The sequence below is a fragment of the Panthera tigris genome, chromosome X (assembly GCF_018350195.1).
Source record: "Panthera tigris isolate Pti1 chromosome X, P.tigris_Pti1_mat1.1, whole genome shotgun sequence".
Lineage (NCBI taxonomy): Eukaryota > Metazoa > Chordata > Mammalia > Carnivora > Felidae > Panthera > Panthera tigris.
Window position 1 is genome coordinate 53,035,498 of NC_056677.1, and position 72,089 is coordinate 53,107,586.

The following is a 72,089-nucleotide window of genomic DNA, read 5'->3' on the forward strand; positions in this document are numbered from 1 at the left end:
AGATGATGTTTCTTTTATAGCTTCCATTCTTGAGTCTTGATGGGACAAGGGGGCCCATGTTAGGCAAGGCTAAAGCCATACAACAGTCCTGTTTCATCTGTCCTGATCCTGTTAATTCAACTGTCACTGGCCCTTGCTTTCCTTCTCAATAGCACAACCACCATTTTTTGAATATCAAATACTGAACTAAAGGCTTTGCATACATTAACTCATGCCATTCTCACAATAACTTATTATGTAGGTACTCAAACCCATTTTGTGGATGTGGAAAACTGTAGCTCAGAGAGATGAGATAATTTATCTGAGGTTTCCCAGCTACTTAATGACAGTTAAAATTTAAGCTCATGTTTAACCTCAAAGTCTATGTTCATAACCACAAGACTGTGGGACATTGAAAAGTGGGTGGGGGGGGCTCGTGGATACTAATCTGGGGCCTAGTCTTTTCCTGAGGTCAGAGAAGCAGGGCAATGACCAAATTCTCTCCCTTATGCATATAGGAGCCAACTGAAGCTTGGAACTCCAAGGAATGCTAAAGCTATAGCCCGAGGACCTCTGGGTGAGCACTGGGGCCTCATCTGCAGTCTCAGCTGGGCTTTCCTTAAGGATCCATCTTCTGGTTGGGAGACTTATGCCTGTTTTTGCTCACTTCCTTATTCTGATGTTTCTGTTAGTCCTTAGCCTTTGAAGTTTCTCTGGGGCTCAGGGTGTGACTCCTTTTTCTTTCATTCCCTCCAGGGCCATATCTCCCAGGAAGATCTTGCCTCCTCACTGAAGCTCCTGGCCTGGCTCCTGCAGTGCCACACTCCGTGTATTTGACAAGCTGAGTTGGACACTCCATGTGGTAGAGTGTCAGTTTGTCAAATACCCCAAGTGCGGCATATGCCTAACAGCTCCAAGCCAGAGCAGTTGGGATACAACAAATAAATTGTCAGCTGAATACAAGATCACTCTCCAAACACAAACTAAACTTTCACAGGTTATTTTCAGTGACTTGAGGGAACTGAAGCATTGTATCTGAGGGTGCCAGGGGAAAAATGAGGCAACTCTTGAAGCCACAGATCTGGAATGTTTCTACACACATTGTCAGATCCCAAGCAGGACATAATGGTCTTAAAAAGGTATATGGAATCCAGGGATGGAAGTGCTCTTTGATTTGTATTTTTTTCTTCACATTCCTCTTACAGAGTCTCCTAGAAAGGACACCAGACTTCTCACACAAGCTTCATGATAGGGCTTAGAAACCCACTTTCCTGACACTCAGCCTTGGCTTCTAGACACACTTTGACCTTATCTTTCTTTTCTTCTTCATGTCTTTTCTCCTTCTGGTAATACTTTATCTATTTTTTTCTGCTTAATTATTTCTCATACTTCTGGCTCAGAAAAATTTCAGTCTCTCCAAGGACTTTTGAAAGTCAACCTACACTTTTTTTCTTCTTCATTTGAAGAACACACCTTGCCTTAGCCCTTGTATGTACCCACTTCTATTGTCCAATGGCACCTCTTGAATTATTAATAAACTTTTCCAGTGGATATTTTTAACTCCCCCCATGAAATTGTGAGGAAAATACTGTTTTCTTGAATTGCTGTCTCCCCTTTCTATCCCTGCACCCAGTAGCTCTGGTTACAGAAAATAATACATCTTTACTGATTGACTTTCTACTAGACTATTATCCTTGGATTTGGGTCAAGATGCTATTCAGAAATTGGTGAAAAAAATTAAACTGTGGTCACCATAATGCTATAGGGTATTTGAGGTAATAATCAACATTGAAGGATTTTCCTCCTGAGAAATAGGGTCAAGGACTAGAATGGAAGAGCAAAAACATATGCTCAGAGGACAAATATGTTTTGAAATTATTTGGTAACTCAAAGTTATACAGGTGTTTTATTGCAGAATTTTCAGTGTCTTTAATTTTCTAATGTTGCATTGGAAATCTCAAATAGAAAGATTTACAGAATGAAGCACTTTTTATTCCTATCTAATTGTGGATCCCCCCCCCCAGGGCCATCTCTTGGTCAGAATCTGGGAAAATGCCCTAGAGGGACTCCATATCTTCTGTCTCTCTTTTGGAGATCTGCTTTTTTTTTTTCCTCTTCCAGCTTTCCCTGAATGGCTATTTGCCTAAGACAAATTCTGTTATCATCCCATGCTTGTTTAGCCTATCCTACAGTTTTGAGATAACCTTGTACCTATGACTCTCTTACTGACTTGTATGGAAAAAAAAATATTAGTTTTGGGGCAAAGATGATTCCTACTGCAATGAATATATGATCCTAACAGTTCACAGGCCTGTTTTCTTGTCTCTGCTCTATCACTGACTTGATGTATGTGATTTTATACTGTCATGTCCCTCTCTAGGATGTATTTCCTCATATGTAATATGGGAGAATTAAAATTAATAATCTCCAAGATTTCTAAGATAAGAGACTTTGAGATGTCCTTGGGAATTCATAGCTTCTATGGGAGTAGCAGGGGAGTGTTCCTGGGTTTGGGAATCCTTTTATTAATTTACTTTTGCTTGTGTTTTTATTTTTTTTAAACTTTTTTCAATGTTTATTTTTGATAGAGAGTGAGAGCAAGCTGGGGAGGAGCAGAGAGAGAGGGAGACAAAATCTGAAGCAGACTCCGTGCTGTCAGCACAAAGCCTGACATGGGGTTCAAGCCCACAAAACTGTAATTTCGTGCTGAGCCAAAGTTGGACACTCAACTGACTGAGCCACCCAGGCACCCCATTACATTTATTTTTATTTTAGAGAGAGAAATAACATTCACAAGTGGGGGAGAGGGGAAGAGGTAGAGAGAGAGAGAGAGAGAGAGAGAGAGAGAGAGAGAGACTCAAACAGATTCCATGTTCAGCAAGGAAACTGGCTTGGGGCTCAATCCCACAATTCTGGGACCATGACCTGAGCTGAAATCAAGAGTTGGGTGCTCAACTGACTGAGCCACCCAGGCACCACTGAGGATCTTTTTATTAATTGGCATGCAATTAGGATTGTCTTCCTAACTCCAATAATTTATTTCTCTAAGGGTAGTAGGAAGAGAATAATGGCTTTTTTTTCTGAGCCTGAGGGTCTGGAAACAGCTGTTTCATGAAGGAAGCTGAGGTTTCCACTGGGTGGGTCCCTGTTTCAGAGGCTTGTAAGCATGATGGGGAAGAATAAGTTGCTCCTTTCATCAGCTATGTGAAGCTGGCATATGAGGATGAAGAAAATGCTGAGGTTTTGACCATGGACTTGGCAGGTTGATGGTGGTGAAGCAAAGGAATAATTCTTGTTCACTTCTGTGTACTATTTTGACTTCTGTAATCATCCCAAAGGAGAGAATCTCCTGGTGAAACCTGAGCTGACCTTGGGCTGCATTAGAACCCAACGTGTCAAAAACAGCTTCCATGAAGAGCAAAGAAGTTTATTTGACATGAATTACATGAGGAAAAGGAAGAAGTGTTGAGTCAACCTAGAACAGGTCTTCATAGAGGAGATTGAAATAAAGGTGTATGCATGCGTTCACACATGCAAATTGTCAAACACATGCATGCATGTATGCATGCGCGAGCGCGTGCGCACACACACACACACACACACACACACACTCCTAGTTTTCATTTGTGCTTGAGGAAAAATATTTCTTTGCTTGGACCCCCACATTGTAAGAAGGCCAGAGTATAGAGATGACTTATGGTGAAGACAACTATTGCAAAGATTTCAGGATTCCAGGAGGTAGAAATCTTTGAGGGTGGTGTATTCATACTTTGGAAATAAATGGAGCCTTTCATCTCTACTTCCACAGTCCCCTGAAACAGAAGAGGGGGTCCCTCATTTTCAGGTTTCCAATTGACTTAAGAGAGTCATCCAAATGGAGTTGGCAGGATAACAGGGAAGGGAATGGAAGACAGTTGAATACGAATTTGCCAAATATTCATTGTGTCCCAGATGGGCCCACATCTGAAGTAAAGTAAAGATGGTATGTGTGGGAAAGAGAAAGACAAAAAAAGAAAAGGTACTATTCATAATTCCAAGTCCCCAAACATCTCAACCAGTCTCATTTTAATCACTTGATGGGTACTTGAGAGAAGACCAATATAACCAAGGTTGCTATCATGATTTGATTTTTATTGAGCACCAAAAGAATACCAGAGCACTAGACTCACAGCTCAGGAGCAAAACTTAACCCTAGCTTGTTACACAAAAAGGTATCTGGCCCTGAAGAAAGGGAAGTGATCCTGGACACAACTGGTCCCCTGAGCAGGCAAAGCTGCATTTCCCTCTGGTCTTCTGGTGGCAAGAGACCAAAGCTGTGTGGTGTCTGGAAGCATGATGACCACATCTCAGTGCTATCGGAACTTCCCTCTGGTGTTTGAAGAGAAGAAGCAGAAGGGATAATAGAAGGGTCTAAGACATGACCCAGCAGCAGGCTTGCTTGAAGTGCATATAACTTCTTGGGCAAAGCCAGTCACTCTTAGAACTTCAGTGATGAAAGACCCGTTGGGCTATCCAGGAATGGAAGTAGCAGGGAAGATGGCTGTGCAGAATTCAGGGGCTGAATAGGCAATTATGTCAGCAGACCATGGCCTACCAGGTGCTTTTGTCTTTGGTAGTCAAAAGCTCATAATCTGGAGGAACTGTGTGCAGCAGGTGAGAATAGTCACCATTGATCTGGGCGATGATCTGGTGCTCCTGGCCCAAGCAGGGATCGTCAGAGTAGTCAATGCCCGGAGTCTGGGAAGATGACTCTTCACTGGAGCAGTCACTTGTGAAAATAGCCACTCTCCAGGTTTCACCAGAATTGCTGTCCTCCCTGGAATGTGCCCTGTGGCCCAAGATCCCACCACACATAAAGAGGGGCTTGAAGCTGGGACTCTAGTTTCCCACACTTCTGCCCCAATTCTTGCCAACTGACCCTTAGGCTCTTGTTACTAAGGGTTTCTGGGAACAGGAGGCTAGTGGGCCTGGATTATTCCATGTCATCAGTGGGTCAAGAAAGATCCTCTGGAGGTGCTTCAGAGGGGGAAGAAAGCTATTCCCTGACCCTGAAGGCCTCGGGGCTTAGAATTGGGTTTATGCCAACCTCTCTTTCTTCCATGCCAGTGACAAACAGAATGAGGGCAGGGAAGGGGTCAGAAGATGGAAAAGCAGAGGTAATCTTACCTGGCCACTTCACAGACATGTTCTAGAAAAGAAGAAGAAATCAAGTCAGAAGTCTCCATGGGGAGTGGACAAGGGCCAAACGTGGACACTGGTTACCAAAGAATGAGGGAAGGAGAGACAAAAAGAGAGATCTCTATTGGGAGGTATTGGGAAGATAAACTGAAACACAGGGATACAGATTTCTCAGAGAAAGGAAAAGTACACGTTGTTACTATCCTCTTTGGTATACTCTGGTTCAGGACATCGGGCTGGAACAGTTGCTTGGTGTGGTAGAGGAAGGAACACTGGAGCTGGACGCACTCTCAACCCAGAAATCTTGCCAAAGATCCCCAGGGAGTTTTTGTGAAAACTTGACCAGGCCAGGGCCCAGGCAGAAGGGGTTAAATTAGCCTCTCAGGGACCATGGCCTAAGCCATTTCCAAATGCACTCATCTCCACTCTGCACTCAGAAAAAATCCTGAAGTAGGTCACCATTTCCCCCTAGTGTCTGTGGAGGAGAACTATCTGCAGTCCGTGCAGGCTTAAAGGCTCTATAACCTGATACAAACATGGATGTTTCTTGGTACTTCCCTCTAGGAGTTTATAAACTTTCAAGAATGCAACTGGGGATGCATGCATTCAAACACAAGAAAGAAAACAGAGCATGCCACAGGCCCTCTGCTTTGTGATACAGCCCTGTGTTTCCATGTCTTACCAGCCCCACTGGCCTGATAGCTCCCATACCACAGGTGTTATCTATTTCATTTTTTATATACCCACACTTTGGCACATAGTAGTCACATGTTAAATTGAATTAATGGCCTAAGGCTATCTCCATTATAGAGAGATAAAAATAGAAATTCTGGGAAGGCAATCATGAGAAGGCAATCCAAAAGGGGAAAAGCATAGAGGCATTAGGTATATGTGGCATATTTGCCTATTTGAGCCCAGTGATTGGAAATGAAATTAAGGAGTGATGGGGGTCAAGAAAATAGGCTAAAGCCACATCAGAGAGGGCCTTGAATGGAATTCAAATTTTGACTTCTATTCCCTGGGCTATGAACAGCCCTATAAGGTTTTTGTGTGGGAAAAAATCTAATATGGTTACAGTTTACACCTAATCTCATTGAGGCTATGATGAATGTTGTTTTCGCTGGGATTTGTGGCTACTTGAGTTATCTCTACTTCCAAGTTCAGCCTCATGAGTCATAGCCACCCTGACTAGCCAAGACCTTCAGAGACTCATGGTGGAAACTAGGCTACTTGGGAATAGAAGCTTCTATGGAGGAAAAGACACACTAATGTTAGGCAAAATGGCCAGTGCAGCAGGCTTTGAGGTGTATTTAGATTTTACTTAGAAATCAACATCCAAATTCTCTTTTAACTCCTCTGTTGGCTCACAGTTATTAAATGGCCCTGACAACTGCACCTCCATGATGTCATCAATTTATTTTTTTTTTAATTGCTGACTTTTAGTTCCTTTGCAAGGCCTAGAGAAAAAATTTCCAAATTCCTTAGCCTGTTATTTAAGATACTTTGTTATCAATAATAAAATTTCCTTTTCTCTTGAATTTCTCCTCTGAATTTTCTACATTGATGGCCCCACTCACCGTCATCTTTTGAGCTTTTGCACCTTTCCTCATGTAATTCCTTCTTCCTGGAACACTGCCTTCTAATTTTTTTTTTTTCATCCTCCAAGGCCTGGTCTAAGTCCCACCTCCTCCTAAAAGTTCTTGCTAATCTCTTCAGCCTTAACTGACTCTCCTTTCTTCTGGAAACCTTATCATTGATTATATTCTCCAGGCTTTGAGTCTATAGCCTTTTTTGTTATGTATGATTATTGATAAACTTCATATTTCTACTTTGAATCTTCTAAATAAATTGTAATAAACTTGAAGCCAAGGATTGTGACTTCCATTTCTCTTGCATCCTCATGAGACAAACCATTACAGTGATGGCTTTCATTAAGCTAGTTAACAAAGATTTCTGAATTAACTTCCATACATCATCTTGTCATTGTTGGCTTGCATATCTATCTCCATACACTTCTTTTCTCACTCCCACTCTAAGCTGGGAGCTCTTTGAAGTGCCTATCACAGTGGCTGGTACAGAATTTATGCTTAACTATACTGTCAGAATGAATTAATGAGCAAAAGCCACTCAGTTATACTCATAACTGACCTTGTTGGGATGTCTTCCAGCAGAGCATGACATAAGCCAGGATGGAGACCATCATACAGCACAGGGAAATGATGAGAATGATGGAAAAGGTAGGTAGGCCCTTTCCTAGGAGGCAAAACAAGGCCAAGAGGTATATGGTTGAAAATGAGTTTAAAAACAGAAACTCCAAGGAACAGCCCAACCAGCCCATAACTTTTTTTAAATTTTTTATTTTTTTAAACATTCATTTATTTTTGAGAGAGAGAGAGCAGTAGTGGGTGAGGGAAAGAGAGAGGGAAACAGAGGATCTGAAGGAGGCTCTGCACTGTGAGCACAGAGCCTGATGTGGGGCTGAAAAGCACAAACCGTGAGATCACGACCTGAGCTGAAATCAAGAGTCGGCCAGTTAACCAACTAGCCAACCAGGGAGCCCGCGATAACATTTTCTTTTCCATTTTTAATTTTCTCCTGGCTTTATTTTCTATCCAGAGAGACAAACAAGACCCGAAACCTATGAGAAAGAGTTGAGAGAGGCAAGAGACTCCATGTATAAATACAATCTTCCAAGCCCACTAACTGATGGCTGATTGGCTTGGGCATTTGAACTAGTCATCCAGGCTTTCCAGGGGGCCAAGACAAGATATTTTCACCTTCTCTTAAAGGAAAATAGTACCTTGACTTCCCCACTTCACAAAATGCTACCTAATTGATACTCTGGTCAATTATGTCTAGCCAAAAGAATTATTTTCTTCACACTTTCTGGGCAAGTATTCAGATTTCTTTTTCCTCTAAACGTATTTCTAGAGTCTCCTGAGTTAACTATCCCAATTATGCCTATAAGCTGAAGGAAACCACTGGACTGGGCTTTTAGTCTTGGATCTGTTATTTCCTTGCTGTATGACTGTGGTAGGCAGAATAATAGTTCTCCAAAAATGTCCATATCCAAATCCCCAGAACATGTGAGAATTTTAGTTTAAATTGTAAGGAAGAATTAAAGTTGCAGATATATTTAAAGTTGCTAATTAGCTGACCATGAGATGGGGAGATTATTTTGAATTACCTTGGTGGGCTCAATGTAATCAGTCTTTTAAAAGTTAAAGAGGGGTGGGGCACCTGGGTGGCTCAGTCAGCTATGCAACCAGCTCTTGATTTTAGCTCAAGTCGTGATCTTACAGTTAGTGAGTTCAAGCCCCACATCAGGCTCTGCGCTGATACTGCAGAGACAACCTGGGATTCTCTTCATTTCCCCTCTCTCTGCCTCTACTCTGCTCATGTTCTCTCTCTCTCTCTCAAAATAAATAAATAAATTTTTAAAAAGTTGAGGAAAACAAAAGAGGTCAGAATTAGAGAGAGACTTGAGGATGCTGCATTGCTAGTTTTGAAAATGGTGGAAGGAGACCAAGATCCAAGGAATATGAGCAGCTTCTAGAAGCTAGAAAAAAAAAGAAACTAATTTTTCCCCAAAGCCTCCAGAAAAAACACAGCCCTGCTGATACCTTGATCTTAGCTCAAAGTGTCAAACCTCTGATCTCCAGAAGTGTGTGATAATAGATTTGTGTTATTTTAAGGCACTAAGTTTGAGGCACTTATTTTTATAGCCATCTTAAAAAAATAAATTTTAGTGACTTTAGTCAAATTATTGAGTATGTATTAGTTTCCCCGTAAGTTTAGTGAAAAGATTGTATAATGTCTAATGCACTTATAGCTACAATATTCTGAATCTAAGGGGTAAGATCAGTGGATAGAGAGGGGTAGAGAAAGAAACTCAATTATCCTTAGGATTTGTTGCTACAACTGGCTTTATTTTTGCCAGACCCTAAAATACTTTGTCTTATAAATCTGGAATATCAGGCATTGGATGGCTGAGTTGGTTAAGCATCTGACTCTTGATTTCAGCTCAGGTCATGAGCTCATGGTTCATATGATGAAGCACGTATTATGCTCTGTGCTGACAGCATGGAGTCTGCTTGGGATTATTTCTCACCCTCTCTCTCTGTCCTTCCCCCACTTGTGCTCTCTCTCTGGAATATTACTCACCTATAAAAAGTACTATCTTGTCATTTGAATAAAATAGATCTAGAAGATATAATGCTAAGTGAAATAAGTAAGTCAGAGACAGACAAATAACACATAACTTTACTCATACGTGGAATTTAAGTAAGAAATGAAACAAATAGAATAAGAAACAACAAAAACACTCAAATATAGAGAACAAACTGGTGATTGTGATAGGGGAGGTGGGTGGAGGGATGGGTAAAATAAGTGAAGGGGATTAGGAGTACACTTATTGTGATGAGTGCTCAGCAGTGTATAGAATTGTTGAATCATTACATTGTATACTTGAAACTAATATAACACTGTGTGTTAATTATACTTGAATTAAAAAAAAATAAAAACAACTAGTATTTGTGGTCCCCAGAACTGTGATTGAAGCTGAGAGAATCCAAGCTGTATTTCTTTGATTTTTTGATTCTCCATTTCTTCCAGATTGTCCAATTTGTTAACATGCAATTTTTCATAATATTCTCCTATAATTTTATTTTTGTGGTGTTGGTTGTTATCTCTCCTCTTTCATTTGTGATTTTATTTATTTGGGTCCTTTCTTTCTTCTTTTTAATAAGTATGGCTAGGGGTTTATCAATTTTATTGATTCTTTCAAGGAACCAGCTCCTGGTTTCATTCATCTGTTCTACTGTTTTTGTTTGGTTGTTTTAGTTTCTATATCATCTATTTCTGCTCTAACTTTTATTATTTCCCTACTCCTTCTGGTTTTAGGCTTCATTGTTGTTATTTTTCTAGCTCCTTTAGGTGTAAGGTTAGGTTTTGATATTTTTCTTGCTTCTTGAGGTAGGCCTGTATTTCTATATACTTCCCTCTTATCATCACCTTTGCTGCATCCCAAAAGTTTTAGACCATTGTGTTTTCATTTTCATTTGTTTCCATGTATTTAAAAAATTTCTTCCTTGATTTCTTTCTTAACCTATTCATTCTATAGTAGCATGTTGTTTAATCTCCATGTATTTGCAGTCTTTCCAATTTTTTCTTGTGGCTAACTTCAAGTTTCATAGTGCTGTGGTCAGAAAATATGCATGGTATGATCTCAGTCTTTTTGTCCTTGTAGAGGCCTGGTTTGTGACCTAGTATGTGATCTACTTTGGAGAATGTTCCATGTGCACTTGAGAAGAATGTGTATTCTGATGCTTTAGGATGGAATAAGAGAACCCAAGCTATAAACCATTAGAGATTTAAGGAAGAATCTCCCTTGGAGGGAATCAAGTAGTAAAAACAAAAACAAAAACAAACAAAACAACAACAAGAACAAAACTTGATAGAGGATGCAATGCACACACACAATATCTGAAAATTTCCATTCCCTTGGGGTTATCTTCTCATTTTATCAAAATAACTCTCCAAAAATTATCTTCTCATCTCCCTTGTCTTATTGGATGTTGCCCTGCAAAAGCCATGCAATATGGAAACCTTCAAACCAAAGGTGGCAATTCAAAAGTAGCCCACAAAACAGCTTTGGGCTATGCCTAAAGATAAAATGTTGTGCAGCCAAAAGGGGAGAAGTACATGGGCATTAAGAAGTCCACCATTAACGGTATACAATCAGAGAATGAGACCAATAGTGACAGTCATCACTATTTAGCATCAGCTAATCGAAATAGATGTTTACTATAAACTTGGGGTCTCTACTACACACTTTTGTTGCAGGACAATGTGTGATCTGGAGAGTTCTAAGGGATAAGTGAGGGCAGCTCTGCTGATAATGGGGATCTTGATTATTAAGGGAAGTAGTTAATTATCAAGTAGTATGAACGCATTTCGTTATTTTTTGAAAAAAAATCACTGTTTTATTTTTGAGAGAGAGAGAAAGAGAAAGCAGGGGAAGGACAGAGAGATACAGATACACAGATTCTGAAGCAAGCTCCAGGCTCTGAGTTGTCAGCACAAAGCCGGATGTGGGGCATGAAACCACGGACCATGAGATCATGATCTGAGGTGAAGTCAGACGCTTAACTGACTGAGCCACCCAGGCGCCCCTATATTTCATTATTTTAACAATCAATGTAGGCGTACCAGTGCAAAAAAGCTAAGTTCCAGGGAAAACAAGCTTCTCTTCAGGGTTTGGATCTTTGATACCATGACTTAGGGATCCTTGAAACTCTCGAGAACTCAGAAATCAGCTGCAAGCTTCTTGGTGAGCCCTGGTTAAGAGCTCAAGTAACGAGGCCCTCACATTATCCTTATATGATCCAATACCTACATCCCTAAGAGAGCTGGCTGAGGTCATAGTCCAATTCCTATTCTTGCTTAGAGTGTTTGGGAGGTGTATTACTATGACAACAGTAAACCAGCTAAAAACACAACTACCGCTTAACCACACTCTGACTCATTACTGAATCTGCATCTGTCCCTCCCCATCCCACCCATTAAGCTCATCTCCAGGGCCTTTGACAATTGTGCAGCATTCATTTGAAGAGTTGAATGCCACAGAATAGTGTGTATTGTGAAAAGTTTCAGTTGCAAAGTTCAGAGCCTAGAAGGAAAGATAGAAGTCCTGTCCTTTTCCTTACCTGTTTCAGCACTGGTGTCCCCAGAGTAGCCATCCACTTCAGTGGTCCACTTCCAAAATGAGGTCACTGTAGATGTTGCTATAAGAACAAGGTATTAGGATCAGAGGCCTCTCTTCCATCCAAAAACTATGAGGCAAAGGGTGGCTGAAAAGTTTGGGTACCTTCACTGGGAATTTATTCTGAGCTTTCCAGATTTCCTGGAAAGGAATTGACCACTGGTACTATGGGATGATGTATCTTAGTTTCTTACTGTTGGTGGTGGGAAGAGGCCCATGGAGGGTGGGCAACATATCCAAAGTTCCACAGAAAGTCAGATTAGGAGCAAAACATAAGTCAGAGTTTTCTCTTTTCCAACATGAGTACTCTCTTTTCTTACTTTTGCCTCAGATGTTCTCACAAAGAAGAATATACATATTCATTATTCTACTTCTTCACAACATTTTAATCATTTCTCCCTTTCTTTTATTTCCATTCTGTTATTGCTATGTTTTCTCTGAGGAACCCAGTAACCTCTTATTACAAATATAACGGCATTGAACCTTCTTTGGTTTCCATGACATCATTTCAGACCTCTATTGCACCCACAGAACCATAGTAAAACTCACCTTTCAAGGGAGATTGCATGGTTGTAGGTGTCTCAGTATTAGTCTTGAGTGACTTGGAAGAGTCTGCAAGGAAAAGGGAGCCCAGTCAAGGGCCCTGGTACCCTTGAGTGAACAGTTGAATGGTCTGGAGAAATTATTAAGTAAGTAATAAAGAAAGCTAAGTAGGAGAAAGTAAGTAAGGGTCAGTCAGCTCCATACCTGGACCTGTCTCAACACTTTTCTTATGATGCTGAAAAGTTGGGTGTTACCTGGTCATCCTTCACATCTTTCTAAGGCAAGATTAAGCCAGGATTCATAGGCCTCTAATAAATGTGTAGCTATAGTCCTGAGCGTCTTTCAACATGGATTAAAAAGACATATTTTGCTTTTAATAACTTATGAAATTTAGCTATTAATTTTCTTGAGAGAGATTTAGGAAGTATTACAAAGAAGGTGGCTATGGGTGATGTCAGTGGAAATGGTAGAGTTATGACTTCTGGGTATTTACTTCTGTACAAAAGCAATAAAATAACTGGCAAAGTTTTTAAAAATCAACTTTTTCTACAAACAAACAAACAAAAATCAACTTTTTTCCAAAATAAAAAAAAATAGCTAGAGGTTTTGCATCAATCCAGGGAGCATTTTTAGGATAAAAACAGCTAAATGTTGTTAATAACAGCAATTTTGTGGCATTTTAACTTTTTCTAAATCCATTACTCCTCCCAGGCCATTAGTAGCCTTGAGTTAGCAGAACAGTTTAGTTTCCAACAACTGTCATTATTTGACATGTGTGTCGGTTCTCTGACTCAAAACGCTTGTCTATATTGATTACTCCGTGCTAAAATTCTCCCTTGGGAAAAGGATATATGTGTCATACATCTGCTTGAAGCAATGGATAACAGTTGAGGGAAACAAGAGGCTGACCAAAAAGTTTAAAAGGAAAAACTGAAGAATTAAATGTCAATAGGGGCTATGGAAATCTTTGACACATTCCTAAGAATCTAGAAGGAATGCACTTGCCAAGCATAGTGCTGTGTTCATGTTCAGGAAAGACATGAGAAGGTCATAAGTCCTTACCTCTGGCTAGCCTTGGGGCTCTGCATAAGCAGGGAGTGAAGGTTATGGCAGTTATAAGCTTCCTGGGTTAGTGTTAAGGACATATTTCTACAGCCAACAGAGCTCTTTAGAAAAGAGTGGGACATTTGTTTGTCTTAGGTATTTAAGGAATTCTCTATCTAATCATTTGCTAACTATCAAGCTAAACTAGCAGAGACTTTGTTGGCCATCCATGATAAAGAATACAAGACTGTACTGAATTAGTTCAGTAAAGTAACTAAACAAATAAACAGTATCTAAGACAACAAGCAATGCCAACAATAAGCCCTGGAGAAAGAGAGAGAGAATCAGGCTTCCAGAATTGCTACATTATATTGTTTAAAATATAAAAATATAAAAAAAAAACTGTTTAAAAAACAGTTTTCAACAAAAATATGAGATATTCAAAAAAATTAGAAAGTACAGCTCATAAACAGGAAAAAACTCAATGAATAGAAACTGTTTCTGACATAGTACAGGTATTAGACTTACTAAACCAAGATTTTAAATAAATTATTTTAAATCTGTTCAAAAATTAAAAATTTCATGTCTGAAGACCTAAAAGAATGAAACTGATTCAAACCAAATAGACAATATCAAAAGAGACATAAATTATAAAACAGGAGCCATCTACAAATGCTTCAGTTGAAATGTACAATAACCAAAAGAAAACATCATTGGGAGAAAATTTTACTAGAGCTAATTAACGTGGCAAAAAAATCATTAAACTTGAAAAGATGACAATTGAAATTAGCCACAAAAACAGAAAATAGAATGAATGAGGAAAAGTGAGCAGTCCCTCAGAGACATGTGGGACACCATCAAGTGTACCAATGTACACATAATGAAAGTCCTAAAAAGAGAGGATGGAAAATTACAGATGGAATATTATTTTTAAATAACTTTAAAAATCTCAATTTGATGAAAAGCATTATTCTTCAAATATAAGAAGCTCAATGAACCCCAGTAGGAAAAAAAATTTTTGAAAAAACAAAAACATCTACAATTAGACACATAATCAAAAGCCAAAGCCAATGAAACAAGAGAGAGGCACGTTATCATACATGAGATTCTCAATTTTCACTCATTCATAAAGTTTAAGAAATGAAAGAAATGACCATAGAGGAAGGGAGGGAAACATAAGATAAAAGCAGCGAGGGAGGCAAACCATAAGAAACTCTTAAATACAGAGAACAAACTAAGGATTGATGGAGGGGCGGTGGGTGGGAAGATGGGCTAAATGTGTGATGGGTATTAAGGAGGGCACTAGTTGTGGTGATCACTGGGTGTTATGTGTAAGTGATGAATCACAGGGTTCTACTCCTGAAACCAGTACTACACTGTATGTCAACTAATTTGAATTTAAAGAAATAAATTTTAAAAAATAACGTGCATTCATGTAAAAAAAAAAGATTTATGGCTGATTTCTCAGTAGAAACAATGGAAGCCATAAGACAGTGAGATAATATTCAAAGTACTAAAAAAATGAATTTCAATCAAGAATTATATATTTAGCAAAACTGCAATTTAACAACAAAGAAGAAATTAAAGTATTCCAAGATTAACAATAACTGGGAGAGTTTGTCACCAGCAGATTTGTCATATGAAGAATCCTATGGGTAGTCTTCAATTGGAAATAAAAGGACACTAGATAGTAACTTGGATCAACATGAAGAAATAAAACATCAAAAATATAACTACATAAGTAAATATAAAGAAAGTATAAATGAATTTTTATTTGTAACTCATTTTTTTCTGATTTAAAAGACAACTACATAAAGCAATAATGTTAATGTGATTATAATGTATAAAGATGTAATCTTTTACAGTAATAGCATAAAGGAGGGGAAATTGAAAAATGAAATAAAAACAGGATATATATAAAACAAATAACAAAAGGGCAGACACATTGTTTTGTAAACAATTATATTAAATATGAATAGATTAAATTATCACATTTAAAGGCAAAGATTGGTAGTGTGGAATTATGTGGAATCTAAAAAAACAAGACACATAAACAAATAAAAAGCATAATCATACCTATACATACAGAAAACAAACTGATGCTTACCAGAGGGAATGGGGGTTAGGGGAAAGGGAAAATGCATGAAGGGGAGTAAGAGATACAGGCTTCCAATTATGGAGTGAATAAGTCATGGGAATAAAAGGCACAACATAGGGAATATAGTCAATGATATTGTAATAGCATTGTATGGTGACAAGTAGTAGCTACACTTGTTAGCATAGCATAACATATAGAGATGTTGCATCACTATGTTGTACATCTGAAACTAATGTAACATGGTTTGTCAACTGTACTCAAACCACAACAAAATTTAAAAAGACAACTTACATTAAAAAAGAAAACAATCTAACTGCATTGTATGTATATGTAGGATTCATACACATAAATGTTTTGAAAGTATGGAAAAAGATATACCATGCAAACAGTAACTAAAATACAGCTGGGGTAGCTATACAAGTATTCAAGAAAATAGACTTAAAGACAAAAACTGTTATTAGAGATAAAGAAAGACATTTAATAATTTTAAGAGTCAATCCATCAAGAAAACATTACAATTATAAACATAACTACTTCTAATAAAACAGCCCCAAAATACACGAAGCAAAACCTGACAGAATTTTCGAGAGAAATAAACAATTAAACAATAATAGTTTGAGGCTTCAATACTGTAGTTTCAATTATGGATAGAAAAACTAGATGAAAGATCAGAAGAAAATTTAAGACTTGAACAAAATTTCTTGAACAAGACTGTTAACTAAATGGCTCTAACTGACATATACAGAGCACTCCACACAACAGCAGAATATATGCGCTTCTGAAGTGCATATGGAACATTATCCAGAACAGACCATATGTTAGGCCACAAATTCAGGCTCAGTAAATTTGAAACAACTAAAACAATGCAAAATATTTTCTCCAACCACAATGAAATGAAATTAGAAATAATTAACAGAAGAAAATTAGAGAAATTCACAAATATGTGGAAATTAAATGACACATTCCCAATTAACCAGTGGGTCAAAAGAAATTTATCAGGAAATAAGAAAATACTTTGAGATGATCAAAAATTAAAACACAACATATTGAAACTTATTGGAGGCAGTGAAAGTAGTACTCAAAGAAAAATTAATAACTATAAATACCTACTTCAGAAAATAAGGAAGCTCTCAAGCCAATAATCTAATCTTCCACCTTAAAATGAAAACTAGAAAGAGAAAAGCAAATTAAACAGAGAACAAAGAGAAGGAAGAAAATACTTAGCAGAAATAAATGAAATAGTAAGTGAAAATTAATAGAGAAAATCAACAAACCCAAAATTTGGTTATTAAAGAAAATCAACAAAATTGACAAGCCTTTGGCTAGACCAACCTGGGAAAAAGAAAGAAAACTCAAATTGTTAAAATATTTAATATATTTAATAAAAAGAGGACCTTACTACTAACTTTGTAGAAATAAAACTAATTCTAAGGGAATACTATGAATAACTGTAAGACAATGAACTAGTTAAGATGTAAGAGAAATTCCTAGAAATTTGCAAACTATTAAAACTGACAAAAGAAGAGATAGAAAACTCGAATAGGTAGAAATTTAACAAGTAAAAAGATTGGATCTCTAATCCAATACCTTCCCACAAAGTAAAGGTTAGGCCCAGATGGCTTCAATGATGAATTCTACAAAAGGTTTAAAGAAAAATTAATGCCTATTCTTCACCAATTCTTTCAAAAACTATGAAGGTAACTCTTCCCAACTTCGTATATGAGACCAGTATACCCTGATACAAAAGCAGATAAAGACATCAAAAGAAAAGAAAACAAACAAAAAAAAAACCACCATGCGTTATGAATATAAATGTAAAACTACTTAATAAAATACAAGCATATAAAATCCAGAAGCATATTAAAAAGATTATGTACCATGACCATTAGGGTTTATCCCAGGAATGCAGGATTGATTCAACATAGGAGAAATGTGTCAATGAAATACACTCTATTAATAAAAAAGACACAGAAAATGCACTTGACGTAATCCAACACTCTTTAATTATAAAAAAAAAAAACATTAAGCAAACTAGGAATAGAGGCAATTTTCTCAGCCTGATAAAAGTATTTATATAAAACGCACATGGGGCACCTGGGTGTCTCAATCAGTTGAGCATCTGACTTAAACTCAGGTTATGATCTCACAGTTCAAGTTTGAGCCGCACATGGGTTTTGCTGCTGTCAAAGAAAAGCCTGCTTCAGAACCTCTCTCCCCCTCTCCCTGTCCTTCCCCTGCTCACACTCTTTCTGAAAAATAAGAAAACATTAAAAAAAAATACATACAGCAAACATTGTACTTAATGGTAAAAGACTGAATGCTTTTCTTATAAGATCAAAAACAAGACAATTATGTCCACTCTCACCATGCTTATTTACCATTGTACTGAGGTATTAACCAAGGAAATTGTGCAATAAAAAAATAAAACACATCAATATTGGAAAGGAAGACTACATGTCATTTGCAAATGTCTTCCCCCATTCTGTCAATTGCCTTTTAGTTTTGCTGATTGCTTCCTTCGCTGTGCAGAAGTTTTTATTTTGATGAGGTCCCAGTAGTTCATTTTTGTTTTTGTTTCCCTTGCTTCTGGAGACGTGTTGAGTAAGAACTTGTTGCGGCCATGATCAAAGAGGTATTTGCCTGCTTTCTCCTTGAGGATTTTGATGGCTTCCTGTCTTACATTGAGGTCTTTCATCCAGTTTGAGTTCATTTTTGTGTATGGTGTAAGAAAGTGGTCCAGGTTCATTCTTCTGCATGTCCCTGTCCAGTTTTCCCAGCACCACTTGCTGAAAAGACTGTTTTTATTCCATTGGATATTCTTTCTTGCTTTGTCAAATATTAGTTGGCCATACGTTTTTGTGTCCATTTCTGGGTTCTCTATTCTGTTCCATTGATCTGAGTGTCTGTTCCTGTGCCAGTACCATACTGTCTTGACGACTGTAGCTTTGAAGTACAACTTAAAGTCTGGGATTGTGATGCCTCCTGCTTTGGTTTTCTTTTTCAAGATTGCTTTGGCTATTCTGGGACTTTTCTGGCTCCATACAAATTTTAAGATTATTTGTTCTAGGTCTGTGAAGAATGCTTGTGTTATTTTGATAGGGATTGCATTGAATATGTAGATTGCTTTGGGTAGTATTGACATTTTAACGATATTTGTTCTTCCTATCCAGGAGCACGGAATATTTTCCCCTTTTGGTGTGTGTCTTCTTCAATTTCTTTCATAAGCTTTCTATCATTTTCAGTGTATGGTTTTTCACCTCTTTGGTAAGATTTATTCCTAGGTATTTTATGGTTTTTGGTGCAATTGTACATGGGATTGATTCCTTGATTTCTCTTTCTATTGGTTCATTGTTATAGAAATTCAACAGATTTCTGTGCATTGATTTTATATACCCTGCCATTTTACTGAATTCATGAATCAGTTCTAGCAGTTTTTTGGTGAAATCTTTTGGGTTTTCCATGTAGAGTATCATGTCATCTGTGAAGAGTGAAAGTTTGACCTCCTCCAGGCTGATTTGGATTCCTTTTATTTCTTTGTGTTTTCTGATAACAGAGGCTAAGTCTTCCAATACTATGTTGAATAACAGTGGTGAGAATGGACATCCCTGTCTTGTTCTTGACCTTAGGGGGAAAGCTGTCAGTTTTTCCCCATTGAGGATAATATTAGTGTTGGGTCGTTCATATATGGCTTTTATGATCTGCAGGTATGCTCCTTCTATCCATACTTTCTTGAGGGTTTTTATCAAAAAAGGATGCTGTATTTTGTCAAATGCTTTCTCTGCATCTTTTGAGAGCATCATATGGTTCTTGTCCTTTCTTTTATTGATGTGATGAATCACGTTAATTCTTTTGTGGATATTGAACCAGCCCTGCATCCCAGGTACAAATCCCACTTGGTCGTGGTGAATAATTTTTTTAATGTATTGTTTGATCCTGTTGGCTAATATCTTGTTGAAGATTTTTGCATCCATGTTCATCAGGAAAATTGGTCTAAAGTTCTCCTTTTTAGAGTGGTCTCTGTCTGGTTTTGGAATCAAGGTAATTCTGGCTTCATAGAAAGAGTTTGGAAGTTTTCCTTCCATTTCTATTTTTTGGAACAGCTTCAAGAGAATAGGTGTGAACTCTTCCTGAAATGTTTGGTAAAATTCCCCTGGAAAGCCATCTTGCCCTGGGCTCTTGTTTTTTGGCAGATTTTTGATTACTAACTCGATTTCCTTACTGGTTATGGGTCTGTTCAATTTTTATATTTCTTCCTGTTTCAGTTTTGATAGCGTACACATTTCTAGGAATTTTTCCATTTCTTCCAGATTACCCGTTTTTATTGGCATATTCTTGCTCATAATTTTCCCTTATTATTGTTTTTATTTCTGTTGTGTTGGTTGTGACCTCTCCTCTTACATTCTTGATTTTATTTGTTTGGGTCTTTTCCTTTTTTTTTTTTCTTTTTGATCAAACTGGCTAGTAGCTTATCAGTTTTGTTAATTCTTTGAAAGAACCAGCTTCTGGTTTCATTGAACTGTTCTACTGTTATTTTGGTTTCAATGGCATTAAGTTCTGCTCTAATCTTTATTATTTCCTGTCATCTGCTGGTTTTGGGTTTTGTTTGCTGTTCTTTTCCTAGCTCCTTAAGGCACAACATTAGTTGGTGTATCTGAGATCTTTCTTTCCTCTTTAGGAAGGCCTGGACTGCTATATAGTTTCTTCTTATGAACGCCTTTGCTGCATCCCAAAGGTTTTGGGTTGTGGTGTTATCATTTTCATTGACTTCCATGTACTTTTTAATTTCCTCTTTAACTGCTTGTTTAGCCCATTCATTCTTTAGTAGGATGTTCTTCAGTCTCCAAGTATTTGTTACCTTTCCAAATTTTTTCTTGTAGCTGATTTCAAGTTTCATAACATTATGGTCTGAAAATATGCACGGTATGATCTTGATCTTTTTGTACTTACTTAGGGCTAATATTTTTTTTAATGTATTGTTGGATCCAGTTGGCTAATATCTTGTTGAGGATTTTTGCATCCATATTCAACAGGGAAATTGGTGTATAGTTCTTCTTTTTAGTGGGATCTTTGTGTGGGAGTTGCAGGAGAGAAGCAATAAAGGAAAAGACTTCAAAAGGGAAGGGCTGGAGAAGTTACAAGGCCTTAGGACATGTTTACACAGCTGAATGTGGCTGCAGCTTGTAAGGAACCCTAGAGCCATTAACATTGCCCAGGGCCAGATCCTCCTTCACACCTGACCCTTACTATAGTTGTAGAAACCAGTGAACTCGAAATTCAACCTTGAAAATACTGCTAAGACCATTCATTGTGCAAGCATAGTTTCTTCAACTAATAATGCTGGGACAACCAGAGAATACAATAATGAGATTGGTCCCTCTGTCTCCTGCTATATATAAAAATTACTTCTAAATAGATCAGAGATCTAAACATATGAGATATAACTTTAAAACTCTTAAAAGAAAGCATAGGAGTAAATATCTGTGTCCTTGCGTTGGTAGTGGATCCTTAGATATGACACCAAAAGCATAAGCATCAAAAGAAAAAAAATAATAGGTTAGACTTCATCAAAATTAAAAACTTTTGTGTATCAAAGGACTCTATCAAGAAAGTGAAATTCAACCTATAGAATGACATAAAATATTTGCAAACAATATATCTGAAAATAATCTAGCATTAAGAATATACGAAACAATATTACAACTCAACAATTACAAAGGCAAACAATCAAATTTTGAAATGTGCACAATTACATTTATAAAATTAGACATGGGGATACAATGCACAACATGGGAAATACAGTCAATAATATGTAATAATATATAACAACTTTGTATGGTAAATGATGGTAGCTAGACTATACATGGTGATCACTTCATGTTTATTAATGTTGAATCACCACATTGTACACCTGAAACTAACATACTATTGTATACTTCAATAAACTACACTTCAATAAAAAATAATGTGCAAAATATTTGAATAATCTATCCTCCAAAGAAGGCATACAAAGGGCCAATAAGCACATGAAAAGATAGTCAACATCATTAGTCACTAGGGACATGCAAAGTGTAACAAGGTGATACTACTTCATACCCACTTAATTTGTTATAATTTAATAAATAAAATGCAAAATAAGTTGAAAAATGAGGAGAAATTGCAACCCTCATACACTGCTGATGAGAATGTAAAATAGTACAGCCACTTTGGAAAAGAGTTCAGGAGTTACTAAAAAAGATATGTGTAGAGTGACTATATGACCCAGAAATTCCATTCTTACTCTTATACTTAAGCGAATTGAAATGAAATTCAAATGAAGACATGTACATGATTGTTACTAGTAGCATTATTCATAATAACAAAAAAGTAGAAACAACCCCAGTTCCCATCAATTGACGAGTGAATGATAACGTGTGTTATATCCATGCAATGGAATAATATTTGGCAATAAAAAGAATGAAAATCTAATACATGCTACACCATGGATGAACTTTGAAAATATCATACTAAGTAAAAGAAACCAGACACAAAATGTCACATATTGCATGGTTCAATTAATATGAAATACCCAGAATAGATAAGTATTCTAAGGTAAGTAAGCAGAAAGTAGATTAGTGATTTCTAGGGGTTGGAGGAATGGAGGATGAGAGTGATTGCTTAAAGAACATCGTGGTTCCTTTTGGAGTGTTTAAAATGCTCTTGAATTGGATAATGGTGATGACTGTGCAACTATCTGAACCACTGAATCATATTCATTTAAATGTTGAATTTTATAGTATGCAAAGTATATCTCATTGACAAAAAGATGTCAATGGAGGTGGATAGAATTTCTTTAGACTAAGAAGAAGGAAGAAAATTGCAGGTAGGAAGAACAGCACTTTATGTTACAGATGTGGAAAGATAAGTCTGGATAGGTTGTCTGGGAACAGACTAAGGGAGTTTAGGCTTTGTTTTTTGTAGAAGTGTCCATGTGGAGCAACGGAAAGTTTCTGAGGAAGGAATAAACATTGCCCAATCTAAATTTTGCAAAAATAATTCTGACAACAGTGTGGTGAGGTTTTTGAAGGTGAAGGAGTGGTATATTTTGTCTATTCATTTACAAATATCCATTAAGTGCTTCCTATATGCCAAGTACTTTGCTGGACCCTCATGGATTTTATATCTCATGACATAGAATAGATACTCAATAAATGATGATTTAGTTGATGGTTTGGTGTGAATGGATGGACATAGAGAAGTCATTTAAAAGGCGATTGGAAAAAAAAACTGACACTCTCCTTATTTCCATTCCCCAGAAATTGTTCAAGAAAAAATATGATGAAACTAATGAGGGTATTGGAAAAGAAAAGAGGAGCTTAATAAGAGAGCTGATTCAGTAGTTGAATTCACAGCACTTGGTGATATTGATGATTATTTGAAATGGAAGGGGAGAAGAAAGTTAAAGATGTTGCTGAAGCTTCAAACTAGGTCTTTGACAACATTTATGATCCAAGAGATAAATTAAGGAAAAGCCAGCAGAGGGGTCTTAGAAGGATCAGTAAGATAGCTCTTAGGAGAACCAAGAGAGAATGGTGGTGCTGATAGAATTTGAAAGACCTTTGAGAAGGAAGGAATGTTAACTGTTACACTGATGTTGAAGAGGATGAGTGTGAATGAAAAGGTCTAAAATTTTCATAATTTGGAGGTTAGTGATGACTCAATAGGCGGGTCAGAAAGTTAGATTAGCTGAGGTTAAAAGCACAGATGGAGGGTTTGCTGTGGAGAGAAAGGCATATTTTACTCTGATCCAAGAAGGAATTGGTAGGGAAATGTCAAGACAGAGAGGGTAGTTGAGAGAATTCACATCTGAGAGGGATCTGGGTATTCTCTCATGTTATGAGAGCCGAACTGGAGGCTTAAAATAGAGTAAAAGTGTTCTCAACAGCTGCTATCAGGAATGGGACAAAAATTCACAAGTTGGTAAACAGTATGGGGATAGGCAGTGGATGTCACAGAACATGAAAGTAAACTGATAACTGAGACCAAAGCATCTCTACAGTAAAAATGTAATTAATGTTTATTTATTTTTGACAGAGAGAGAGAGAGAGAGAGAGAGAGCATGAGTGGGGGAGGGGCAGAAGGAGGGGGAGACACAGAATCTGAAGCAGGCTCCAGGCTCTGAGCTGTCAGCACAGAGCCCGACGCGGGGCTCAAGCTCACAGACTGTGAGATCATGACCTGAGCCAAAGTCGCATGCTCAACTGACTGAGCCACCCAGGCGCCCGTCTCTGCATTTTTTTAAAATCAAAGCTTAGCTGTCTGAATGTGAAGAAAGGCATGGCATCCAGAGCTATAACATAAGTGAGGAATGGCATAGAGTGTAATGCAGAGGAATGAGGATTTAGAGCTATGTAGGTCAGAGATAAAATGCAACCAGAATCATGGAACCAGGTTGAGGTGCAGAAAGAAGGTGAAGGCTCACAGAGCAGAGAAGGGTGCAAGACTGAGAGTAACTTCTCTGAGTCTCATTTTCCTTTCTCATCAGTAAAGGACAATGATAAATAGTGCCTAACAATTTTTGTTGCCTGTAAGCATAAACTTTGATAAGGAATGGACAGGTTGATTGGTTGTAAGCAAGGTCCTTCCCAGATGGGCTAGGAACTAACTCACAGAAAAGTGAGAATTTTCAACTATCGCTTTATGAAGTATACTTTCTTGGACTTTCTGGTCATGTTCTGCCCTCTCTGCCTGACCATTTGTCAACTCTCAGAGAACTGGGCCATGTAATTCTCTAAGAGTCAGACTGCCCTTGTTCCCCCAACAACTAACAGACCAAAACATACACACACATACTCATTACAACTCAACTTTGGGAAATAAATTCTTTCAAGAAAACAAAGGAGTCTCAAACCAACATTAATCTCCTAATCCAAATAGTGAGTGAGAGCCAGCTTGCTCATTTTCCTTATACAGAGCTTTCTTCTGAGGATAATAATTTTTAGGTGGCTCAGAGGATAAGTCCCTAAAAGTTAGTTAGTTCCCAACATGTTTTGGGCAATGGCAGCCTTGTTGGAATAAACATCCTCCCTTCCAAGGAGATGTCTTGGAAGGCAACAAGATGCATTTAGACATACCACTGCTGGGATGGCCGTTTAAACCCCAACCTGCAGCCTTTATGTACATAATTTGTTGTGCTCCCAGGATAATTCTGTAAGAAACAGCCAGACCTTGATTTACCAGAGTCAATCAGAGACATCAACCAGAACTTTCATTTGACTTTAGAAGAAGATGGAAGGGGGGTGGTGGTATAAAAAAAAAAAAAACCAGTATGTAGATATCTGGGCTTTATTTCATGAAGCAAAACCAAACACAAACAACAAAATAAAAAAAAATCCTCACTAAACAAAACAAAGAAAAAGAAAAATGTTATAATGGCTAAAATCAAAAAGACAAGAAATAACAAGTGTTGGTGAAGATGTGGAGAAAAAGTACTCTCATACACTGCTGGTGAGAATGTTAACTGGTACAGGCACTGTTAAAAACAGCATGGAGTCTTTTCAAAAATAAATAAATAAATAAAAGTAGAAATACTATATGATCCATTAATTCTGCTATTGGGAATCTACCCAAAGAATATGAAAACACTAATTTGAAAAGATATATATGCACCTCTATGCTTATTGCAGCATTATTTACACTAGCCAAGATATGGAAGCAACATAAGTGTCCATGGATAGACAAATGGATACGGAAAAAGTGGTGTATATATGTACAATGGAATGTTAAATAGCCATAAAAGAGGATACAATCAAGCCATTTGAGACAACATGGATGGACATAGAGGATATTATGGTAAGTGAAATAAGTCAGACTGAGAAAGACAAATACCATATGATTTCACTCATATGGTATCTAAAAATGAATTTAAAAAAGCAGAATTAAATGTATAGACACAGAGAACAAACTGATGGTTGCCAGAGGGTAGGAGTGTGGGAAGATGGGAAAAATGTGTGAAGAGGAATGGGAGATACAGGCTTCCAGTTAGGAAATAAAAGAGGATAAAAGCACAGTAAAAGGAATGTAGTTAATGATATTGTAATAGTGATGTAATAGTAGCTGCACTTGTAGTGAACATAGCATAATGTATAAACATGTCAATTCACTATGTTGTGCACCTGAAATAATGTAACACTGTGTGTCAACTATACAAAAAAAAAAAAAAGAAAGAAAGAAAGAAAATAACAACAACAAAAATAGATTCCAAAGGGTGTCCGGGAGCTAATAAAGATTCAAACATAAGAGACAATTAGATGTAATGGAAAGAGTATGCCATCTTCATGCAAGTTCCAACTTGAACTTTCTATCTGTGAGCTCCTGGGCAAATATATTTCCCTTTCTGATTTTCCATTTCTTCCATAAAATTAGGCTGATGATAGCTATCTCATGAGATAGATGTGGGAATCAATTATAAAATGTCTGTTGAGTTCTTGTGAATTGTGTCTGCAAAATATGAATTACCTAGTGAATGTCACTTTCCCCATTATCCTCTTTGTCTTCTTAACCCACAACATGACAGGCATTGTCTCCAGCCTTGTGATTATCAGTTCAGAATTTTTCTTTCTCTGTGATTGCACAACCCAGGACACCACCCCCCTCCATACACACAAACTGTCTTCTATGGAATAAAGATATCTCCATTACAAGGACTGTAATTGAAAGGATCTCCAAAAGAAAGGATTGCTCACCTTTGACCACAAACTTCACAATGTCACTGCGCTGCTCAGATCCTACCCGGCCCTTGGCAGTACAGAAATAGGAGCCGGAGTCAGCCACCACAGCATGCTTGAAGAGTAAGGTACTCGAGCCTACTACTTTGATGGGTTCTTGAGTGACAGTCTGTTCCTTATACCAAACATAACTGATGGGAGGAGAACCCCAAGCCTGGCATTGAAGACTAATCCTCATTCCCTGGGGTACTGTGAAGCCATAGCCACTGCCAGTCGTCACTGTGGGCTTGGAAACAGAGACTGCAAAAGGGAAGACAAGAGGGGAGGCTCTGAGAAGTTACAAGGATACGTGAAGATAAGGCTGAGTCATGCTTCCTGTGTATAGGAACAAGTATATATCTGCAAAGGGAACTAAAAGGGGCTCTTGACTTGGGAGAGAAGAAAAAAAATCTTTCTTTGGACGATTAGGTACTGTTTTGTGTTATCTGGGGTTGGGGATTATCTGGAATTAAAAATCAACTGATTTTTTTTAAATGTATAGAGATTTTTTTTAGGCATCAGTAGATTGAGTTTTTGGATTATCTGCAATTTTGGATTACCAGGGCAGGCTTTCATAAATTGTCAAGTCAGCAATATTTATCTTGGCTGACCCCAGCATTCCTTTTCTGTCAACCTCTAGTTACTCTCCAATATTATGATTAGAAAGATATACTCATTTTCATGAGTTTTAAGACCCATAACCCAAGGAGGGCAACCAGAGTGTGGATGCTGGAACTTCTGGGAAACTTCAAGGGGTAAATATTTGAAGACGAGGAGCCCTTTTCAACACTTCTTAAATTATACTATAAGAGTGGTGACCCTGATGATCTTATGCCTGTCCACTTCTCTTGATTAGCACATATAACTGAAAAGAGTCTGTATACAAGTAGACAAAATTCCCTGGGTTTATCAAGGTTTTCTAAGATTATAGCCCTTTATTTGGCCTTCATCTATTAGTGCTTTCCTACCCCCACAGTGACTCACCTTTCTGGACGCGGAGCTCAATGATCTTATCTTTCACCACTTGGTTACCATTAGGGGTCTGCCAAGTGACTTCACATGTGTAGTGGCTCCGGTCATCCATCTCCAGGGTATTCAGTTGGAGGGACACATCTCCTGGAACCTTGTGGCTCACTTGTAGGCGGCCTCGGTACTTTGCTTGCTGGATATGGTCTCCAGAGGAATCATGTAGAAATATGGTGACTGGGTCCAAGTCACGTTGTACCAGCCACTTTACCAAGACTTGAGTGTAACCTTGCAGAGGACCATAGGTGCATGGAATATTTACATCCCCTTTCCAAGGCCCTGTCACACTCTCAGGTGCTTCCAGGATGGGATGGCCTGAAGAGGAGAAACAGAGGAAGAAAGCAGACATAGATAGCCCACCCATCTGGAAGCTAGGATAGAAGTGGCAGATCTCAAGAGGCTTCTGAGAAACACCTCTCAAATTTCCTTCCATAATACTTTCAGATTGATGTGTCATTTTGTTCCCTGCCAGCCTTCCTATCAATCAGAACCTGTTCTCAGAAGGAAAGCTCTTAACACGTTAGCTTTTTTCAGTTTCAAGTCCTTTTCTTGTCACTACCTTGCTGTGAGATGACTCTGGGTAAGTCAATTTTCACCATGAGGACCCGTTTTCTTATCTATAATGTAGGGAGTTTGAATGGAATGATCTCTAAGGATTCTTCAAACTGTGAAATTCTGTAAGTCTATTAAAAAAAGCTTCTTTCAACATTTTCCAAAAGAAGTGTAGGAGCAAATGCTAAATAGCTGTGTTTGGGATATTTTATTATGTAATTATGTACCTGGAGAAATATGGGGGCTTCAGGGCTAAGAAAGAAAGGGCCATATTCCCTGCTTACTCCCCATTGCTCCACAGAAGGGCTCAGTTTTTGGGTCCCCATCCCTAAGCTCTTCTCTAGAAGGGAGGAAGGTTGCTGAAAAGGGCAACTCTGAGGGTGGAAACATGTGTGAAATGTACTCCTGTTTAATAAATTCATTAGTTATTGTTAACTTTGAAACTTGCTGTTAAAAGCCTGACTTTTTTCCTGATTTCTTTTTCTTTATTTTTGCTTTCTCTTAGGTTTCACCAAAGGTACATTGGAAAATCCCATCCCAAGGGGTAATGGAGAGGAAAATGTCTGGAGAAGAAAAGGATATGAATAAGATCCTAGAGCTGGCTATGGTAAGGATGGTAGTAGGAACAAAAGGAGATTGATCCTTGGAATGCTGGGGAAGGAAACATGGGGAAGGTGAGTTGGGGGTATTGAGAGACCCATCACCTCCCTTTAGAAATTTCCATTCATAAAGTTGTATTTTGAAGACTTTGTGTTTTACTTAAATCTGACCAAGAGTGAGGGATTGAATTTAGACAATTTATTTATGTCTGTACTAGAAGAATGAGCTTGAAACTGTGAGATGTAACTGAATAAAAGCCTTTTATGTAGCTCAGATTCCCAGGCTTCAGTCAAAGAGATGGAATACAGGATGGGGGCATCCTCCCAGAATTTATTGCCAAGTACCAGGGCTTCTATCAGTGGGGAGACTAAAGTCAAGTCTCTAGTCTGTGCCTTCAGCAGAAATTCTTAGAGCATAACTAGCATATTTTGGACAAGATAAAAGCCTTGAGTAGAAAAGAATAAACAAACATGAGTCCATGTTGTTAAATCCACCACATATTCTCTGGAGGGTTTCAGATTGTGCAGGAAGCAGAACTCAAACCCATGAATGGGAGCATAATAGGGGTGGATTTTGGTTTGCCCTAAAAATGAACTTTATAATTATCCATATCTGTTTATTGATGGACTAAGTTGTCAGGGGGAAATTCTGAGCTTTGTTTATGTCTTGGACAGTATTACTCTTTAAGGTACCTTCCAATCCTAGATGGTTCAATACTAATTGTAATGGAAATGGAAGTTAAATAATTACATTTTCTAGCTGGTGGTGAACTATCACCAGGCGGTGGTGAGTTTCACTGTGCTATTGTTAGCGTAGGCCTCCATATGCATGCAAATACAGCTTATCATCATCATGAACACACACGTGTCACTTGCAAACACACATATGGGGCCTTAAGTCCCATGAAAACCATCTGAGTCTCTCAGTTTAATGTGCTCTTTCCCAATAATCTTCCAGCTCTCCCAAATCTGTCTCCCCTCTTCTGAAAAGCATTCTCACACTTTTCTCCTGGACAACAAAGCAGCATTCTGCTGTGAGGACATTTGGAACAGCTGAACATGCCTTTGTCTATATGTATGTATGCCTTCCCTCTTGGGGGACTTTAGGGAACTGCAAGGCCTGGCTTACATTACCATTTCTGGGAACTTCCTGGGGAATCTCACAGAGCCCACTGTGGTCTATCAAGAATATGAATAGCCAATCTCAATTTCTCAATCTTGAAAGTCACTTCTAAAAGTAGATTGGGCTTGGGGCACCTGGGAGGCTCAGTCAGTTAAGCGTCTGACTCTTGATCTCAGCTCAGGTTTTGATCTCAGGGTTATGAGTTCAAGTCGTGTGTTGGGCTCCACGCTGGGCATGAAGCCTACTTGAAAAAAAGAAGACAAAGGAGGAAAAGAAAAGAAAAGAAAAGAAAAAGAAAAAAAAAGAATTGGTTGGTCTTTACTTCCACATTCCAGAATAAGGGCATGGGACAGAGTTAGAAACAATAGTTCTAAGAATTACATATTTTTTCCCCTTTTACTTTTTTCTTCCCCTCTCCTTTCTTCTTTACTACCTTCAACCCGTCCTTCCATCTGGTTTCTATTCTTCTTCCTTCTTTTTCTTGTTTTCCCTCTTCCTCCTGCTTCATTAGTAGCACAGAGACAGAGTGTATGGTAGGCATAGAGCATCACACACACAAAAAATACATTGTACATTATGTATTCTGATCTCCAAAGTGAAGGTAACCTCAATAGAATTGACTTTCACCTGCCAGCTTTCCTTGTGATTCTCAGAGAGCCTAGAGAAACACTGAATAGAAGCACCTAATGAGATCAGGAGAATAATGAATAACAGCATGATGTAGTAAGAAGAACAACACCAATCGAAGTCCAAGGTCTATCATAACATGTGACCTGTGTCACCATGTCTCTGTGTGACCTGGAGTAAATTTCTAAACCTGTCTGAGATTCAGGTCATTATCAATAAAATGGAGACAACAATAAACCTTCCATTCAGGGCTATTTGAAGATCAAATGAGCTTTTAGGTGTGAAAGCACCTAACATAATGGATGGCATTCAGTAGGTGGTAGATAATTGCCAGTCCTGTCTCATGCCTCAAGAGAAACTTTTCATATTTGTTTTGATTCCTCTTATCTTGCAGAAGTCCTCTATATGTCTTCTCCAGAGGAAAGATTAATTAGATTATATCATTTTCAGTTTTAATGATGACCTGAAGGAGGAGTTAGCACATGAGAAGGTAAGCGGCTGCCCTCACCAACCTGGGGAAGCCTACCAAGTTATGAGCAGGAAATAGGCCATCTATGGATTGTAAGGAGCCAGAAAGGATAAAGTAGCCTGTATAAATATCAACAGGACTTGTTTGGAAGCCAATGTGAAATGTTGATCAAATTAAGCAATATAGATGACTTTCCTGGAAGACTGGGTAGGGAAAATCTATTTCAGGAAACTCTCACCTCCTGGGGGAATGCTCTGCCTTTTATGGATCCGTGAAAACCACCAAATGGCAAAGCACTCGCTTTGACAGGGATTGAGGTACCAGGAAGTATAGAATTTGAGACTTTTAGAATGGCATAGCTGCAAGAGCTTTTGGTTGCATTTCCTCATGGTACATGTAGGAAAGCCAAGAGAAAGAAAGATGCTTATCTAAAAGTTACACAGAAAGCAGGGGCTGAACTGGGCCTAGGGATTTAAGAAGAAAGGCTTTCCGATGCTACACTGCCTTCTTACCTTATTAAACCACTAGCCACAACTGAAATTAGTAACCCTTACTTGACATGGTTTAAAGTTGCTTGATTTGACTTGCTGAAAAAAAAAATTCCATCTGCTGGCTATTTTCTGAAAAGTGTTTCCCAGGCCTTCAGAGTCTTACTCTGTTTTCTCAGGGAAAAACTGAATTTTCTCTAAATATTATCCCTCTACAGGAGAAAGACCTGGGCTAGGCATTGACTCAAGGGGCTTTGTTGAAAAGAGTTTAATTTGAGAAACAGGGGACAATACTTGTTCTAGGAACTGGACTTAGAAAAGCAAAATGCAGGGCCTGTATAATAGTCCTAAATAAAGGAAAAGCTTAGTTTTCTGGGCAAGAGTTCCTTTATAGGGCCAATGTTAGGTCCTTTTTTAAATCTTCCTCCTCTCACCATCACACAGAGAGTGGGATCTTCCCATAACCCCACACCCCCATGTGTGGCCTCTCTCCCTCTCTTGGGTTGTCTCCTGGCTTAGATAATAGCTGTTAATAAAATGTTTATAATGTTTATAAAGTGAAAATATTTATTATTATTATTATTATTATTATCATTATTATTATTATTTCAACATGTGTCTTTGACCCAGCAGCTGATTCTGGCCCCTAGAGGCCCTATAAGGCCAGCCAAACTGATATAATCACTGTACAGTAGGCTGGAGACACTGAGATCCAGGGAGAGGGAAGGTGTTATTGGCCATTCAGTATGTCCTGAGATCTAGATCTATAGTGTTAAACACTCCACACAAAAGAAAGTTCTGCTTCCATGTCTAGAGGACCTCACAGGCAGAAGAAGGAACAATATACATGAGAGTACTCACGTGAACAGACACAACTTAACTTTAACATGTACAGAATGTTACCCTGAGCCCAAGTCCTGCTTCTGTAAGTCTTTGCTAAAAACAACAGATTTGGAGAAGGTAGAAAGGTGTACTCTAAAACCTGGCAGATGATGAAATATTGCCATTTTTAAAAAGCACTATTATTTAGGAAAATTAACTCTGCCACTAATGCTTTGTGGCCTGGAGCACATTCTTGTCCTCTCAGGTAACTCGATTTAGTATCTCTTTTAGCTTTGAGGCTCTAGATTCCGATGGGTCACAAAGGCCCAGGATAGATTAGCATAATTTGAGTCTGTTATGAAAAACTGAGTTCTTCCTGACCACAAAGGGACACCAACCTAACATCCATCCATCCTCTCCCTCTAAAGATATGGAACAAGCAGAGATGCAGCAAGAACCGATTTGCCCTATCTTGGGTTTCACTTATCTATTACTCATGCTTAGTTACCTAAAAGTCTGTCTCAATTCTCAGGGATATAAATGAGAATGGGGGAATACCCAAGGAAATAATGCTTCTATGGGATAGCCAGACTTCTTTTAGGATATATACCCAGCATTAATTTCCCCCAAGTAGCCTGGACAAACTGGGCCATATTCACAGGGAAAGGAGCTACCGCAAGAGGTGGTAAGAAACCACCAAGTCCTATGAATAGCAATTGAAGAAGCTAGGGCTTGTTTATTTTGGAGAAGAGATAAATCAAAGGGACATGGTGTCTGTCCTCAGAACTCTAAAGGGCTGTCACAACATCAAGGGAGTAGATATGTTCTTTGTGTCTCCAAGAAATAGAGCTGGGGCTTTAGGATGGAAGTCACAAGGAAGTGGATTTAGTTCAACACAAGGAAGAACTTCTAACATTTGGAACTACTCTTGCACAGACTAGATAGTCTGGGGAAGTGGTAAACTCTCAATGTCTGGAATTATGTAAACAGATATTTTGAGCACTTGTTCATAACTATGAAAAATGGGTCTAGATTACTTTTAAGATCCTATATAACTCTTGGACAACATTCCTTCCTTGAAGCTTATATATCTTAACAGGGATCAAGACCTAGAAATAGAGGAGTTAAGGTATAATGGCAGAATTTCAGGTGAAAGAAGATGGAGGAAGGATTTGGGTGGCATTGGGCACCTTCTTAATGTCCCTGAGATATGACAAGTACTAGAAAATCATGTGGATATTTTCGAGAGGATCCTTTTTAATTTCTACCCAAACTTACCTTCTAGCTTCTTCAGTAGTCTTCAGCTGCCCCAAACTGAGAGAGTCTGTAGCACTGTTTGAGAATACTCACCTATTCAGCAGGAATAGGCTTTCCTCAGTAGCCATTCAATCCCCACACCCCAGCCTTTTGCCTGTGACAGCAGTAGCGGCCAGATAGCAATTTCCTTCCTTACCATAGGTGACCATTGTTAGGTGGCCCAGGAGCAGGAGGTCCAGTAAGAGCCTCATCACAGCTTTAGACAGTTTTTTCCTTTATTCCAGCCTCCTGCTGTCAAAGGCTTGAACTTATGATGGCTGTCAGCTTCTGTGCCTGCTTACTTCCCTTCCTTCTCTATATCTCTCACTTGGACTCCCAGTCTCATCTCACATTCTCCTTCCTTCCCTATTTCAGCACAAGTCATGTGAGTACTCCCTCCCTCCCCTGCCTGGTATTGGAGGTTCAGGGTGAGTGAAGCAATTCCTCCCCCTGTTAGGGTATTGATTTGACTTTCCCTGGAGCCAATAAGGCTTTCTGGTCTTTGATCTCCCAGGATGTATTTATTTTGTGTTTCTTCCACAAGACTCTGAGGCTGGGGATGACCTTTGGGTATGAGTTTTCTCCCTCTACTATAGAGATATTTTCCTTTCTGGTAGGCCCAGGGAGGAGAGATCAACATTACTGGCCTATGCAATATTTAGCAGTCATACCTTTAACTCCTGCCTGATACGCCTGTGCAAACGAACAGAGTTTTGGCAGTGGGTGCCTGTGGGCTTCAGAGTACAAGAGATTAAATGTATGAAAGAGATTTCTGTAAATCAAAACGTAAGTAATTGGCAAGCCCATGGATAAAGTCGTTATGGGGATATATATCCCTATGTCTCACATTTGGGAAGCTTTTTGAATCACTTCCTCCAATAGCTCCACTTCTTTGGTGGTAAATATTCCCATAAGTGCTCATTAGGGTTTGTTTGTTTGCTTCTTTGTTTATTTATTTATTTATTTAAGGGAAAGTTAAGTTTAACATCCAGTGTACTTGTCCATTGACCTGTAGTGGTATGCTCTATTAGGTTGAACTTTTCAATAATTTTCAATTGCTATATGTCTATGACTAGCAAGAGAGAGAGAGGAATTAAGCTTCCAAGCTTAACTGCTTCTCTTCATAGACCCCAGAGCAGCTGTAAGTTCACCAGCAGTCTACCCTTAGGTTTGGCACTGCTCATAGTCTACCAAGCTTTGAAAATATAAACACCTTCAAAAGGAGAAACATATCCAATAAATTCATACCAAAATATAAATAAAGTCTAACCTCGGCCTTTGCTTTTATGGTTTTTGTTTTTGTTTTTGATTGGAAGAATAAGAGAGGCCTTGATCAGAGAAGGGGTGAACTTTGTAGAAATGGTAAGACCCCAAGGACAGACATTATCTCCTATACATGATTGCCAAGGGGTAGTTATATACAGGTGATTTGGGACTTGACAAAGGCTAAGAGGAGACTCCAGCATTTCTTGAGTCTAATATTATTATTTCATGGAATTCTGTCAAGCACCTCTGCCTCCCAGATTCACTCCCTCTTGTATGGTTGTCCTTTGATTTTTGGTTCAGTCCACCTCATTTGAACTTCCAGTCATTGATTTCCATTGGGTCCTCACACAACGAACCCTGAATTTTGGAGATCCCTCCTTTTGTATTTTAGAACTAATACCCTACCACCACTACCAACACACACACACACACACACACACACACACACACACACACACTTCTCCTTTACAGTCTTTCCTGATGAAGAGCCTACCAAAAATCCAAAAATCCATGTCCCATTGAAATGGTGTTAATTTGTCTGGCCTGGTGACTGTTTTTATTTTATGTTTATTTATTTATTTTAGAGAGAGAGAGACAGAGACAGAGAGAGAGAACTGGGGAGGGGCAGAGAGATAGAGGGAGAGAGAGAATCCCAAGCGGGCTGTCACCACAGAGCCTGATATGAGGCTCAATCCCACGACCATGGGATCATGACCTGAACTGAAATCAAGGTTTGGATACTTAACCAACTGAGCCACACAGGGTCCCTGGTAAGTGTATTTTTGAACTGCCTCTTGCCTCTTCTCAGGAGTTTATAGATGTGAAGATAAAGAAATTTCCTGGGAAACATGCACAGCCTTTCTCTGGGGAAGAATTCCTGTCCTACAGTTGAGATCAGTAACCCTGAGAAGAACACTGAAAGGGAAGTCAAGAAGCCTAGTTCTGCATCTACTTCATTCTGAGCATTTGAGCAAGTTAAATCTGAACTTCAGCTTCCCCAATTGTTACATGAGCGCTATTAGACTTGATGTTTACGTAGTTTCTGATTTTTAAAAATCAAACTGCACCATACATACAATAATGACTATAACAATGATAGCTAATACTTCTTGATCATTTACTCTTCCATGAACTGTACTAAGCACTTTTTTGGATTATATCATTTGGTACTTTCATGGTGGGTATTGCACTTACTCTTATGTCTCTTCTGTTGCTCTTTTATTTTTTCCCCCTCAAGCACAGAGGCATATTTAATAAAAAATATTGTTTTCTTTCCTTTTTTTCCAATTTTTGTTTTAATTCCATTTAGTTAATATATGGTGTTATATTAGTTTCATGTGGATAATAGTGTGATTCAACACTTCCATAAGACATCTGGTGCTCATCACAGCAAGTGCACTCCTTAATCCTCATCACCTATTTAATGCTGCCTCACCCAACTCCCCTTTAGTAACCATCAGTTTCTCCTCTATAATTGAGTCTGCTTCTAGATTTCTTTCTCTTTCCCTTTGCTTGTTTTACTTTTTGTTTCTTTAATTCCACATATGAGCAAAATCATATTGTATTTGTCTTTATCTGACTTATTTCACTTAGCATTATACTCTCTAGCTCTATCCATGTCATTGCACGTGACAAGGGACATTTCATTCTTCCTTATGGATGAATAATATTCCATTGTGGATATATGGATATATATCACATCTTCTTTATCCATTCCTCAATCAATGAATACTTAGGTTGCTTCCATATCTTGACTATTGTAAATAATACTGTTATAAATATAGGGGTGCATATGTCCCTTCAAATTGATGTTTTTATATTGTTTGGGTAAATACCCAGTAGTGCAATTTCTGGATCCTAGGGTAGTTCTATTTTTAACATTTTTATATTATAAAAATATTGTATATTTTTATTTATATATATCATATATTTAAATAAAATTATATACTATTTATATATACTATATATATTACAATTATATTACTTTTTTAAGTTTTAATTTTAATTCCATTCAGTCAACATACAGCACTATATTAGTTTCAGGTGTACAATGTAGTAATTCAAAAGCTCCAAACATCACCCTGTGCTCATCAAGACAAGTGCACTCCTTAATCCCCATCACCTATTTTTTTTAACCCATCCTCTCACCCACCCCCCCTCTAGGAACCATCAGTTTTTCTCTATAGTTAAGAGTCTGTTTCGTAGTGTGCCTATCTCTCTCTCTCTTTTTCTCCTTTGCTCATTTGTTTTGTTCCTTAAATTCCATATATGAGTGAAATCATATGGTATTTGTGTTTCTCTGCCTGACTTATTTCACTTAGCATAATACTCTCTAGCTCCATCCACGTTGCTGCAAATGGCAAGATTTCATTATTTTTAATGGCTTAATAGTATTGCATGGTATATAAATACCACATCTTCTTTAGTCATTCATCTGGGATGGACACATGGGCTGCTTACATATCTTGGTTATTGTAAATAATGCTCTAGAAAAAAAAATAAGAGTGCATGTGTCCCTTTGAATTAATATTTTGGTAATTCTTTGGGTAAATACCTACCAGTGCAGTTGCTGGATCATAGGATAGTTGTATTTTTACTTTTTGAGGAACCTCCATACTGTTTCCCAGAGGAGCTGCACCAGTTTGCATTCCACCAACATTGCAAGAGGGTTCCACTTCTTCTACATCCTCACCAACACCTGTTGTTTCCTGTGTTGTTGATTTTACCATTCTCACAGATGTAAAGTGATAGTCCATTGTAGTTTTGAAATGCATTTTCCTAATGATCAGTGATGTTGAACATCTTTTCATGTGTCTGTTGCCCATCTTGATGTCTTCTTTGGAAAAATATCTGTTCATGTCTTCTGCACATTTTTAAATTGGATTTTTTCAGTGTTGAGATTTTTGTGGGAGTGTTAAGTTTTATAAGTTCTTTAAATATTTGGGATACCAACCCTTTATCAGATATGTCATTTGCAAATATCTTCCCCCATTCCATTTGCCTTTTAGTTTTATTAAATGCTTCCTTCACTATGGAGAAGGTTTTCACTTTGATGAAATCTCAATAGTTTATTTTTTCTTTTGTTTTCCTAGCCTCAGTAGACATATCCAAAAAAAGTTGCTATAGCTGATGTCAAAGAGATTACTGCCTGTGTTATCCTCTAGCATTTTGAAGGTTTCCTGTTTCACATTTTTTGAAAGACAATGAAATGGCCTTTTATCCATTTTGAATTTATTTTTGTGTATAGTGTAAAAAAGGTGTTCCAGTTTCATTTTTCTGCATGTGGCTATCCAGGTTCCCCAACATCATTTGTTGAATAGATTGTCTTTTTCCCATTGAATATTATTTCCTGCCTTTTGAAGGTTAACTGCCCATATAATTGTGGGTTCATTCCTGGGATTTTCATTCTGTTCCATTGATGTATGTGTCTATTTTTTTGTGTCAGTACCGTACCGTGCTGATCACTAAAGCTTTGCAATATAACTTGAAGTCTGGAATTTTGATGCCTGCAGATTTGTTTTTCTCTTTTCAAGATTGCTTTGTCTATTTAAGGTATTTGATGTGAGTGGGTGGTTCCATACAAATTTTAGGAGTTTTCTATCTGTGTGAAAAATGCTGGTGTTATTTAATAGGGATTGCATTAAATGTGTAGATTTCTTTGGATAGTGTGTAGATATTTTGGCAGTATTTGTTCTTCCATGAGCGTGGAATGTCTTTCCATTTCCTTGTTTGATCCTCAGTTTCTTTCATTAGCACTTTATACTTTTCATAGCACAGATCTTTCACTTTTTTGGTCAGGTTTATTCCTAGATATCTTGTTATTTTTGGTGTGGATGTAAATGGGATTTATTTTTAAATTTCAATTTCTGCTGCTTCAGTATCGGTGTACAGAAATGCAACAGATTCCTGTACTTTGATTTTGTATCCTGAAACTTTACTGAGTTCATGTATCAATTCTAGCAGTTTTTGGGTGGAGTCTTTCAGGTTTTCTATGTAGAATACCATGTCATCTGCAAATAATGGAAGTTTTATTTCTCCCTTACTGATTTTGGATGTCTTTTATTTCTTTTTGTTGTCTGATTACTATCTCTAGGACTTCAAGTACTTTGTTAAATAACAGTGGTAAGAGTGGATATCCCTGTTTTATCCATAGCTGTAGAGAAAAAAAAACTCTCAGTTTTTCCTCATTGAGGATGATTTTTACTGCATGTTTTTCATATATGGCCTTTATTATGTTGTGGTATGTTCACTCTGAACCTACCTTGTTTAGTGTTTTTATCATGAATTAATGTTGTACTTTAGCAAATATTTTCTGCATCTACTGAAATGATCATAAAATTTTTATCTTTTCTTTTATTGTGATTTGCACATATTGAACAACAATTGCAACTCAGGAATAAATCCCATTTGATTGTGGTGAATTATTTTTTTAACGTATTGGTGGATTTGGTTTGCTAGTATTTTATTGAGAATTTTTGCATCTGTGTTCATAAGGGATATTGGCCTGTAGTTCTCTTTTTAGTGGAGTCTTTATCTGGTTCTGGTATCAGAGTACTGCCGGCTTCAAATAATGAAGTTGTAAGTTTTCCTTTCTTTTCTACTTTTGGGATAGTTTGGGAAGGTAAGGTATAAACTTTAAATGTTTGTTAGAAATCTCCTGTGAAGGCATGTTGCCTGGACCTCTGTTTTTTGGAATTTTTTGGATGACTGACTCATTGTCTTTTCTGGTTATTGGTCTGTTCGGGTTGTCTATTTCCTCCTGTTCCGTATTCATCAGGGATATTGGCCTGTAGTTCTCTTTTTTTTACTGGGTCTCTGTCTGGTTTAGGAATCAAAGTAATACTGGCTTCATAGAATGAGTCGGGAAGTTTTCCTTCCCTTTCTATTTTTTGGAATAGCTTGAGAAGGATAGGTATTATCTCTGCTTTAACCGTGACACACAGTTTTTCTTAGTATTCTTTTATGATTGTATTTCCATGTTTGTCAGGTATTTCTCCTCTCTCATCTGTGATTTCATTTATTTGTGTTCTCTCTCTCTCTCTCTCTCTCTCTCTCTCTTTCTCTCTTTTGATATGTCTGGCTAGAGGTTTATCAATTTTTTTTCAAAGAAATCAGCTCCTTATTTCATTTATCAGTTTTATTATTATTTTTTAGTTTCTGTATCATTTATTTCTGCTCCAATATTTGGTATTTTCTTCCTTCTGCTGACTTTAGACTTCATTTGTTGTTCTTTTTCTAGCTCCTTTGGGTGAAAACTTAGGTTGTTTATTTGAGATTTCTTGTGCTTATTGAGGTAAGCCTATATTGTTATATACTTCCGTCTTAGGACCACTTTTGCTGCGTTCCAAAGGGTTTGGACTGTTGTGTTTTCATTTACATTTTTCCATGTATTTTTTTAAATACATGGAAAATTTATTTTTTAATTTCATGGTTAACCCTTTCATTGTTTACTAAGATGTTGTTTAAACATGATGTATTTGTATTGTTTTCAGATGTTTTCTTGTGATTGACTTCTAGTTTCATAACTTTGTGGTCAGAAAAGGTGCATGGCATGACTTTAATCTTTTTTTTATTTGTTGAAGCCTGATTTGTGACTTAATGTGTGATGTATTCTGGAGAATTTTCCATGTACACTTGAAAAGAATGTGCATTCTGCTGCTTTAAGATGGAATTATCTGAATATAACTGTTAAGTCCATCTAGTTTAGGGTGTTATTTAAAGCCAGTGTTTCCTTGTTGATCTATTCTATAGATGATCTGTTGATTGATGTCAGTGGTGTGTTAAAATCCTCTGCTGTTATTATATTATTATTAATGAGTTCCTTTATGTTTGGTATTGTTTTATATATTTGAGTAGTACCACGTTGGGTGCACAAATATCTATAATTGTTAGATTTCTTTTTGTATTGTCCCCTTTATCATATACTGTCCTTTTTCTCTTGTTTTAGTATTTGCTTTATTTTTTATTTATTGTTATTTTTAAATTATGTATATTTTTAAGTTTAGTTCTTTATTTTGAGAGACAGAGAGCTCATTAGTGGGAGGAGGGCAGAGATAGAGGGTAAAAGAATCCCTAACAGACTATGTACTCTCAGTGCTGAGCCTGATGCAAGACTCAGTTTCATGAACTGAGAGATCATGACCTGAGCAAAAATCAAGAGTCAGACACTTAAATGACTGAGCCACCCAGGCACACCCAATCATTGTTTTAAAGTCTAGTTTGTCTTATTTAAGTATTCCTAGTTCAGCTTTCTTTTGACATTCATTTGCATGATAAATGTTTCTTCATCCCCTCATTTTCATTCTGTAGGTGCCTTTAGGACTAAAGTAAGTCTCTTGTAGGCAGCTTATAGATAGGTCTTGTTTTATTGTTATTATTATTATTATTATTTATGACACCCTATGTTTTGATTAAAGTGGTTAGTTCATTTACATTCAAAGTAATTATTGAGAGATATGTATTTATTGTCATTGTATTTTTTGTTGTGTCATTCTTTGTGGAAATTTTTTTCTGATCTTTTGTTGTCTTTGTTACTTTTGGTCTCCTTTGCACTAAAAAAATCCCCTTTAATATTTTTTGCAGGTCTCCTGTTCACAGAACTTGGCATTTCAGTACTCTATTTGTTGCTCACCCCCTGCAGTTGTGTCTGAGTCACTTTTACTTTCATTGCAGATGTCTGCATTGACTCTGCCTTTTGTGGTCTGTGCTTGTTCTCTGTGGTGTTAGTGGGACCCAGGCTGGCCAACTCTGAGGGGGTGTGCTTGTTGGAGAACATGGGAGTGAGGCAGCAGTGCTTCAATATTTGTGCTGGGCCACTAGTCCTATGCTGGCTCCCCAAAAGTGATGCAATGGCTAGGTCTGTTCGCTGGGGTGGCCAAAAGTGCAAGATTGGATGTGGTGCACAGTGATGGTGGGGCATATCTTGGGTCTACTCACAATGGTAGCTGGGGCCATGTGACTGGGGGCTGCACAGTGGCTGGTCATGGTCTTCTTTTGTCACTCTTTACTCTCTTATATTGCTTTTCTTTTTCTTTATAAAATTTACCACTACTTGGCGTATCATATATTTCCTGGTTTACTTGTTTGTTTTCTGTTTCCCACTCTGGGATATAAGTCTCACAAAAGGAAGAAATTTTGTTTTGCATGTTCACTGCTATATTCCCCGGTGCCTAGAACAGTGCCATAAAGAGTCATAGACAGTATTTTTAATGAATTAATTAAATAAATCAACATTTCACAAATGACATTGAAGCCTAGAATAACGAAATCAATTGCCTTGTTAGACAAGAAATCAATTGCTGCTTAGACAAGATCCAAATCCATCTCTGTATGTCTCCAAAAATGATACTGTTAAGCATCACACTTTTCTTTTTTTTTCATTCCTTTGATGACCACTTATGAAGTATTTCCAGACCTTCTCTGAATGTTGTAACATAGAGAAAATTTTAGGCATGACCCTTGGCTTATTTAAATTTTAGTATAGATAGTGTCAGAACACATGTATGGACACACCAGTGGACACACATACATACATACATACATATGTACATACAAGGTGGATTATTAATTTAGCTTTAAGCCTTATGGTTTAGACAGCATCTACTGAACAATATGGAAAGACTTCCCAGAGGAAATAATATGAAAACCATTTATAGAACTCTGCTCTGAATCTTTAGGCTGTACCCTGCAAGGAAAACATTATGAATTTCTTTTTTTAGTTGAGGTAACTAAAGTCTAAAGACACCAAGGGACTTTCCCTCATAACACAGCTATTAAGTGTAAGAAAGGAGATTTTCAATTCATGTTGGTCTATTTCCAAAGTCTGTGTTCTTCTTCTCCACTCCCTAGGGCTACACTTGAACTGAGCCAAGAATGATGAGGTGGTTGAAAAGAAAAGGAGGGATAAATGCAGTTATGTTAATCTAGAGAGTTGACCTTTTCCTTATCTTTAAACCCAGTGCTTCCTGAGATGATAATATACATATGGTAAGAGCTCACAGACTATGGTGATAAGCAGAGAAAACAACCTATAACTTTTGAAGCCCAGTATTCAGAAGTTATTGTGACTCTGTGCCTACTTATACTTCCAAAGCCTACCATCGTAGAAAAAAACAGTTGAAAAGACAGATGGAATAATTCATTAGTGTACAAACATTAGTTAAGACCCTTCTCTATGCATGTGCACCTTGGGCTTGACTGAACTGGAGGGAAGCAGTGGTGCAAACAAGAAGTCGACACAAGTCCTGCCTGAGAACACAAGTACACTCAAACACATAAACCCATAAATACCACATATAAACAGAGATGCACAGAAACACACAGATGTACCCACATATATGAAATGGCCATAGACATAAAATATTAGCATATTTACACAAAAGACACAAAATATACATGCAGAAGTATATAGCATATAGACACACAAAATAGTCACATAGACACATAAATATACACAACCACACACATACACACAAAAAACATTGAAACAGACACCTCCAACCAATTAGAACATCAGACAACACATACATATAAACATATGAACATTCATGTAAACACACATATATGAATATATAAATATTAACAAAAGATACATTAAAAGGTAGGCAGATTTGGTTAAAAGCAAACTAGCAATATCTCACATACTAAGGAACAGGGGAAAAACAGAATCTAATTTGCATAATGGAAATAGTGACGTGTTAACAAATCCCATGAACTTCAGTGATCTAAGAAGGCTCCCCAGAGAAGCTGGATCATGGGCTGGGATGTGAGATTTAATTAGCATTTGCTAGGCAAAGAGAAGGGGAAAGGAATTCCAGGTAAGAAGTAAGGAGAGAAAGAGAACAAAAGCCTGGAGTCAACAAAGGTAAGAAGAATGCTGGTAAAGAGGGAGAAAATTAGACTTTAGCTTGCTGTATATATATATATATATATATATATATATATATATATATATATATAAAGGTAAGGACAGGAAAACCTTGAGAAGATTGTGACGGGTCTTGAAAACTAAGCCAAGATGCCTCAACTTAACCTTATAAGCTTCTATGGTAGCTATAGAAGGTTTTAGAGTGTGGCCGGCACTTGCTGCCACTGCTGTTCAAGGAGGTATTTCAGGGCCAAATCTGTTGGCAGAAAACCAATGGAATAAGGTGGAAAAATGGGAGGTGGGGTGATGGGAGACTATTAGGCTATTGACAGCATAATAATGTAAAAAACATCGGAATGGGAATGGGGAGGCCTGTATTTATCACCTTCTCTGGGCCTCAGTGTTCCAATATGTATCCTAACAATGTCATATTCACCCATGGATTTTGAAGCTACATTCTGGGGACCCCCAGAAGTCCTGTAAAAGTGTCACTATAGGGAGAATTGGGGGGTTTATGTGACTATTTCAACCAATGTGTACTGGAGGCAAATCAAATCTGAAGAACTAATTGTGCATATTTCATCCCAAATCAATGCTCAGTAACATCATGTTGATAGTTTGAAATCAGCCATGGTAGAAAATTTACATCACAAAAATCAGCAAATGCCATAAGCAAGGGCTTCTTTTTCTTTTTTCTTCAGAGAGCTTGTTTTTAAACATTTACCCATATACTACCAGTTTCAATTCTCTAAACCCACATTAACCACTACAATTCTGATTTTATCTGCTAGATCTATTGGGGTTCTAACATGTCTTTTGTCTGAAAGGGGTCTATAACTTAAATAGTTTGAAAACCACAGACATGGTTTGTCATTAAAAGCCCTGCTAGGTCTGGCTTTACAAGGTTTGGGTACAAAAGCCCACATATGAGACTAGACACAGAGTAGGTACTGAACAAATGCTTATTATGTACCTTCAATATTTCTGATACTGTACCAGGTCCCGGGAATATAAAACCAAACAGACATAGAGCTTAGTCTCTAATGGGAAGAGATAGATATTAAACAAACAACTAAAAATATGGAAAATAAAAGTAAAATATATAATATAGCTTAGCTATGAAGTCTCAGCAAAATAAATGCCAAATCTTGCTTTCACCACCAAAATTATTTATGAATTTATTAGAAGAATGGGAAAACAAGAAATATGCATGAGTGTGTATGTGCAGGATTGGGGTGAATGGAATAAAGGGAGCAAAATGGGAGCTAGAATCTCATCTTTTATAAAAGATGAAAGGAGGGGTAGCAATATAAGGATGTTATTTAGAATTATGAAGTGAAAATCTCCCCCAAAATCAGTTAAAATGTTTGAAAATAATTGTCTCTGAAGAAGGGGAAATGCTTTAACAGCCATCATAAAACTATTTGATAATTTTGATTACATGCATGTTTAACTAGAAAATAAGAGTACTAGATATAATGTGAGAAGTGGTGATGAGTACCATGCTGTTAAAATTAAGTGTCATGGGGCAGAGGGTGTGGTAGGCAGAATACTGGACCCCCCCCCAAATGTCCATTAATTCCAAGAATCTGTACATATATGCTAGAATACTTGGCAAGAGAGACTTATATTTATAGGTAGAGTTAAGGTTGTTAATCGGCTTCCTTCAACATCAAGATTATTTTGGATTATCCAGGTAGTGTCAATGCAATCACTAGGGTCTTTGAAAGTGGAAGAGGGAGGCAGAAGAGTCAGAGTTAGAGGAAAATGTTATTATGGAAAAAAATCATAAAAGGTATAACAGTGCTGACTTTGAAGATAGAGGAAGGAAAGCATTTGCCAAAGAATGTGGGTGGCCTCTAAAACCTGAGAAGGAAATAGGTTACCCCCTAGAGTCTCCAGGAAAAAATGGTGCCCTGTTGACATCTTGATTTTAGCTCAATAATATCCGTGGCAGAATTCTGTCCTCTAGAACTGTGAGATAGTAAATTTGTGTTGTTTTCTGTGACTGAGTTTTTGGTAATTTGTTATGGCAGTAATATAAAACTAATAGATTAATAAGGTGGCATGTATGAGAAAGTGACATTTGAACAAAGATTTGATACAGTGAGGGAACAGGCTTGGCAGATATCTGGGGAAAAATAATTCCAAGTTTGGAAGACTGTAAATGGAAAGGTCCTAAGGAGAAAACAAGCCTGGTTTGTGCAAGTAGGTGTGGTTAGAGCAGAGTGAGTGAAGGGGAAAATTTGTAGAGAATGTGTGAGAAAGGGGATGATTGAGGAGGAACATATCATGCAGGGTCTTTTAGGTCTTTTAAAGGACCTTTGTTTCTGTTCTGGGATAAGGAATGATTGGAGGGATCTGAACATGGGAATGACATGGCCTGATTTGTGTTTTAAAAGGAGTTCCCTGGCTTCTCTATGGTAGACTCTAGAGAGGCAAAGGTAAAAACAGTGGCACCGGTCTGGATGATTATACAGAAAATGAGTAAATGTAGGATGGTGGCAGAGAAATCAGAATAGAAGTAGATGCCAGAGACTGGAGAAAGAAGAGTGGCTAGGATTTGGCTGTGTCAGAGTGAATCATGGTTAAATGGAAAACACAGACACTGCTTATGTGGTAGATCTGGATGACCTAGGCAACAACGGAATTCTGTTATTTTTAACAGAAGATAGTTTGAGACTAGTCACGTGAAAATAGAGTGATGCAACTCTTGCACTGAGATCTCTTCCTAAAGAAATATGGCAGGACTGGAGCTCAGAAGAGAAGTCATGGCTAGAGGGAGATCTTTGACAATCCTTTAGAGATGGTGAAGCCACAGGAGTTTGTCATACCCTTGAGAAGAGGAGAGTAGAAAAAGGAGCAGAGACCCATGAATGGTAAACCAGTTCAAGTACATCCAACTCCCTCGTTTGCCACCAATTCCAGACCCATACTTAGAATCACAGAAAGTCAGAGCCTAGAGACCCTGTGAGATCACCATGGGTCCTATTTTGCCTCAACTGCACAGATGGGAAAAATTGAAGCCTAGAAAGCAAATGGAATTTGTTCAACGCTACACAGTAAAAATCAGTGTCAGAGGTTGGATTAGAACTCAGACTGCTTTTAACTACCTCACACTGCCACTCTGGCTGCTACATCCCCTAATTCTGAAGGTTTTGCTAAATAACTCCCAGTAATGTATTTGGGAGAGGTCTCTTCTATACTGTTCAGAGCAGAGTTACTTTGTCCTTATTGTGTTCCAGTTTCTCTCTCTAAAGTATAAAGCTAATAGGATTGATCAATCTCCTGGAACAACCAAGAATGCACTTAAAAATTAAGACTGGATCCATTGGTTACATGCATGTACACATAATGGGAAACAAAAAAAAAATGAAACAAGCGTATGCCACCAGCTCCTTTTTGACGGAACATTAGAACCTAAAATTTTTTGAGCTCTGCTTCTTAAGGTGACAGAAAAAAAGGAAGCAAAACAGTTGTGGTGAATGTGAGTGCATGGATGTGATATATACACACTGCCCACATTTCATGAATTTCCCACTCTCACCCACTCTACCCACTGACTTGGAGAGTTAAGCAAGCGACACTGATATCCCAATGCCTAGGAAGATCACTGACAGGCTGTGCCTGCCAGTCTTTCCCCTAGACCACTTCTGAATGGACTTTCATTTTAATTCCAATCTATTTCACCACTAACTTTTTGTCAGGCTTGTGTTAGGTTTCTTACAGGGATTGTGTCCCTTATTTAACCCTTACAACTTATACACTTTGTAGCTAGAATTCATGTTTTGGCTACCATTATCCAATATTGTGTCTTACAGTATGAGTTTCATCTCTGTAATTCTGGGCCCAGCGAAGGGCCTGGTATATACCAGGTGCTTAGTGTCTGTTACGTTTAACCAAACTGAATGTGAAAGATGGTATAACTAGTACCTTAAAGTATTATAAAACCATAGAGGAATGAAGGATTAAATCCCCCAAAGAGTTGGGAAAGGGTTTGAGGTGGTATTTGAAATGGATTTTGAAGACTTGCTTGGTCTTAGAGGAAAATAAATAAATAAAGTGAAGTTCAGGGTGAAGCAGGACCACTTTTGAGTGGATGGATGACTTTCTCTTCAGCACCTCCACCCTTGACTAATATGTTAGACTTCAGCACCCAGACTTTAGCAGCTGTTTTGCCTCAAGAAAAAATTTGACCTAGGGCATACCCAAAGCTGTGTAATTGCATACCATGAAATAAAATTTATACTATATTAAATATAAGGTTACATTACTTGACACATATAATCTGAGAGATTTCAAGAAGGTGTCTGGGTCCATATTGGTAGGTAGAAACAAATAAGCCAGCATTAAAACTTCTTTTTAAAAAAGGCAAATTTATAGAATAATGATTAGCTGTTTCCTAGGGCTGGAAGACAGGGGATACTGAGGAGTGACTGCTAATAGGTACAAAGTTTCTTTTGGATATTATTAACAGAATCTAAAATCAATTATGATAATGGCTGTGCTACTCTGTGAATACACTAAAAACCATTGAATTGTACACTGTAAATAGGTTAACTTGATGACTTGCAAAATTTATCAATATAATAAAGAATTCCATAAAAATAATGGGATAAATATATACTGTATGTTCAGATACAAAAGATGTCTACAACATATTCTTACTTGAAGAAAGAAAATTTAAAAGAATATGTAATGAATTTATTTAAATAATAGGTTAAAGTATACAATATTATAGGATAATATAGGACAATTATGTGCAGAGAAAATGACAAACTGTAATCTATGGAGTGGATTTATAGGGGACTTTCACTTTCTACAAAAGAGGAGGATTGAATTTTAATCTTAGACCTGCTATTTACTAAGGCATAGAAACTTATGTAAGTTACATCATCTCTCTAAGCTCAGTTTTCTCATATGTAACAGAAACCTAAAAATTGTACATATTTCATAAGACTGACTTGAAGATAAAATGGAATGTGTGTGTGTAAATGCTCAATAAATATCATTTATTCTGCTTTGTAGAGTTCTAATTTTTAATAATTTTCATGCATTCTTTATGGTTTGACGACCTACATTTAGATACCTAAAAACCTACATTTAGATAATGGTTTGACAACTGTCAGAGTGGCAAGCAAAGTCAGCAGGAATTGTCCAAAACTTTCCTATGGGGAGCAGAAAATTGTAACCTGAAAAAGATCTCTCTGGATGGGAAAAGACTCAAATCTCTGATCTTAAAGATTATTGAAAACTAATTATATATATACACACACACACACACACACACACACACACACATATTAACCAAACTCTGTCAGTTATCACTCTATAGATGAAACAGAGTCTCTGAAATTAAGTAACTTGCTCAGGGTCACACATAGTAGAACCAGAAATCTTACCCTGTTCTGTGTGATTCCAAGTTTGTGCTTTTTCATATTGTGCAACACTGTCAAGACCAATTCAAGTAAAGAGTGAGACTTTCCCTGGTACATCCCCTTTGTCCCTTACACAGCTATTACCTTTCACGCCCAGACTGTTTCTTTGCTTTAGGGACTAGAAAGCAGAAGTGGAACCCTTCATGTTCTGTTCTGGGATATTTCCGGACTGACTCAAGAGTAGCTATGTGTCCTGCTAGGTCATGGGCTTTCACTGACCACAGAGGTTGAGAACCCTTGAGCAAACTAAATTCTTCTATCTTGTTGGTCTGGGAGCAAAGCAGAAGTGGCAAAAGCTGACAAGGCCTAGCTGAAGCAGGAATGTTGAAATCGACACAATAACATGCCATTATGAACATAATCAATATAAATGTTCTAAACTTAATTCTGCTCCTTATGCTTATACATTTTACTAATGTATCCCTAATTTTAGAAGTACTAAGTACTCTTTCCTTCCCTTTTCTCCCTTCTTTTAGGTGTTTCATTGTGTGCTCTCCTTTTTATCCTTATAGTCAAATATCTCCGTAAATTTCTTTGTGGCTCACAGCTGGATTGTTACAAGCTTTTCCTCATGGACCTAGCTATATTAAATTTAGCTTTAAATTTCCACCGAACACTCCATGTTGGCCATCTTTTCTTAGTTCTCAAAACTCCACCAACTCCTCCTCTGAACTTAAATATCCCAGATAGTCTTATGGAAGACAAGTAGAAGTGGATAAAACAAATATAACTTCCTTCTAATTTATTATCTGCTAGAATGTGAGCTGCATGAGGGAGGGATTTCATGTATTATGTTTGCTGATATGTTTCAATGCTTGAAAACTATTGAGGGCTAAATAAATATTTGTTGAAGGAATGAATTAATTAATAGATGAACACTTTAAGATATGATATTTTATCATCTTCCTTTCTAGTGATCAAATAGGAAATTAAACGTGCCCTTAAAGCTTAGAAGTCATATATCCTAAATAAGAATACAATGTTTCTAAAAAATCCAATTTGTAAAGCTACTTAAGCTACTTACTGCTAGAGTTTGTTCTTTTCTTCATGTACTCATTCATTAAGTTGTTGAGTGCCTACTATGTGTCTTAACCTGAACTGGTGCCAGAGTGCAAAAATGAGTACAAAATATTCTTGCTTTCAGAAAACCCAAAATCCAGAGTGAGGCATAGATACAAAACTAATTAGACTTCTAGGATGCATACAATAAGTGTCATGTTATACATACCAAATAATCCAGACGTGGAAAGGGTGGGGAAAGTGAAGCATAGCTTCACTTAGCAAGGATGCCTCCTTCTCTTAATAGTCCTTCTCCAAGCCTTTTCTATAATATATAATATATATATATATTTCTATAATATATATAATATAATATAATATAATATAATATAATATAATATAATATAAATATATATATATATTTATATAATATATAATTCCAGTTCCATTAACCCTGATTCACAGGTCATGATCTCATTACCTTGAGCAGTTTCTGAGAGCCTTTATTAAGTTTTCTTCCTAGTGGCTATTCTAGTAAGCCATGATAATCAACCCCATGACTGGGAAGTTGGGAAATTAAAGGATTCTCAGAGGGTGTGCTGACAGAGATGGAAAAATGCTGTTGGTGACCTAATAGTATAATCATCTCTCCACTTCCCTAGACTATGGAGCAACTAGGATGATGTAGCAATAGGGCAAATTTGGGAATGAGAGAGAAGGTAAGAGAAACAACCAAAACAGAATTAAAAGGAGTCACCAGAATTCTTAAAGTTTCAGAAGTCACTACCACTTGTACTTCTTTGATTGTTTTGATCACTTTCACCTAGATGAAGAGTGGTGATATTAAATTTATTACTGTGTTACTTTGTAAAACTGCTCCTTGCTGGCACTATTTAAGATAAGTCAGGAAGACAAAGATCTATAGACCCAGCTACCTATGGGAAAAGTAGCTTAATGGAACTGCACTGGTGCTGTATCATATGAAGGGATACAAAGTGTTAAACAGTAAATGCTGCTTTGTTTCCAACATACACAGACCATATAACAACTCAAACACAGCTGTTGCCCATCTCCACCTTGGAAGCCATTGCAAGGAAGTATCTCAGAGTCTTGTAGTGAATGCTACTTCTTTTTGTCTGTCTCCCTTTAATTCTTATGGTCTCTAAGTGAGAGTTATACATTAATGAAAATGTAAAAAAAACAAGAAATAAAAAAAGCACTTTCAAAAGTGCTTTATTTTTCCAAAGGCCTGATAGTTGGTACTCAGAAGAAATGTATATTCCTCATATTATTTTGGGCCACATATATTCATATTGCTGGTTAGAAGGTGCTTCAAAAGTTGGTTTTGTTCCAATTACTTCAGGGTAAGTTCTCAACTTTATGGATTTAGAAAGTCACTATTATCACATCTGATGAATGGTGTAAAATCAATCAAATATGTAAAGCAGTATTTCTCAGTATTGCTTAAATTTTAGAATCATCTAGTGGAATGTTTAAAGTCTCAATGCCCAGATAGTACTTCAAACAAATTAAATTGGAGTCTTTAGAAGTATTCCCAGACATCAGTGCTTTGTAAACTCCCCAGTGGATTCCAATATGCAGCCAAGTTTGAGAACCACTGCATTAGAGTAATCATTGTGTAAACCCAAGTGTCATTTAAATTACTGTGACGACAGATATAATTAGAAAGATTTCCAGGAATTACAACTTCTTTCTTTCTCCTTTTTGGTATAAACATACATAAGAAATACTATCCTGGGAAATCAAACTAACTGCTACTCTTAATGGGCATGTGATTAAAGTGTATAGTCAGTGGCTCCCAGGTATGGGAAGAATTCTTATGATTTGAGAAAGTGCATAAATAGATTAAAGGGAATGGGAGATCTTGGAATTAGGTAACAGAAGCCAAATACCCTCCCATCCCATGAGGCTCTAGCATTGCTATTATTTAACACTCTCCTGTATGTAAAGGGACACAACCACATTAATCAATTCTTTGGTAAATTTCCTACTCTATTATTTCCTTCTGTGATTTATTTCTTTAATGGAAACCAATGCTACTTAAAATTTTATTTTAAGAAATTCATTTCCTAGTCAACTTTGTTGGTATCTATATCTATCTATGTCTATATCTATATCTATATCTATATCATCTATATCTATACCATAATATATGCAATAACTGTGCTCATTATGCCAAGATAAAATTAGAATAGGAATCTTTTGGGCTCCTATTGTATTCAGATTAAGCTCTCACTTTTACAGATCATCACCACAGTGTGGGATATATATATATATATATATATATATTTAAAGAAATAAATGAGTATGTGGAATTTAAGAAACAAAATGGATGACAGTGGGGAATAAGCTTAGTAATTCCCTGTGCTTGCACCAATGGGTTAACAAGCAGTAAAGAAATATAAAGTAACAGGATGAATGCATCCATGATTAGTTAAACAAGATTAGGTAAACAGGGCAAAGTTCCCCAGTATAGGACAAAAGTATAGGAATAGGAAATCTCAGGATGGAAGCATCCAAAATTAGGTAAACAAGATTAGGTATTCAGGGAAGAAATGCTTCCCAATTTAGTACAATAGCAGAAAGCTGCTTTCACAGGAAGGAAGGACCAAAATAAGTAAACAGGGCTATAGACTGCAGCAGGGCAAAGTTGCCCAAAGCTGAGCTAATTAGCAAAAGAAAGGTGCCTTCTTGACCCTGAGGTAGCATGCTCTGTCTTGTCCCCTAGGCTAGCTAAGATAAACAGGCATGTCGCCTCATGCCTGCCATAAACAACCATCTGCCCAGCACCAGGACTTTGTTTTTGTATTGACCCAAACCCCTAACACCGCATATCTTCAAAGCCCCCTTTCCCTGACACACATGAGTTAATGTTCACGGTGGTACTATTGTCTCTTTGTGCATGTCCATCACACTTGTAAGCCCTCTGATCCTAATAAAAATGGAGCAAGAACCCTTACTCAGGACTCTTTTCTCTTCCAGGACATTAGTCTCTCTTGCATTTCAAGCCTGTGTCCACTGTCTTGATGGACAAAAGAGAACTCCAGATCCAGAGTCTATGACAGATGAACACATGGGAAGGGGGAGAAAAAAACAAGAAGAGAAGGAAACAAACCACAAGAGACTCTTAAAGATAGAGAACAAACTGAGGACTGATGGAGGGAAGTGGATGGGAGATGGGCTACATGGATGATGGGAGGACACTTGTGATGAGCATTGGGGGTTGTATGTAAGTGATGAATCACTAAATTCTACTCTGAAACCAATATTGCATTGTATGTTAACTAACTAAAATTTAAATAGATTTTTAAAAAGAAATAAATGAATACTGGGAGGCAGACAAAAGGAAATAGTTACTAGCATTTCAATCAGAAAAAAAAAAGTAGACTTTTTTTCCAGTCTATGGATGGGTTCCACAATGAAACAGGATAGGTTCAGGCTCTCCATAAAAGGTGGAATATCCTTTAGCTTTATTTCAAGTGCTCTCCCAGGTATATTTCTCTGCTGTAAGTGAAATGATCCAGATTGAGTATCCTCTTTAGGAATTTCACTGGGTGTAGAGACAGTTCATTGTCCTAAGATCTTGTGGTTTTGTTCAAGCACCATGAAACCACTCCCTCTAATCAACAGAGAGCTTGTTCGATTCTTTATATATTTAGTCACTCAACAAACACATACTGAGAGGCTATTATTTTCCAGGTTCTGGGAATATAGGGAGAAATAAAAGATAAAATCCCTGCTCTTGAAATTTATAGACTAGTTAGGAGGAATGAACAAAAATACATAAACAAAGTCTCTTTTCCACTTTTACTCTTTGCATTTAACACAATTACATAGTTTTGTGATTAATATGACTCCCCTAATAGACTAAGGGGAGGGCAGGGACCCTTTCTTGATGACCTCTAACTTCCAGTTCTTGGCAAAGAGTAAGCAGTCAATAAATATTTGTTAAATGAAAGGACTCATAGCAATAGAAAATCAGGGTGTTGTTTATCACCTTTTCAATTGATGGGTTTCACTACTTTTATTCCACTCTATCTTTGTCAAAGCACAATAGTTAAATAGCAAAGATTTATCTTTGCCTAAAGACCTTGTGTCTTGAAAAGGCACTTGAGAAATGGGAACTGAGATTTTCCTCCATTGTTCTAAACTCAGATCTACTAGTTCTGATTGCTGAAGGATAATGCCCTGAGCACAGGCAAAATAAAATGAGCTAGGACATTTTACTGAAAACTTTTCATTGTATGACCTGAAGATTTTCATATTTTCAAATTGCTGGGTCAACTGTTAGTAGCTTCTAAGTCTTCATGAAGCAAGCAAGTTAATACCAAAATATATTTCATTATACATTTCATAATACACGATGTTTCTACTTTGAGGGAAAGTTGCCACCCTCTGCATAGTAAACATTTGTTATAATAAAGGATTTTAAGCTTTTTCAGGCATTTTCCCTTGAAGGAGTGTCCATAAAAGCAGTTCGACACTTGCCTGGCCTGGTAAAGAGACCATGACTTCCCTGAAAGGGAAGAAGAAAAGCAAATCCCACATTCTTAGAATTTACTTAGTGATATGATATGAGGAAATTTTTTACAGATTACTTTGAGGTGGTCATACCACTCAGCACAGTCATTTCCTTTCTTCTATAGGCTGTGCAAAGCAATGCAATGATAGGATTAGAAAAAAAAAATCTTACCAAAACAGAAAAGCCCAAGTTCAATATTCACTTGGTAAACATTAAGACCTCTTGATTCATTTGGTCTTTTGTTTGAGGCTAATAGCTAAGTATATTGACTATTTTATTACCTATTTAGGGTGATCTGTGGACTTTGGGAAAATATTTGCTAGACTTATAAATGTTTGATTCTTAAAACTAGCAGAACTACAGCCAGATTATTTATACAGCACACCAATTTAATCTCATCACACACCTCAGATATTCTCAGTTGCTTCTTATTGCTTATCACTTTAAAATATAAACTTTTGGGGAACCTGGGTGGCTCAGTCTATTAAGTGTCTAACTCTTGGTTTCAGCTCAGGTCATGATCTAGTGGTTTCATGAGTTCAAGCCCTGCATTAGGCTCTGAGCTGGCAGCCTGGAGACTGCTTGGGATTCCTTCTCTCCTTCTATGCCCCTTCCCCACTCTGTCTTTGTGTCTCTCAAAATAAATAAACTTAAATATATATATATATATATATATATATATATATATATATATATATATATAATATAAACTCTTGAACTATGGACTTGGAAATACTGCCTTACTTTGCCTTTCTTACTCATTTCGTTGTTCTTATTTGTAGTCCCTGCTCCAACTATGTCATCTGCACCTCTAATACTCCATTTTTTATTTTTTTAACAGTCTTTAACTGTTTTCAGCAATCTTTAACAGTAGCTTGAAGTCTACTTATCTGGTAAACATAGAAGTACCTATAAATCTAACTTATTTTTGTTCATGCTGCTTTGTGATACATATGATTCTGTGATGTTCTTACCTTGCATAGAGCCACATAATGAGAAGGCACTCAGTCTGGATTTTTTTGGTATCATAAAAAATGCTTCAAACACAAATTCATATATATACATATTTTACACAATATTTTACATCTACATGCACACATGTCTAGAAGTTTTATTGCTTCTTATTATAGGGCCCAGTCTACCTTAAAGAAGAGGATAGTGGGAAATACATGCTAAGTTCCATTACAAATTTTAAAGATTGTGCAGTGGCGCCTGAGGGGGTCAGTCAGTAACTCAGTTGGTTAGGTGTCTGACTCTTGATTTCGGCTCAGGTCATGATCTCAATGGTTCATGAGTTCAATCCCCATGTAGGGCTCTGTGCTCACTATGTGGATCCTGCTTTGGCTCTTCTGTTCCACCCCACTTTCTGGTCCTCTCCTGCTCTCTTTCTCCTTTGCTCTCTCTTTCTCAAAAATAAATAAATGTTAAAAAAAATTAAAGATTGTACAAACCATTATATTTAAATTAAATGAAAATGCTCTAAGATATACTGACTGAAAAAAAGTGACAAAATTGTTTTTTTTTTAATTGACTTCATTTGAGAGGCTACGAAAGCACACATAGAACTATAAAATTGAAGAAGCACAAAATAAGTAGCTATAGAAGGGGAATATAAATGATGGGAGTAAAATAGTAAAAAATTGGTACTAACATATCTTTTTAAAATTTTAGCTTGAAGTTTTCATATTCATGTTGTAAACCTAAAATGTTTTAGATGCTCCATTTACCAAATAGATGATCTAAATTCTAAGAGTGGTAGTGCCCATTTAATGGACAAATATGAATGTTGTTGCAAAAAAAGTTTATATAAAAACTTTTTCAGGTTGATAAACATCATAATGTTTCTGAAACATAATTAATTTGAAAAGAATTGCATGTATGTCAGAGTGTACTTGAAGCAACCAGAAAGATCTTGGAGAAGGGAGATATGAGAAATGATTGACTGTGTATGTGTCATTTCTCTTTCTAATAATCCACTTGTTATGGGATTTCCTAATGTTTTAGGGAAGAATTTACCTAGATTATGACTCTTGATGATTTTGCACAAGGCTTTAGGTTGGATTTAAGGCATTGAGTAAAGAGAAAACTTTGACTGGCCACTGGTATATAAAAATGACATTTTTAATGTTTATTTTTGCGAGAGAGTGAGTGTGTGTGAATGGAGGAGCGTCAGAGAGAGAGGGATATAGAGAATCTGAAGCAGGATCCGCACTGTCAGCAAAAAGCCTGACATGGGGCTTGAACTCATGAACCGTGAGATCATGACCTGAGCCAAATTCAGATGATCAGGTGCCCCTATAAAAAGAACATTTTATGTTGAAAATTAAATTTCACAAGAATTACAAATTGTATAAATAATAAAACTAGCTTTAATTATAGATTAATTATTAAAAATTGTAAAATAAATATGCCTGAAAAATCTAGGAAAAACTTTAGTCCCATATTTTCAATATTAACAGAAAATCCTGATTTTTAAAATCAGATATGTTTCAGAAAAACCTGGAATGATATAAGTCATTTTTTGTAAGTAGAATCAAGCTACATGGATTTGCAAATTATTTAGCTAAATGCCAAACTTTGTGCTGTTTAACACAAATTCTTTTTCTAAAATATCAAAAAGGTATTAGAAGAATGCTTAGAGGTTTTTTTTAATAAAACTTTTTAATTCCCTCTAGCTTTGATGTATTCCCTATCAAAGAATAGAATTTTGATGTTGTTCTGTGTGGTCTTTAATTGCATCTTAGATATTAAATCTTGCTTAGGTATCAGGAAGTAACAATTTAACCTATCAGCACAGAGCCCAGTGTGAGTCTGGAACTCATGAGCTGTGAGATCACAACCTGAGCCAAAATCAATAGTTGGATGCTTAACCAACTTAGCCAACCAGACATCCAAGAGACTATGCTTTTTATACATAATGTGGAAGAAGAGGGGGTCCAAGAGAAAGTATAATTCACATCTTATACTTCTAAATGCATCATAGCACAGGATTTGGGTTATTCTCTCACTCTTCTGAGCACATTCTCCAAATTGGCTATTGGAAGGGTATCTCAACCATGAATAATGTACTTTAATCTCCAGTCTTAAAAGCTTCTTTAGTATATACACTATTTCAATTTATTGCTTCTACAGCAGAAGAAAGGTCTTTCATGTGAAAAACAAAATTTAAAAAAAAGATCATTCATGTAGTCACATCAATATCCATTGATTTTGGAATAGTGCTAAACACTAGAACATAGATCTCTGCTTCCCATAAAATCTAAGGCAGACTGTGGAGGACTAGGCCCAGTAAGCAGCAAAGAAGCCCTTTCCAAGAAAGAACTTATTTGAATGCTATATGCAAACCCAAACTTATTATAGTATATCACTTTTGGGTTTTTTTTTCCATAATTTTTTCTTAAAATCAGAGACATCATAATATATTGTCTGAAGTTTACATAATATTTTTCAGGACTCTTTCATATATATTTGTCTCATTTGATATTTACAATACCTTATAAAGCAAGAAAAACAATTGTTATTATCCTCAGTCTACATAAAAGTAAACTCAGATTCAAAGAGGTTAAGTGACTTTCCCAGTCATCTAGGTAGTAAGAGAGAGGTAGGGATAAGACTAAGACATAAGTTTACTGATCCTGTTGCAAATATGCTTTCATACTTTTTCTTTCCCATCAGCTTCAAGTGGACTTATCTCTCCTTATTCATTTTTAAATTAAATTTAGAGTCTAGAAAGCACTAGTATTTTATCAGCCTATCATTTTTAGAGATTCGTTAAATACTTTGGGTAGCAAGCCTATCTCTTGAGAGATTAACAAAATGGACAGAAAAATATTTTCATTTACTTAATTTTCTAAAGACTGTAGTTTTCTTTACTAACTGTTCTTTATACAGGAAAGAGAAAATCAATAGATGGTGCTGTGAGAACCAACTGTACAATGTAGGTCCAGTTGTCATGTAGCTTGAACAAATATTGACCAATATTTATCTGCCAAGACAGAACAACGATAGTAAATGTTTTATTTTAACCTGAAAGATGGCACTAATAAAACATACCTAGTCTGTCTGGCATACAGGAAAAAACACTTCTTTCAATTTATCCTTACTAATATAGCCAGAACTGATTTGTGTCAGGATTTACCCTCATTACTTATTGGTCAATGACAAAACAAATTAACAAAAAAAGTTCCACCTATAGATCTTCCCTTGCTGGAGAAAACAATTATGGAAGAGAGGAAAAACTAAATTATTTTTAATTTTTTGGTTTTAAAATAGCAATGAAAATAATAAGACTTTATTAACTAAGAGAAAGACACCTGTAAGAACAGTATTAAAGACAATTATCTGCCAGGAATTACGTTTCTTTGCTGTTCACAGAAAGTTGAGGAAAAGCTTAATGAAGGCAATTTAAGAAAGCAGATGCTCTGGTCTTTTTGGTCCTCATACAATTTCCAGTTATAATCGTGGCCTTTTACCACCTGAATCAGTCCAGTAAAAATGTATGGTTTCTTTTTATAACTTAAATTTTGTTACGTACCTAATATTTTCACAGTAGTACATTTAACCACATCACAGTCCAAAATGTATAGATTATCTCTTTATCAAATATTCTCATTAAAATGTCACCCATGAACACAAACTTATGGTGTAAAAAATGAAGTGGGTATCCTAGGGCATAAAGTAATGTTAAAATAAATCAGAGGGGTAATGTGGTAATGCTAGTGTTTAAACTGCCCATGTTTATTTTTTTTTCTGACTGATGAAGTATTTTTTTAAATGTTCCCCCTTAAATACTCTCCACAGTTTCATTGGCAACAAATGAGAAGTACTCCAAAAAGTTCTGTTATTTAACATGGTAACTAGAGTAAAAGCCAACTAAAAATAGACATATTTTCAGTTTGTGGTCATATAGACGAGTATAGAATACAATTTGTTTGTATAATTTATAAAGAAATAAACTGCCAGGAAAAGTGACAGTTTACTTAAGAGAAGGGCTTGTCAATTATTTTCATCACTAGCCATTTGCAAATGTGTGAAAAAATAACTTGTATTTTACTAAGCTGGTCTCTGAAGTATCTTATATGTACACCAAAGTAATACATTATTGAAAAATTACTAATTTAGACTGGAATTTTCTATAATTAGTCAATATTAAGGCAGAGGAGAAAAAGCATGTACAAGACAGTGGAAGGATATAGATGGCATACCTTAAGCCCCCCTGCTTTATTCACTTAACTGAAAAGTTTTCCTGCTTAAAATAACTATAATGTGATCTTCCTTAGTGTAGGTACAATATAGCTCCTTACAGCTGGGTAGTATATAACAGCAATATAGAAGAGTAGAGAAATAAATCTCACATTTATTTCTGCCATAATGTCCATATTGAGTAAAGTTTCAGTTTTACTTGTTATCAAAGTAGGAAGTTTAGAACTGTTTTGTTAAAAAGAAAAAAAAAGATTGCAATAAACACAGGGATGCATACATCTTTTTGAATTAGTGTTTTCATTTTCTTTCAATAAATAACCAATAATGAAATTACCTCCATACTGTTTTCCCAATGGCTGTACTAAGTTGCATAAAATGAGGAAAGTCCATCTTCTGATGAAGCAGGAGAGAAAGAAGCCAAGTCTGATTAGTATCATATACCATGTCTTATAAGTGGTCCCTGTATCCCTTCTTGTATGATCCAGAGGAATGTTTTTATTAATTATTTTATAGTTAATAAACTACAAGGAGGGAATTCCACCTTATCCCATTTTTAAAATGTAAATGCTTTTTTCAAGCAGGTGAAATTATTTGCTGGTTGTTTACTTTTTGGTACAACCAGAAAATAGGGGGGTATTGAATATGGGAGGGTTTGATTCTCTTAGTTTAAAATTCCATGGAAAGGATAGTTTTTATATCCTATAATACCAAGTATAAGAAAAGGCAGTTTGGAGTCCCTCGTGCATTTAATATGTCATGAAAATTTTAAATTACTTCTATTCTCATGTTGTTTTTGGTAGAATTATTTCCTAACAGAAACAACTCCTTGATCTTGGCTCTCCCTGTCAGAATTTTGTGCACTTTGTAAAATATTGATTGTGTGGTAGTCCAGTTTTTCTAGTAACTTTGTTAATGTGCCGTGCAAGATTAAAAATTTGAGTATGTAGTGTATATGATATTAAATTGTGAATTAATGGGACTTAACAATGTAACAGTGTATCAACATTTGAAGACACTGGTACTTGATATACTGTTAAGGGACAATTTGCCTCCAGATTTTAAGCTGGAAACTCACTGGGATAACTTTTACAAAAGAATCACAACTACATGATTCTTTATATTTTCAGTATATAAGAATGTGAACAAATTGAAGTGTCTGTAACTGATCTTCAGAACAACAAATAACTCAGTTACAAAAAAAAAGAAAAAAAAGAAATAATTATGAATAAAGTCCTTTAAATACAATAACTTAAATTCTAGGACTTCAGTTATCATAGGGAAATAAAAAGATTTTACACAGTGATGAAGGATAATGTGACAAGAAAAGGAACTTTGAATACATGAAAAACTATTATTAAAGCATCACAATTCTACTAAATGGCTATTTTCTTTTTTTAATTAATTAATTTATTTTGAGAGAGAGAGAGAACGTGAGTGAGGGAGAGACAGAGAGAGAGAGAGAGAGAGAGAGAGAGAGAGAGAGAATCCCAAGCAGGCTCTGCACTGTCAGTGTGGAGCCTGATGTGGGGCTCAAACCCATGAACCATGAATCATGGCCTGAGCCAAAATCAAGAGACTTAACTGAAAAGTTAAGCCGACTGAGCCACCCAGGCACTCCTCTATGGCTACTTTCATATTGACTGTACATTATTGGAGCAAGTGAAAAAAACAAAACAAAACAAAACAAAACACATAATAGCAAAAATGAATGTGGTATTACTATGAGGAATATAGGCTATAATAACCTCTTCATTTTCCAGTTCAGAACACCAACAATAAATATCATATACATTAAAGTGGTGAAAAAACTAAGGTAGGAATTCAAATATTCTTCAATACCAGGCCTTTTATCCTCAGTATCTGTTTTCATGTATCATTTTCTTTGTTGCATAACACAAGTATTTGCAATAAACTCTCTTCTTTTTGAATCAAGTTTTTATTTAGATTCCAATTAGTTAACATATAAGGTGACATCACTTACATATAACAGCGCTCATCACAAGTGCCCTCCTTAATACCCATCAATCCTCAGTTTTTTCTTTATATTTAAGAGTCTCTTATGGTTTGCTTCCCTCTCTTTTTTCCCTTCCCCTATGTTAATCTGTTTTCTTTCTTAAATTCCATGTGAGTGAAATCATATGGTATTTGTCTTTCTCTGACTGACTTATTACACTTAGCATTATACACTCTAGCTCCATCCAAAGGCAAAATTTCATTCTTTTTGATAGCTGAGTAATATTCTATTGTGTGTGTGGTGGGGAGTATACCAACTCTTATTTATCCAATTGTTAGTCGATGGACATTTGAGCTCTTTCCATAATTTGGCTATTGTTGATAATGTTGCTATAAACATCAGGGTGCACATACCCGTTCAAAACAGTATTTTATGTATCCATTGACTAAATACCTAGTAGTGTAGAGCAATTGCTGGCTCATAGGGTAGTTTTATTTTTAACTTTTTGAAAAACTTCCATACTGTTTTCCTGAGTGGCTGCACCAGTTTGCATTTCAAACAACAGTGCAAGAGGGTTCCCCTTTCTCCACATCTTCACCAACACCTGTTTTTGGCGTTTGTGATGGCCTCCTGTCTCACATTTAGGTTTTTCTTCCATTGTGAATTTATTTTTGTGTATAGTGTACTAAAGTGGTCCAGTTTCATTCTTCTGCATGTTGCTGCCCAGTTTTCCCAACATTTGTTGAAGAGACTGTCTTTTTCCCATTGGATATTCTTTCCTGCTTTGTCGAAGATTAGTTGACCATACATTTGTGGGTCCCTATCTGGGTTTTCTATTCTGTTCTATTGATCTATGTGTCGGTTTTGGGGCCAGTAAATTAAAAAGAAAAAAGAATGAATTGATAGACTTACTTCACTGACATGATCAGTCACATACACTTCCTTCCCAGACAGCAATGACTTTTTCTCCATCAAATTAGCTTCAATGCATTGCTTGCACATCTCATCCCTTAAATGACAAATGGAGGGTTGGGGAATCAATAAATTTCATCTCCAAGCAGGATGGGAAAATGACAATCTGACTTTCAAAGGACACACAACCCTGAAACTACTACCAGAATCAGTCTTTCAGAAATCGTCCCAAAGGTAATAAATTTCACAGATTGGCAGGTTTTCAATAAAGAAACTACAAACCATATGACATTTTCCACTCATAGATATTTCAGTTCCAGACAGTAAAATCTATTGTTTTCATAATATCTTTTTAAGTCTTTTTTTAGAGAGAGAAAGAAAGCATGCTTGGGGGTGGGAAAGAGAGGAGAGGGAGAGAATTCCAAGCAGGCTCTGCACTGTCAGTACAGAGTCTGAGATGAGGTTCAAACTAACAAACTGTGAGATCATGACCTGAACCAAAGTTGGACCCAACCGACTGAGCCACACAGGTACCCCATTCATGAGATCTTAGTACATAATTTATTGGTTATAATTCAATCACAGTGGCCCTCTTCCAAGTAATGTGCCAGGGTTTGTAACCTGAAGAAACCCAGAAAAGAATAGAAGAAAGAAGGCATAAGACTATTTTAGTCTAGATAAGATTTTAGGAATCCTAAATAGGAAAGAAAGCTCTCATTTCAAAGGATGCCGTTTTGCTCATGTGGTGTCAGGTAGACAATAAATCAGAACAGAGTGAGGTGTGAGGTACTACAACAATGTAGGTGGCTAACCCAAATGACCTCTAGGGTCTGCCTGTCTATGAAAATCTACACACAGATAATTTAGGCTTTGAAATGACTATATTCTTCCCAGTGAAAAACATTCAACCTGAATTTCATCAATACATAAGAGCCTCAGACTTGAAGGGAGGGAGACACATCAGTTGCCAGTGAGGGAAAAAACGTTGCATATTTTGACTTTAGCCTGTGGCACAGATATTGACTTCATTTTATGGTTCCATTCATTAAGAAATCAGGTTCTCTGAAAATCATTTATGATATTACTGTCAACTATTAATGTTTAATCTGATTTCAAGAGGCCCAGGTGCCACTAGATTCTTATGGCCCACTAACACAGGAAGAGTGTTCTCTATAGTATTCTCAATCAAGCAGAATTTCAACTGAGCTTTCGTGGCTAACACAGACAGTGTTAAAGCTGTCTAAAATAATCATCAATTGACAGAGCTTCTATGATCAGCTAAGTTCTAAGGAGCTTCAGTGCCAAGAAAAACAAAGATTATTTCGTTGTCTAGATTAGTTCCCTTTGGTACAGGTCCAAGGGTACATTATCTGCAGTAAAGTTTGGGATAAGACTAAGAAAGTTCATAGGGCTCCTTTTTGAGTGTTTCTCAGGAAGTTATTTATGTGAAAAGATATATCAAGGCCCACACCTGATCTTTTTCTCCTTGGGGTTGGGCAAAAAAAGATCAGTAGTAGGTAATAGTAAAAATATAAAATGATAAAACATATAAACAGATGATTGTAAGCATTGCTGATGATGGTGAAACTTAGGCAGACACCCCTCCTCCACATGCCACTCAGGGATTTTATAGGTAGAGATTTGCTGATGATAGTGCCTTCATGGCTCCAATTTAGTTGTATTTATGCTGAAGCAAACACAACCTCCTAGTTTCGGGAAATGAAGACATCTTTTTTTTTCCCTCCTACAGTTCCTTGCCAAGCAGGAGGTTTCACCCTACTTAAAAAGTGTACTTTTAGATGTAAGATGGAGGGCGAATGTATGGATGTCTGGGTCTCATTCTCAGAAGACTACAGAGGGAGAAAAAGTGTATCTCTGGTATATGAGAAACAATGATAATATTCAGTGTAGAGATACAAGGAAAATGCTTCCTTAATCACATCTCACTCCCATCATTATAATATTACTCTTTGAACTACAAGGTGATTTTCTAACCCCAGAAAAATACATATCTGAAAAATCAACATACAGACTACCTCAGAAACATAAACCACACACCAGAGCTAAGTCCTAGTATAAGATGTGGAACACAGTTTAGTTTTTCCATAAAACAAAAATTCTGGTAGGGGCGCCTGGATGTCTCAGTTGGTTGAGCATCCGACTTCAGCTCAGGTCCTGGTCTTGCGGTTCATGAGTTCAAACCCCGCTTCGGGCTCTGTGCTGACAGCTCGGAGTCTGGAGCCTGCTTTGGATTCTGTGTCTCCCTCTCTCTGCCCCTCCCCTGCTTGTGCTCTCTCTCTCTCTCTCTCTCTCTCTCTCTCAAATATAAATAAACATTTTTTTAAATTTAATGAAAAATGTTGTCTGGTAAATATTTTGACGTGAATGTAGATTCAATATTAAACTGTAAAACCATAAATATAGCATAAAACTATGCTACCTGTTAGCTAGATTTGGGAGTTATTAGCTAAAGACTTGAATTTCCAAGTCCCTATCACTATTCCAAACAATGCTCCTGGGCTTCTCAGAAAGAAAGGGAATGACTGCACAGAGGTACTCCTCAAAGACTTTTTAAGCTATTGTTGACATATTTCTTCCTTTTCTCAGGTCTACACAAAGAAATTTCAGGACTATGAAAACATTTTTTAAAAAGCACATCCTCCTGAAAAACAAGTGGATCTATTAAAATGATCATATGGTTCTTATCCTTTCTTTTATTAATATGGTGTATAACATTTATTGATTTGCAAATATTGAACTATACTTGCAACCCAGGAATAAATCCTGCTTGATTGCGGTGAATGTATAGTTTTGGCTTCGAGAATAGAACCCAGTGATTTATCTCTTACATATGACACCCAACCCTGTTTGTTCTCTGTATTTGAGTTCCTCAAATATAGGTTTGCCTCCATTTATGTTTTTATTTTATTTTTCCTTGTCTTCCCCTATGTTCATCTGTTGAGTCTCTCAAATGCCACATATGAGTGAAATCATATGATCTCTGTCTTTCTCTGACTGACTTATTTCACTTAGTTTAATACCTTCCAGTTCCATCCACGTTGTTGCAAAATGGCAAGGTTTCATTCTTTTTCATCGCTGAGTAGTATTCCAGTGTGTGTGTGTGTGTGTGTGTGTGTGTGTGTGTATACACACACCACATCTTCTTTATTTATCAGCCGATGGACATTTGGGCTCTTTCCATAATTTGGCTATTGTTGATAGCACTGTTATAAACATTGGAGTGCATGTGCCCCTTCAAATCAGCAGTTTTTTTTATCATTTGGATAAATTCCTAGTGGTGAAATTGCTGGTTCATAGGGTAGTTAAATTTTTTTTATTATTTAATGTATTGTTGGATTTGGTTTTCTAGTATTTTATTGAGAATTTTTGTATGCGTGTACATCAGAGATATTGTCCTGTAGTTCTGTTTTTTAGTGGAGTCTTACATGGTTGTGCTATCAGGGTAGTGCTGGCTTCATAGCATGAGTTTAGAAATTCTATTTCCTCTTCTATTTTTTGGAATAGTTTGAAAACAATAGATATTATCTTTTCTTTAAATGTTTGGTAGAACTCACGTATGAAAACATTTGGCCCTGGACTTTTGTTTGTTGGGAGTTTTTTGATTTCTGATTCAATTTCTTTACTGGTTATTGGTATGTTCAAGTATTCTATTTTTTCCTGTTTCAGTTCTGGTAGTTTGCATGTTTATAGAAATTTATTCTTTTTTTCCAGATTGTCCAATTTTTGGCATCTAATTTTTTATAATTGTATTTATGTGGCATTGGTTGCTATTTCTCCTTTCTCATCTGTGATTTTATTTATTTGAGTCCTTTATCCTTCTTTTTGATAAGTCTGGCTAGAGGTTAATCACTTTTATTAATTTTTTCAAAGAGCCAGCTTTTTATTTCATTGACTGTTTTTTTTTTAACTTTCTGTATCATTTATTTCTGCTTTAATCATTATTATTTCCTTCCTTCTTCTGGATTTAGGCTTCATTTCTTGTTATTTTTCTATCTCCTTTAGGTTTAAGGTTATTTTGTTTATTTGAGATTTTTCATGAATGTTGTGGTATGCCTATATATACTACCCTCTTAGGACCACTTTTGCTACATCCCAAAAGTTTTGGACCATTGCGTTTTCATTTTTATTTTTTTTCCATATTTTTTTTAATTTCTTTTTATTTCATGTTTGACCCATTCATTGTTTAGTAGCATGTTGTTTAACCTCCATGTTATTTGTGGTCATTCCAGATATTTCCTTTTGGTAGACTTCTAGTTTCATAGTTTTGTGGTTGAAAAAGTTTCATGGTACGACTTTAATCTTTTTGTATTTGTTGAGGCCTGATTTGAGACCTAATATGTTATCTATTCTGGAGAATGTTCCATGTGCACTTGAAAAGAATGTGTATTCTGCAATTTTATGATGGGATTTTCTGAATATTCTTGGTTGCAGGGTTTTTTTTTTCTTTCAATGCTTTGAATCTATCATGCCACTCCCTTCTGGCCTGAAGTTTCCTTTGAAAAATCAGCTGTTAGCTCTATATGGTTTTCCTTGTATGCAACTTATTCAACTGTCTTCTTTTCTCTTGATGCTTTCAAAATGCTGTTTGCGACTACTTTATGTCATTTTAATTATCGGGTGTGTTGATGTGGACCCCTTTGTGTTTACTTTGTGAGGGGTTTTCTGTAATTCCTGCATCTGGATGTTTGCCCCCCCCCTTAGATCAGGGAAGTTTCCAGCTATCATCCTCAAATAATTTTCTGCCCCATTTTCTCTTTCTTCATTATGGATTCCCATACAATCCATCCAATTACAAGTCCAGTAATTATCTTTTTTATCATTACTTTGAATTCTTTATCAGGCAAATTGTTCATCTCTGTTTTATTTAGGTCTTTTCCTGTGATTTTGTCTTGTTCTTTCATTTGGGACATATTCCCCTGTCTTCTTATTTAGTCTAAATACTTGTGTGTGTGTTTCTATGTATTGGAAAAGTAATATATGTCTCTTTAGCTTTAAAATAGTGGCCTTATGAAGAAGAGGTCCTGTAGTGCTCTGTAGTGTAATGTCTTCTGTTCACCAGAACCTGGCTTTTCAGGGGTGTCTCTTATGTGTGTTGAATGTATCCTATTATTGTGGTTGAGCTACAGTTTCCTTTAATCCAGTCAGCTGCAACAGTCCTCTTTGCCTGTTGTGGAAGGGTTTTGTTTCTGTGCTGTTAGGTGGCTAGTCTAGGGCTACCTTGGGCTTGTAATTGGATCAGACCAGATGCTCACTGTCAGCTCATTTTCCAGAGAAGTGGCACCTAACTGCAGGCCACACTTCTTGCATTTTTTTCTGAGAGGCTTTTGTTGGTGGTCAGGGCTTACAGTCAGAGTAGATATACATTTCCTGTCTATCTTTTGGGGTTGTAGTGATCTCAAACTACAGGGATGCCTCTTTGTGTTGCCTCCTGTGAGTTTTTTGTTGGTGGTCAGGGCCTGTAGTCAAATAAGATGTCTGACCTCAGCCCACTGCTGGAGCTGCACTCAAACTGGCATGTGTGATTCTTCCCCTTTCCACAGGACAAGTGTTGCTTAGGAGTGATGCTGACCACTGTTGGGGCTGCTTGCAGAATGAGATGTATCAGCTGATGCTTTTGAGTGACTTGCTGAGTGGAGCAGGTTGGATGGGGAAAGTCTGCAGGAGAAAGTAGGGGCCAGTGCACACAGTGTTAACCAGGTCGGTGGTGAGTGTGTGTGGTGGCTTTCACAGTTGTTCAGGTACCTAGGTTGGGGAGTGGGGAAAGAAATGGTATCTACCAGCTCTTTTCTTCTTGGAGTAGTCACTCAAAGATCCATGACCCTCCAGCACATGTTCTGAGATTAATAAATATATTCTCCTTCCTGCATACCCTAGGTGCTTTTCAAACTGCTGTTTCCATGCTTATCACTATGGGGTCGTTTGTTTGCTGTTTATTTAAGGGCAGGTACTCAGTTTTCTATTGCCCTCTAGGTCTCCCAGAGCTGAGTCTGCTGATTTTGAAAACAATTTTAAAGTGTTAAGCCACAGTGATTTAAAAACTTATAAAATTGAGCCTCTTGGGTTTTCAAAGCCTAATATTATGGGGGCTTGTCTTCCCAATGATGGTCCCACATGTCTGCGGGGCCTGATGTGAGGTTTGTTTCTTTCACTTTTCTGAGCTTCTTGGGTACATCCAGTTATTGCTTAGTCGTGCAGGTTAGTTTGGTTTCCTACTAGGACTATGCCCTTCTTACCATTTTTGATATGACCTCCTCTATGGAATTAAACTGTAGAGTGTCTGTTATGCCAGTCTTCTGTTTATTTTTTGTGATAGTTACACTGATGTGGTATTTTCTAGCTGTATCCATGTGATGACGTCAGCTTAAGATCTTCATACTTTTCCATATTCCCAGGCTCCCTCCATATTGAGTTAGTTTTCTGTACGGTGTTAGAAAGTGGTCCAGTTTCATTCCTCTGAATGTAGTTTTCCAATTTTCTGAGCACCATTTATTGAAGAAATTATCTTTTCCCCATTGTATATCCATGCTTCCTTCATTGTGGATTGTTATGAGAATAATAATAATAATAATGGATTAAGTATTACCAAATAATAAACATGGGTTTATTTCTGGAGTTTCTTTCTGTTCCACTGATCCATGATCTATGTGTCTATTTTTGCATCAATACCATACTATTTTGATTACTACAGCTTTGTAGTATACCTTAAAATCTGGAATTATGATACTTCCAACTTTATTATTATTTCTCATGATTATTTTGGCTATTCGAGGTCTTTTGTGGTTCCATACTAATTTTAGTATTAATTGCTCTGGTTATGTGAGAAATGCTGTTGGTACTTTGATATGGATTGCATTGAACCTGTAGATTTCTTTGCCTCATATGGACATGTTACAATATTATTTCTTCCAACCCATAAGGATATAATATATTTCTATTTGTTTTTGTCCTCTTCAATTTTTTTGAATGTTTTATAGTTTTCAGGTACAGATATCTCACCTCCTAGGCTAAGTTTATTCTTAGGCATTTTATTATTTTTGTGCAATTTGAAATGCAATTGTTTCCTTAATTTTTCTTTTTGCTGCTTTGTTTTTAGTTTATATAAACACTACCATTTTCTGGGTATTAATTTTGAATTTTTTTTAAAGTTAACCCATTTAGAGAGACACATCAGGGGAGGGTCAGAGAGACAGGAGGAGACATAATCCCAAGCAGGTTCCATGTTTTCAACACAGGATTTGATGTGGGGCTCAAACCCATGAGCCATGAGATCATAACCTGAGCCAATATCAAGAGTTGGATGCTCAACCAGCTGAGCCACCCATGCACACTTAGGTATTAATTTTGTATCCGGTATGTTTATTAAATTCATTTATTAATTCGAGTAGTTTTTAGGTGGAGTTTTTAAGGTTTTGTATGTACAGTATCAGGTCATCTGCCAACAGTAAAAATTTTACTTCTTCCTTACCAGTGAATACATCTTTTTTAAATTTTTTAAAAATGTTTTTATTTATTTTTGAGACAGAGAGAGACAGAGTATGAGCAGGGGAGGGGCAGAAAGAGAGGGAGACACAGAATCTGAAGCAGGCTCCAGGTTCTGAGTTGTCAGCACAGAGTCCAACTCAGGGCTTGAACTCACAGACCATGAGATCATGACCTGAGCTGAAGTCAGATGCCTAACCGACTGAGCCACCCAGGTGCCCCACCAATGAATACATCTTATTTCTTTTTTTTATCTGATTGTTTTGCATGGATTCCCATTTCTATGTTTAGCAAAATGGCAAGAGTAGACATCCTGGTCTTGTTACTCATCTTAGAGGAGAAGTTCTCAGTTTTGCACTGCTGAGTATATCAGGTGTGGGTTTTTCATATATGGTCATTATTATGTTGAAGTACATTCTATATAAACACAATTTGTTAAAAAATAAATACATTTTGTTAAGAGTTTTATTATGAATGGATGTTAAATTTTTTCAAATGCTTTTTTCTGCATCTATTGAGATAATCATATAATTTTTTTACTCTTTGTTTCGTTGGTGAGGTGTATCACATTAATTGATTTGCAAATATTGAATTATTCTTTTATTTATTTATTTTTTTAAAGGGAGAGGAAGAAGCAGGGGGCAGAGAGAGATGAAGAGACAGAATCATGCTCAGCGTGAAGCCCAATGATGGCCTCAATCTCATGAACTGTGAGATCATGGCCTGAGCCAAAATCAAGAGTCCAATGCTTAACTGACTGAGCCACCGGGGGTCCCTGAATTATTCTTGTATTCCTGTCAATACCACTTAATTTTGGTAAATTATTCTTTTAACATATTGTTGAATGTGGTTTGCTAATCATTTGTGGAGGATTTTTTTTTTTTTTTTGATATATGTTCATCAGGGATATTAGCTTGTAGTATTCTTTTTTTACGATGCCTTTGTCTGGTTTTGGTATCAGGGTAATGATGGTCTTATAAAATGTGTTTGGAAACTTTTATTTTTTTAAATTTTTGTTATAATTTGAATAATATTAATTATGTTTTAAATGTTTGGTAGAATTTACTTGTTAATTCATCTGATTCTGAACTTTTATTATTTGATTACCAATTCAGTTTCATTAGTAGTAATTGGTATGTTCAGATTTTCTATTTCTTCCTGATACAGTTTTGTAATATTTTATGTTTCAAGTAATTTATCCATTTATTCTATTTTGTCCAATTGGTTGACATATAATTTTTTTGTAGTAATCTCTTATATCGTTTTGTATTTCTGTTGTGTGAGCTATTATTTCTCCCCTTTCATTTCTGGTTTTTAAAATTGATTTCTACTTTTTTGTTACTGAGTTTATCCAAAAGTTTTTAAATGTTTTCAAGCTTTTTGTTTCATTAAAAATTTCACTTTTTTAGTCTGTATCATTTATTACTTCTCTGATATTTGTTATTGTTTTTCTTCTACTTATCTTGGGCTTTGCTCTTCTTTTTTTAGTTCTTTAGGTATAAGGTTAGATTGTTTATTTAAACTTTGTCTTGAGCCTTAAGGTAGGCTTTTTATTCATCCCCCCCCCAAATCAGAATGTTGTGTTTTTATTTTCATTTGTCACTATGTATTTTAACTTTTTTCTTTGATTTATACATTGACCTATTGGTTGTTTAGTAGCACATTGTTTATCCTACATATGCATTTTACAGTTGTGTGTGTGTGTGTGTGTGTGTGTGTGTGATTTCTAGTTTCATACTGTTGTGGTCAGAAAAGATTATGCTATAATTTCAATCTTCTTAAATTTATTGATAATTGTTTTGTGATTTAAAATGTGATTTATTCTGAAGAATGTTTTATGTGTACTTGAAACAAATGTGTTTTCTGTTGTGTTGGATGGTGTGTTCTATATATATCTGTTATGCCCCTCTGGTCTAAAGTGTCATTCAAAGACTGTTTCTTTACTGACTTTTTGTCTTAATGATGGATCCATTCATGTAAGTTTGATGTCAAAGTCCCCTACTATTGTATTGCCATCAATTTATCTCTTTATGTTATTAATATTTGCTTTTTGAATATAG

General features: G+C 36.7%; 1 protein-coding gene and 1 long non-coding RNA gene across 5 annotated transcripts in view; one reads left to right on the forward strand and one right to left on the reverse strand.

Moving 5' to 3' along the window:
* Positions 1–4,089: 4,089 nt before the first annotated feature.
* Positions 4,090–33,973, reverse strand: VSIG4 (V-set and immunoglobulin domain containing 4). 4 transcript variants are annotated; one of them, XM_007094652.3, is made up of 8 exons: positions 33,507–33,973; positions 27,332–27,688; positions 26,327–26,608; positions 12,470–12,532; positions 11,865–11,942; positions 7,306–7,410; positions 5,146–5,167; positions 4,090–4,807 (listed from the first exon to the last, which is right to left on the reverse strand). In XM_007094652.3, exons 1-8 carry the CDS (start codon positions 33,559–33,561, stop codon positions 4,570–4,572), a joined length of 1,200 nt encoding a protein of 399 aa, XP_007094714.3. In that variant the 5' UTR covers positions 33,562–33,973; the 3' UTR covers positions 4,090–4,569. The 4 variants fall into 4 exon arrangements, 3 of the variants coding, with proteins under 3 accessions (XP_007094714.3, XP_042831118.1, XP_042831119.1); XM_042975184.1 differs by lacking the exon at positions 33,507–33,973 and having other exon boundaries at positions 27,332–28,424; XM_042975185.1 differs by lacking the exons at positions 12,470–12,532; positions 33,507–33,973 and having other exon boundaries at positions 27,332–28,424.
* Positions 33,974–66,695: 32,722 nt separating this feature from the next.
* Positions 66,696–72,089, forward strand: part of LOC122235507 — a 7,316-nt gene continuing 1,922 nt past the window's right edge. The window contains exons 1-2 of the long non-coding RNA XR_006213575.1: positions 66,696–68,247; positions 70,652–70,845. This is a non-coding gene — a long non-coding RNA (uncharacterized LOC122235507). The remainder of the gene's footprint in view (positions 68,248–70,651; positions 70,846–72,089) is intronic.

Coding starts and splice junctions, on each gene's coding strand:
- VSIG4 (XM_042975184.1), bottom strand. CDS start 27,830: ATGACACATCAATCTGAAAGTATTATGGAAGGAAATTTGAGAGGTGTT. Junction 26,609..27,331: donor TGAGCTCCGCGTCCAGAAAG/GTGAGTCACTGT, acceptor TCCCTTTTGCAG/TCTCTGTTTCCAAGCCCACA. Junction 11,943..12,469: donor CATGCAATCTCCCTTGAAAG/GTGAGTTTTACT, acceptor TTGTTCTTATAG/CAACATCTACAGTGACCTCA.